The sequence below is a fragment of the Rana temporaria genome, chromosome 3 (assembly GCF_905171775.1).
Source record: "Rana temporaria chromosome 3, aRanTem1.1, whole genome shotgun sequence".
NCBI lineage: Eukaryota > Metazoa > Chordata > Amphibia > Anura > Ranidae > Rana > Rana temporaria.
This window is the reverse complement of record NC_053491.1, coordinates 89,261,629-89,322,576: the sequence shown is the minus strand read 5'-3', so window position 1 is coordinate 89,322,576 and position 60,948 is coordinate 89,261,629. Positions and strand designations below refer to the sequence as shown.

Genomic DNA, 60,948 nt, shown 5'->3' with positions numbered 1-60,948 from the left:
GGGACAGTATGTAAAAATCTGTGGTTTTTTTAGATCTGTCCCTGATATGTCCGAAAATGACATGCTTTTAATGTAAATATCCCAAGATTTTAGCTGCCCGCCTCTGCACTACCTCCTGGCGTGGTGGCCATCTGTAAGCCAGAGGGGCCCCATAATCTTCTATTGCCCGGGGGCCCCATGAGTTGTCAGTCCGCCCCTGGAGGTGAGCACTAAGCAGCCTTTGGAGGAGATGGGGGCGCTGTGTGTGTGTACAGTGCAATGCAATCTACAGTAAGAACGATCCGGTCTCATGTACTATAAAGACCAGCACTCTTCTGACAGGAGGGGAGAACAAAACCTCTTTCTGGCTGTGTTGGCATTGGCAAATGTAATGGGGATTTGGGGAGTGTGATATGTGTGAGGAGGAAGAATGGGGGGATATGTGCTGGGAGGAGAGATTGGGGGGGGCAGTGGGGTAATTTAGAGGGGGTTGTGCTAGGAGGGGGGATTTCTGTTTGGAAATTTGTACACGGGGCCCTGTCAGGTAGGTTGTACGGGGCCCCGTGATTTCTATAAGCAGCCCTGGCCACCACATTTAAGGACTGGTAAGATGCAATGTATTCTATATTAGTTTTGGGGTTTTTAAGTCGTTTTCCCACAATAAATAACAGATTGTTGATTGTTGTTACACCCTTTTGTGTGGATTTGTTATACAAATATTCTGAAGAAAAAACACACACACACACACTTGAATGTCCACAAGTCACATTGCTGGTAATGAAGAGGTCTGCTTAAAGCTGACAAATTTTTGAAGTGGGAGAGTTCTGAGGAGTAATCCAGCTGGAGAGCTGCATATCCGGGACACACTGCAAAATACAAATATGTGTTATTCCAGAAGCAAACATGTGTCATAAGCATTCAGTTGTTCTGTGTAAACCAAAAGGATCTGTTCATAAAATAAGGAGAAAAAGGTGTGCCTCAAAATTGAAGAACATTTTACTTTATACTGACCAATCAGGTTTCTTACCCCATTTTGGCAGAGAACAAAAAATGTAATTCATTGGTAAATACAAGCAAGTACTTCGGGCCAGATCCACGAAGCGCAGCGCTTCTATACGGCCAGCGTAGTGTATCTCAGATACACTACGCCGCCGTAACTTACAGCGTATTTCCCGTATTCTCAAAGAATTTGCGCCGTAAGTTACGGTGGCGTAGTGTAACTGTGTCGGCGTAAGGGCGCGCAATTCAAATGGATGAGATGGGGGCGTGTTTTATGGTAATACTTCGTGACCCGACGTAAATGACGTTTTTTCTGAACGGCGCATTCACCGTCCGTGGGGGTATCCCAGTGCGCATGCTCGAAATTAACCCGCAACAAGCCAATGCTTACGACATGAACGGCATTCTACGCAAAGCCCTATTCGGGAACGACTTACGCAAACGACGTAAAATTGTAAAAATTCGACGCGGGAACGACGTCCATACTTAACATAGGATACGCCTCATATAGCAGGGGTAACTATACGCCGAAAAAAGCCTTACGGAAACAACGTAAAAAAATGCGCCGGCCGGACGTACGTTCCTGGATCGCCGTATCTAGCTAATTTGCATACTTGACGAGGAAATCGACGGAAACGCCACCTAGCGGCCAGCGTAAATATGCACCTTAGATCCGACAGCGTACTAAGACGTACGCCAGTTGGATCTAGCCCTGCTTCAGGCGTATCTTGTTTTGTGGATACAAAACAAAGATACGCCGGAGCAACCGAGCAGTTACGCGGCGTATCAATAGATGGATCTGGCCCTTCATGTTTACAGAAATTTAGGAGACCCCAAACTGTAAAAAACGTAGAAAAGAAATTAGGACATATAAAGCAATAGTAGGTAAAGGACACCATTCTGTTTATAGTTTTGTTACTAGGTTATTCTGCAATATTAACCTCCTAACAATCACTAGCAGATCTACAATGTAATAAGCAAGGCCTTTTCCCATTAGGCTGTAGACCTACATTTGCAAATAACTATAGTCCCATGCACAGTTCCATGCATATTTATATTCAAGTAGACTGAAACTTTGCTCTGCTATTTAAATGACATATTATAACATTAGGTTTTTGACCTTGACCACTCACCTGCATTCCTTGCACAAATATCTGCGCACATCCATCTCCAGGAGTTTGGGGGTGACGACTACTGGTTGTATTTCTGAATCAGTGTTCATGGTTTTCCACTCCTTGGGCATTGATGGTGGGACTTTCCCACAGCACAAAATACCATCCTGGTAATGAAGAACAAACTTGTACTTACACACAATGACAATCAAAAAGGCAAATATTACTATTATGTACACCTCCTTAGCTACACTATGGCCCAGATTCTCATACATTTACGTTGCTCCTGGGCAGCGTAACGTATGTGATTTACGTTACACCGCCGCAGGTTTACAGGTTTACAGCCTGATTCTCAGAACACTTACCTGTAAACTTGCGGCGGTGTATCGTTAAATCGCTCGGCGCAAGCCCGCCCAATTCAAATGGAGCGGGCACCATTTAAATTAGGCGCGCTCCCGCGCCGAGCGTACTGCGCATGCTCCGTCGGGTAAATTTACCCGACGTGCATTGCGCTAAATGACGTCGCCCCGACGTCATTTGCTTAGACGTTTACGGAAATGGCGTCCAGCGCCATTCATGGACGTCTTACGCAAACAACGTAATTTTTTTTAAATTCGACACGGGAACGACGGCCATACTTAACATTGGTTGCCCCTCCCAATAGCAGGGGCAACCTTACGCGTCGCGTACGCTACGGAAACAACGTAAATTCTCAGCGTCGACCGCGCGTATGTTCGGGAATCTCGCGTAATTACCTCATTTGCATAGACGACGGGGAAAACGACGATGCGACACCTAGCGGCGGGAAAAAAATTGCTTTTAAGATCTGACAGCGTAAGAGCCTTACGCCTATCAGATCTAATGGGTATCTATGCGTAACTGATTCTAAGAATCAGTCGCATAGATACCCGGGGCCAGATGAGGAGTTACGACGGTGCAAATGGTGTTGCGCCGTCGTAACGCCTTTGAGAATCTGGGCCTATAAATGTAAATGTACATGGCATTAGCTATTATGTCATTGAACTGTTCAGATTAATATATTTTCTGCCAGCGCTGTTTATATATAGTTGTTTAATTAACTTAATGTTTATAGTATATGTTGGTTGTTGTTTAGCTATGGTAATTATATTCCTGTGTACAGTTTGTATTTTTGGAGTAATATAATCAGGAGGGGGATTGTCCTCTTTTAGGGTATAAAGTATCTGTCTGAGTTTCAATAAAAGATCTCGATCTGCTCGGAATGGTTTGGAGGACAGGAGGCACTGTGTGGCGTACAAAAGCACCTAGTCAGGGGGCCCAAGCGGTTTCCGTCATATGAGTTTATATCAGTTTCACATCAGTTTCCTTCAACGTTGACATCAGTTTCCATGTGTGTCAGTTATGTGCCCTGTTCACACCAATGTTAATGTCATGTCAGTTTTTTTCCTTTGCAGAAAACTTTATAAATGTTGCAGATTCCCGTGCAGAAAAAATCTACACGTTGTGGTGTGAGCAGGGCACATACAGAACCATGCAGAAAAACTGTAGTCTCTGCACCATGGTGTGAACAAGGCCTAAATGTCGGAACACAGAGATCACTTGGAGAAATAGTGGATGTAAGGAGCCTAAAAAGAAAATCTGGAGAGCTTCCCTTTTTAAACCCAAGAGCTGTTTGACCTCCTGTCATATGATTAGTGGGGTCCACCATTTAAGGTGGGGGCACACCTGTTGTGCACAATGGTGGTTGTGATCTGCACTTTGCACGGAACGATTATTACAAGACACTATGAAGACTGCTATTTTATAAACACAAAGGACTTCATATATTACATTGAATGGCTTAATTACGCACATTTCTAAATAATTTTTGGATACTTTATTATTTTTGATTTCAGATATTGTTGAGTGGGCAGAAACACAGTTTATGATTACGCATGTGTTTTTTACATGCTTATGGTGGTTGTGCATCTTTTTTATTTATATTTTGATTGTTGCACTATATTGTGGATAGTAACACGTTATATATTAACACATGTATTTTATATGCATTGTGGTATACGGGCACTATTTGATTTCCAATATAAAAGCTGCATTATATTGTTTGGTATTTTCTGATTTATGAGTTTTGTGATGCAATAACACATTTTAGTGATAGCAACTCATATCACCTTATCAGTTTTTGAATGGATTATTATTAAGTGCATACAGTCATCTTCTCAAAACAATCTTTATTGATTTACAGGACCTTCCTAATGCAACCTGCATCCCCTGTTTCTGGAAACAATCCACACATCCCTTGCTCACACATTGGTTTACAAGGGTAAATGATAAATCACATATGAAAGATTATATGTTGCAATACCACCATCTATTATTTAATTAAATAATTAAAAAATATAAACTTTGTTGTTGTTACCTGGTCAAGGGGTGGGAACCTACTCCTTTGAGGATGTCTATAATGTGACCGAATTTGCGAGTGACCCTTCTGCATTGATGATCTACAAATAAAAATATAAACTGTTTGATGGAACATTAACATCAAGTAATTAATTTAAAATCACAAACAGTGCAGATTCAGTAATTAAAGATGGGTCAGACTTACATTCACTTCAGTACAGGAATTCCAGAACAAAACTTTGGCGCTTTTTTTAATAACCATTGTAAAAATTATGGTTATTCTTGTATTCCTGATCTTTGATAATAATATTCATCAAACCACCTATACATTCCATGCAAGTAAGTTCACGTCTGAACATTAAAAAAAAACTCAGGGGAAAACTATAATGAAACTAATGGTTTCAACACAGAATAAAAAAAGTCCCCCTTCCCTGAATAATTCACTACTTTTTGCAAAACTCCATACCACACAGAACATTTTTAAATAATTATTTATGAACATGTTATAAATTGTTGTAATCTAATATTTCAGCATAACTTTCTTTTACCTTCCAGACCATGACAGCACAGGTTTTATTAGAAAAATTCCACTGTCCTCCTGAACTCCCTGTAATATCTGGTGGAGGGATATAGACAGATTCAGCTTCTCTTCTTGACTCTGCTCTCTCTTTTTTTTCCAGCGGAGGAAAACCTAGAACATGGATACCAAACATACTGTATGTATATCACAGATCCGCAGTGGCCACCAAACAGCAAATCACAGAATTGGAGCACAGTGGTCACCAAACAGCAAAGCACAGAATTGGAGCACAACGGTCACTCACCAAACAGCAAAGCACAGAATTGGAGCACAGTGGTCACTCACCAAACAGCAAAGCACAGAATTGAAGCACAGTGGTCACCAAACAGCAAAGCACAGAATTGGAGCACAGTGGTCACCAAACAGTATAGCACACACTGGAAGGATGAGGCCCCCCCGACCTTGAAAGAATGGATTATCAATATTGGGACAGTACTGAGAATGGAGAAACTGATATACCAGCATATGGGTAGTGCACACAAGTTCGAGAAGCTATGGGCAAGATGGTTGGATGTACCGGGACTGGCCCCGGTGGACTTGGTGGTTGATAGGTTACTGGGAATCAATGTCGGGTAAGAAATGCTATGTGTGCTCTAATAAAGGGGAGAGTATGGCCCGGATTCACAGACACTGACGCATATTTATGCCGCCGTAGCGTACCTCCTTATACAAAGCACTTCCTCCCAAATCTGCGCTGGGTTTCCAAGGCATAAGTCGGCGTAAGTGGGTGTGAGCCATGCTAATGAGGCGTGAGCCCATGCAAATGATGGGCCGAGCGCCAGACAGATACGAATCGCCAACTGCGCATGCGCCATCCCATGGGCGCATCTCAGTGCGCATGCTCACAATCACGTCGGAACAACTGCCTAAGATACGTCGGATCACTGCCTACGGCGTGGACGTAACCTACGCCTAGTCATATTCACGTCCTACTTAAAATACGTTGGCTTGTGTTCCCTGGTGCAGCCCTTTGCATGGATGCTGCTGAGTTACACCTCCTTTATGGGGCATAACTTTATGCCGGACGTATGACTTTACGCGCACTGCGTCGGACGGACGGACGTTCGTGAATCAGCGTATCTCCCTCATTTGCATATGTGAATAGAAAATCAATGGGAGCGCCAAATACGTCCAAGCGTAAATATGCGCCCACTCTACGCCGGCGTAGGCAAGTTACGTCGGTCGGATGAAGCCTATTTTCAGGCGTATCTTAGTTTCTGAGTCCGGCGCATAGATACGACGGCGCATATTTGCACTTACGCGGCGTATCTGGAGATACGTCGGCGCAAGTGCTTTGTGAATCTGGGCCAAAAAAGTCATATGGATGGACAGTCGGTTACTACTTCAGACTTGTATTGAAATGTCTGTATGCAATGCCTTTTTCCCCATATTGTATGGGGGAATATGTATGCCCTATACCTCTGCAAATTTAATCATAAACTTTGTTGGATAAAAAAAATAAAAAAAAACAGTATAGCACAGAATTGGAGCACAGTGGTCATCAAACAGCAAAGCACAGAATTGGAGCACAATGGTCACCAAACAGTATAGCACAGAATTGGAGCCCAATGGTCACCAAACAATGGAGCACAGTGATCATCAAACAGCAAAGCACAGAACTGGAGCACAGTGGCCAGCAATAGGTAAAAGCACAAAATTGGAGCAAAATGGTCAACAAACGTATAGCAGAGAATTACCACACAGATGGTCATCACCACCAAGTTCTGATTTTAGCAGGTTTTTAACATATTTCCTCAGTCCAGAAAGGGGCAGAAAATGTCAAATGTGAGCATGAGCAAAGTAAAGGTGAGCTGATCTAGGGTGATGGCTAGGCAACAATACCAGTTCTATATAATGATTGTAATCATCAAGCAATGATAAGTGCTAATCTCACAACTATGTATCAGCCTGACAGTTCTGTTTTTGAGGTTGACTAAGGTAAGGCCGCGTACACACGGTCGGACAAAACCGATGAAAATGGTCCGACGGGCCATTTCCATCGGTTCACCGCTGAAGTGGCCTGATGGTCTGATGTGTGTACACACCATCAGTTCAAAATCCGATCGGGTCAGAACGCGGTGACGTAAAACACAACGACGTGCTGGAAAAAACGAAGTTCAATGCTTCCAAGCACTTGATTCTGAGCATGCGCGGGTTTTGAACCGATGCTTTTCTGTACTAACCATCGGTTTGGACCGATCGGGCAGCGGTCCATCGGTTCGGTTTTGAAGCATGTTTTAAAATTTTGAACCCGAAGGAAAACAGACCGATGGGTTATACACACGGTCGGTTTGGACCGATGAAACTGAACGTCGGTCCATTCTCATCGGTTTTGTCCGACCGTGTGTACGCGGCCTAAAGGTTCAGGGAAGGTCACAGGCGGCTTCACATTGATCTACTGCACTTTAGCCGCAGCGCAGTATACCCATGTTCTTTTGTGTGGATTAGCCTTGCTTGCCTATTACATCCCATGGTTTTGGTGCATTTTCTGCATGCAAGGCTTTTGGTGTGCATTCAGAAAGTGCACCAGAGCCACAGGACATAAGAGAAGACAATGGAAAAGTGAAGCGAACACACACACACACATGAATCGTGGGTACGCTACATTGTGGCCAAAGTGCAGTGGATCAGTGTGAAGCTGCCCTAAGTTGGGAATAATTTTATAGTTAAGAGTTTTATGGTTAAGAGTTCATGTTCAAAGTTAGGTTAGGGGTTAGCGTGTTAACGGATATGTACTGTATATCCTAACAATACGCTTTCCTATTTGGTACCTTTTGATTTGTTAAAATACCATTGATCCCACCAGAATTTTTTTCAACTGATAATATTTATTTTCTAATGCCGGTCCTTCACTGTTGAGCCAAAGAGGAGTTGTACCGGGGCCAAAATTTAAGGAGTGGAGGAAAGGAGTTAATGGTGCATCCTTCCTATCTGGTGGAGAGGGCGATAATCTGAATGTCTTGTGAACTGCCCTGAGGCTCGGCATCTTCCCCCCACATTCAATTGTTGGCTCTTAACTTCACCCCCTCACTGTCCTACCTTACACAGACAGATCGGAGGGAGGGAGGGAGGCACAGCGTGTCTGGCTAGGTGCAGGAGAGGAGTTGCAGGGTGCAGGGAGGGAGGCGGGACAGTTCTGGATGGAGGGCCGAGGTAACAAACAGGTGATTGGCTGCTAGGATGAAGGACAGTCCTAGCAGCCAATCGCCTGTTTGATAACCTTGGGCAGCTCTGCCCTCCACCCACAATTGTTCCGCCTCCTGCTGCCGACTCTGTGAGGATTACAGAACGACGGCAGGAGGAAGAAAAGGCTGCTACATGATGGTACCGTGACGGTCTAAATGGCAGAGTGCCGCGGGCCGCATTTGTCCCACGGTCCGCCATTTATTGATGCCCGATCTATAGTGTTGAGATTCTTGGAAGGTGCTGTTGTCTATTGCTATGTGAGTGTAATATTACTTGCGTTAGATATTTTGAATCTTGTACATACTACACTATGAAGCTATTTGTTTTTTTAATGTCAGTCCGAGCTGAGGGGCATTCGAGGTAATCTGGGACTGCATTTGAAGTAAGATAGGAGAGGAGTGGGAAAAAAATGTGCAACCCTACTTATACTGGACCAATAAGCCCTGACTGATAGGGAAAGTTCTGATGTCCTGCTAAATGCATTTATTTGTGAAAAGCGTTTAATGACTCACTTAGTTATAAAGGGTCATGAGAATCCAGAGAGCCTTTCATTTATTTATACTACACAAAGCACGAAGGTGGAAATATAGTTGTGAAGTTGAACCCAGAGGGGTATATCCACATACATACACTGCGCCCGGCGCAGATGTATGATACGCTACGCCACTGTAACTTACTTGGCTTTGGTTTGAATCCTCAACGAATTTGCACCGTAAGTTACGGCGGCGTAGTGTATCTCTCGCGGCGTAAGGGCGCGTAATTCAAATTGGGCGGGTAGGGGGCGTGTTTCATTTAAATGAAGCGCGTCCCCGCGCCAAACGAACTGCGCATGCGCCATCCGAAAAAACTCCCAGGGTGCATTGCTCCAAATGACGTTGCAAGGACATCATTGTTTTCAACGTGAACGTAAATGGTGTCCAAAATTTTAAATTACGCGGCGTATCTCTTGATACGCCGCGTAATTTCTTTGAGGATCTGCCCCAGACTGTTTAAAGACTTTTAATCACTGATGATATTTCTGTGTATTGTTTTTATGGGAATTAATATTGTACTTTATACATTTTTGGCACTGTATTCACAATGTTTATACTTGAGTATATATACAGTATACAATTTTGTTGTTACTTCTATTGATGCCTCTGTCCCTGTCAGTTATATGCCACCACTTCCTGTCCTTGTGACACCTGGACAATCCGAAAGTGATAATAAATCTCCCCAATGGGAGCACAATAGCAACAGAGGCAAATTAGGTGGTCGCCTAAGGCCTCGCGCTCAAAGGGACCTCGCGGCCGCCTAATTTGCCTGGCGGAGGAAGGGGAGAACCCAGCATCGGGAAGAATGATGGGAATGCCTGCGGATGTGTGGGACCAATCTCCTCATGCAAGGACTAAAAATGTGCTAAAAATGTAATACTTTTTCCCATTATGGGCGTGAGTGGGGCCTCATGTCTAAGTTTTGTCTAAGGCCTCACAAAGCCTAGAGCCGCCTCTGAATAGCAATAAAAATATTATAGCGTTGCCAAAAAGTATAAAATAAAATAAAAAATAATTGTTAGTTGAAGTTGAACTTTAATATCTTAGAACAAGCTAAGCAATCCTACCTGGTGTTTCAGTACTTTTATCTTGGACAAGGCAGGTATGATGTGTGGTCTGGTAAGACACTGTCTTTGTAAGTGGTTCTCAGCTGTGTTCCAGGAAATATATTGCACATATCCTGAAGCTAGGGAACGCAGCCGCTCCTGGCGCAGTCTATGGTATTCTGACATTGCTCTATTGGCCTCCTGTAAAAAAGAGAGATGAGCACATTGGATTTCATACATAATGCATGCCACACCTTGACAAACTCACCTGGTATACATGAAATGGTATCTTGCCCTGGTCACTGGACCGCTGCAATATCCGTCTGTTGTGCTCTTCATCAAGATGGGTAAATATTGAAGCTTGAAGTGTACTGGCTGAGTTGCACTGGCGTTGTATTGGTGTAATTCTGCTCTATGCACAAAAATTTTAAGATTTAGTAAATTAATAAATTTGTGTAGCATCTAAAGCTACAAAATAGAGCCATGCTTCTCAAAAACAGCTTTTAGCGTTGCTATTTTATTTATCATGCTTTTTAATGTATTATAATATTCTAATGCTAAATCAAGGAACCATGGCAAATCTACTTAAACACCAAGGCCCGGATTCAGAAAGCAGTTACGACGGCGTATCTCCAGATACTCTGTCGTAACTCTGAGTGCGGGCCATCGCATCTCGGCGTCTGATTCATAGAATCAGATACGCCTCAATGTTGCCTAGATACGAGCGGCGTAAGTCTCCTACGCCGTCGTATCTTAGGGTGCAATATTTACGCTGACCGCTAGGGGCACTTCCCTAGACTTCCGCGTTGAATATGCAAATTAGGTAGATACGCCGATTCAGAAACGTACGTCCGCCCGGCGCATTTTTTTACGTCGTTTGCGTAAGGCTTTTTCCGGCGTAAAGTTACCCCTCATAAAGCAGGGGTAAGTCATGTTAGGTATGGACGTCGGAAACACACGAACAGCGTCGTATTTTACGTCGTTTACGTAAGTCGTTCGCGAATAGGGCTGTACGTAAGTTACGTTCATGTCGAAAGCATTGACAGTTTGCGGCGTAATTTGGAGCATGCGCACTTGGAAACGTTCACGGACGGCGCATGCGCCGTTCGTAAAAAAAGTCAAATACGTGGGGTCACAAGTAATTTAAATAAAACACGCCCACATCATCCACATTTGAATTAGGCGGGCTTACACCGACACATTTACACTACGCCGCCGTAACTTAGGGCGCAAGTTCTTTCTGAATACGGAACTTGCGCCCTAAGTTACGGCGGCGTAATGTATCTGAGATATGTTATGCCCGCCGATAGATACACAATTGTATCTGAATCCGGGCCCAAATTGTATTTCTAGTAGGCTTTGCGACTGGAGATCTGAGTTTCTGTCTTATGTTCTTACACATACATAATACTGTGAATTCTGAAACTCCAGTTGTTTAGTGATTAATCTAAATGTATATGGACAACACTAGCCACCACAGATATCATATCAGTTATGGTTATACACACAACATCAAACTATAGTATACAACATCATTGCCTACCAGCACCGCAAGTAGGCTTTTCAGTCATATAGGTCTAAATTTAGCACCCTGGGGTGCCTAGAGGTTTCTGCAGGGAGTGCCTTGGCAAAATGCATAAAAAATTATCAAAAATTGCATACAAGCCAGCAGGTGGTTCAAGCCTGCCTTTTAGTTACACAAAGCCACCAGTTTTCATCATGCAACATTACAATTTTCTAGACACTGGCATCCTAACAACTGATTACATTATCAGTTAATGAGGAGGATGTCTGTTGCCTCCACAGCATCTTTGTTTGTTCCATCAGTGCCCCTCCTTCAGCACTGGGGTGCCTCAACGAAAATGTACACACGAGCGGTTTCCTCCGCAAACAAATATCTCCAACCAAGTTTCTTGCTGGTTTTTGGACTTTTGTATTTAATAATTTTATTGCACTAAGACTCCGTTCACACTGAGGCGCTTTACAGGCGTTATAGCACCTGCAAAGCGCCTGTAAAGCGCCTCTCCTTTTACTCTAATGTGAAAGCCCGAGTGCTTTCACACTGGAGCGGTGCCCTGGCAGGACGCTCAAAAAAGTCCTGCAAGCAGCATCTTTGAGGCGCTGAAGGTGTGGTGCTTACACTGCTCCTAAAGCGCCCCTGCCTATTAAAGTCAATGGTCAGCGACGCCGAAGCCCTGGCAAAGCTGCAGCGGTGCTTTTCAACCCTTTTTCGCCTGTTAGCGGGGGTTAAAAGTGCTCCAGTAGCGGCGGAAATGCACTGCAAAAACTACAGTAAAGGGCCACAAAAAATAGCGGCGATTTACCGCCTATGCCCGGGTGCTGCCAGTGTGAAAGTGCCCTTACTGTTGCTGCTACACTTTATTTGCATAAATGTGACAGTTCTCAATCAAGCCATTCCTGAAATGTAATTGTTTTTTGAAACTGTTAAATCGATGGGTTTAGTTCTGCTTTAAGGTTTACTGCTGTTCAGGGGCTGTGGGCTTCAGTAAAATGGCAGCTGCCAGCAAGAAGAAACAGGAGCAATGCTGAAGGCAATTTTGGTAGCATATTTATTAATGTGGAATGTATGTTCCTTGCTAAAGAACATACGTTGCTAAGAGTAAATGTCAGCATTTATGTTTCTGTCCACAAAGAGTAAATAAATAGTTTAAACAAAAATACACTATTAATGTAAAGGTTTTCAAAATTGAACATTACACAGTATTTTACAAAATGCAAACCTGTCAGTCTGAGTTTCCATGCTTCTATGTGTTATATCATCAACTTGTGCAGGTTCATCAGCTGCCTGCTTGTGTTTATCACTTTCTGAGGCAGATTGTAGTAAACTGTGCAATACTAGGGAACAAAATGGTTCACACATCATGTATAGTGTAACACACAGTCAAATGACACTATGGGGTAGTGCAAATAGAATATGTACTTTGCTTCAAGTGCAGTTGCTCCAGAGCTTAGTAAAAAAGGTAAAGCTTCACTTTAGAAAGAATACCCAATCACAGAGAAAAATAACCAAAACTGTATTTTTGCCTACACAGTTCCCCCCTCGCTTGCTAGGCTCTGGAGCAACTGCAGTTGCTGTTAGTAAAACAACCTCTAAAGCAGTGGTTCTCAACCTGGGGGTCGGGACCCCCTCGGGGGTCAAATGATGATTTGCCAGGGGTCACCAAATCCTGGGCTGTTCCTGAAGCATGCACCTCTTTTTCAGCCACCCAGCAGGGCTGTCCCTAGAGCCCACAGCTGCGTACTCTGCCTCTTAGCAGCCACCCATTCAGTTCACAACATGGCTGGGGGGCAGAGACTTTAGGTCAGCTGACTGGTGAGGAATGTGAAGTGGGAGACATAGTGAGTAACACTGCCTGTGATTATAGTTCCCATTAAAAGTTTCCACTACAGTTATCAGATCAGCAAATGACCTTGATCAAGAGCACCTATGTTGGCTGATCAGAACTCTCCCACCAGCACTGCCACTCATCCCAACTCTCCCACCAGCACTGCCACTCATCCCAACTCTCCCACCAGCACTGCCACTCATCTTAACTCTCCCACCAGCACTGCCACTCATCCCAAATCTCCCACCAGCACTGCCACTCATCCCAACTCTCCCACCAGCACTGCCACTCATCCCAACTCTCCCACCAGCACTGCCACTCATCCCAACTCTCCCACCAGCACTGCCACTCATCCCAACTCTCCCACCTGCACTGCCACTCATCCCAACTCTCCCACCCCCAAGGAGTAAGGGAAGGAATAAATATAGAGAATACGTGGAAAGGAAAAGAGGGGGAACAACAAATAAAAAAGGAGAGAAAGATTGAGAGAGAGCAAGAAAGACTGCTAGATTAAGGGATGGGGGAAAAAAAAAGAAATTAGGATAGAGAGATAAAAGTGAAAGAAAAGAGAACAAAGAGTTGTACATACTAAAATGTACCATAAGGGGTTTTAATACTTCACAAATATAAGGGTTAGGGGGGCAAATTACTTGTTTTGCCTTAGGTGTTGGCAACCCACGCTACAAATTTTTTTACTGTTAGGGGTCCCTACAACTTGGGAAATTTTATCAAGGGGTCATGGCACTAGAGAGGTTGAGAACCACTTCTCTAAAGGGTCTGCACAACTGACTGGTCAGACGTACAATGCATGTGTAATCATAATAAATCAAATACCAGTAATTCGAGCACCAGTAATTTACCCTGAGTTTCAGCTGGCAATAAAATAAATAAATGAAATGTTCAAAGTATATCTAAAACTAAACTAAATGAAAGTCTTCAAGTACAACAGTAATGTAAAACCTGGTAACTTTCTGTACTATCGTTTCAAATAGGGACTTTTCAAAGTCCTTATTTGCATCACATAATGCCCAAGCATGCTATTAGGTTGTTCAGGCATCGGTCATTGCATTGTTGGATGGTGGTCAGGCTTGCCCCTAATCCTTGTTATAACAAAGAAATAGAGAAACTGATGGGAAACTGAGGGTCTGGGCAGGGCTGCCAATAGGGAAGTACCACCAGGCCTCCTGTAGGGGGCCAGACAACAGGATGGTCAGTGCGGCGGGATGGGAATACAGTTGCAGAACAATGTACTGTGTCTGTGTTTCTCCCTCCAGCAGCTGAAAGCCGGTTTCTCCCTCTCTTGTCGGCTTTCAGCTGCTGGAGGGAGAGACACAGGCACAGTGCATAGTTCCTGTAACTGTCTTCCCATCCTGCCACACTGATCCCTCTCCCTGGGTTACCCAAATCTGATTCCCTCTGTGTACCCCCCCCCCCCAGCGCTGCCAACTTTCCACTACAGCCGGCTGCTGTGGGTACACAGGCAGATAGAGAGTGGGGGAAGAGTCTGTGTCCTCAATTCCTTCTGTTTAGACACCTAATATTTCATCCAAGCCCCCCCCCCCCCAACAGTGTGTTTAAAAAAAAAATGTAAAAAAAAAAACGTAAAACATTATTTTTAAAATAGTAAAAAAAAAAAAAATTATTTTTGTTATTTTTGTAATTGGAGGGGGGTCTGTTAGGTAGGGTGTACATAGCCCAGTGATTTATAATGGCAGCCCTGACTCTGTGTGGTGATTAAGGCACACATTCTGAAGCTAAAGGTATGTTAGATATTTAAAGGGGTTGTAAAGGAAAAAATTTTTTTTCATAATAAGCATCCTTTACCTGCAGACATTCCTCTTTTCACTTCCTCGTTGTTCGTTTTTGCTCAGAATTTGCTCTATTTCTTCTCTGTTCTGTTCACTTCCTGCTTGTCTGATTTTACTCACCACCGTGATGGGAGGCTTTACTGCGGTGGTGAGTAACGTGTTCACCCCCTCCTGGGAACTACATCTGTGCGGCAGGACGCTCTCTACGTGTTAGAGACTTCAAGGAGGTGTTAATTACTGGGCGTGCCGCAATGCATACTGGGAAATGTAGTTCTTACATGAACGAGCGCCGCAAACCAGGAAGTGAATGAGAGAACAGAAACTAAAATGCTGGAGGTGATATAGATGAAGGAATATAATAGGTATTTACTTGTTTTTTAACAGAATCATTACACTATTCTGTCTGTCTACCTTGCAGACATTAATTTTAGGCAACATTTTTTTTTCCTTTAGTGACCCTTTAATATTCTTAATATACACATAGGCTTGCTTTATACGTGTAGTCTCCATGTAATACTTGTAGGTCAGGGAAACAAATGCATTGGTTACACTATATCACAATTGCGTAAGAAGATATTTGAATGTCTCATGTATTCACAGTCAATCACCACCATTGTACTTGATTGGCATCACATCAGATAGATGATAGATAAAAGAAACTGCATTGTCTATAGCAGGAGATGACAGAGCTTTAACACAGGGATTGCATTATGTTCTTGCTTTAAGGACTCTTTGGCAGTGTGACATCACCTCTTTAAAAATAACCCACATAATGGCTCCACAAAAGTGTCTTTAGACCAAGTCTATTTTGTTGCTTGACCACAAAACTTGTTTTTGCATGCACATGTAAAAGATTTACCTGCTGGCAAGTGTTTAAGCTGTGTAATATTACTGGATATTTCATCTCCATTACAGTCTTTTATGTCTGCAGTTAAACCATCAACTAAAGAGGAAAAGCCTATTGAAGCAAATAAAACAGAAGTGAAAACAAGTCAACTAGGGAATAAACATGAATATGATAAAGATGGTATAAAATGCATATTGCTCTAGATCTCATTTTCACAGTTTACCCACCGTTATTCATAAGCAGGTCTCTTATTTCTTGAACACATGTGTGCAATCCTTGTAAGATATCCCACATTTCCGCAGAGCTATCCTCACTTCTCAGCCTTTTCTCATTTGGTACATTTCCCTGTTCTGTATGTGGTGTCTTTGTTGCCTGCAACAGTACCAAAAGACCCCCTTAAAACATTTCCTAATATTTTAGTGTTTTATTTGTCATGTTAATGGATCAGTATCTGTAGTTTTTAAAAAACATTTTTGTCCTTGTATCTAAAGAAAATGGTACCCACATATATACAGTTATGAGTGTAGGACATTATTTATTACATCCAAATGTATGTTAATAAAATTCTGAATACAAACATAGAGACCAGAAGTATATAAAAAAACTTTAAATCCCCTTTAATTTAATTATTGGTAGTCTGATACACCCAACTCAGAAACATAAAGTAGCATAGACACAAATACCTTTTTCATTTCTATTTCCTCAATATCTCCATACAGAACGGAGGATCCAGTTGGGTCAACTACAATAAAGCACACTTAGAGAATAAATAAATCTTCATTTGCTCTTGATGTAATGTATATTATCTCTGGAGTTTTTATCATTTATGTGGCAATATTACAATGTTTGATCTGAAATCGTGCACCGAAATCATTACACTCTGATACTAGTGGTTGTAAGCCCTCTCATATACCCAGTGAAGTGAATTGTGATAAAATCCTCCAGAGAGAAGGCGGTAGAGAGCTGAGGTTACAGCTCTTATTCACTGTGTGAGAGCTGATTAGGGGAGAGGGACCCCCCCCCCCATGTGTTGGGAAAACTTCTCAGAAGTGACTCATGCTGATAACAGAGGAACGAAGCACCAGAGCAAAACAAAACTTAGGGCTTTGTGGAGAGACATCATCTGCTCCGCATGCTACGTAGACTCATCCCCTTCATCCCGAAAGAAGACACGGCAGTAGTGGTGGGAACAATAATCAACTCACGACTCGACTACGCAAACTCCCTCTACTTAGGACTACCAAAATACCAGATGACACGTCTACAAGTCGTCCAGAACACGGCAGCCAGACTGGTAACAGGTAAAAAGCCGTGGGAATCAGTCTCCCCGGTCTTGAGGTCCCTCCACTGGCTGCCCGTACAGGACCGGGTGACATTCAAGACGCTCTGCCTCACCCACAAATGTACACAGGGAAAAGCTCCTCAATACCTAAGCGAGAAAATAAAACCATACGTCACCAAGCGCATGCTCCGGTCAACCAACCAAAACCTTCTCCAAATTCCTAAATCCCGCTACAAATCGAAAGGAGAACGAAGATTCTCGGTCCAAGGACCACGGCTCTGGAATGCTCTACCCACGACCATCCGCTTGGAAGAAAACCATCGGGCATTCAGGAAAAAGCTAAAGACCCGCCTCTTCTGAAAGACCTGTACAACTCTGGATGCCAAGCGCCTTGAGGCGATTAAGTTCGCATTTGCTGCGCTATACAAGTTACTCACTCACTCACTCACTCAAACACTACAGATATATGTGCTATGTTCAAATTTCATGAGTGGGGTTTACAACCACTTTAAATATCTAGCACTTTATATTTGTTGAATATGTTATTATGCTCCTCTATCTTCAGCAGAGTGTTGTACTGTGTTAACCATCAGGAAACGTAGGATTGGGTGAAACCATTTATTGGCTAAGCTGAAAGATTGAAGTGTATGCTTCCTTGGCATACTGGCATAATCTGCCCTGAAAAAGAGCCTAGCATGCCTCGAAAGTTTGAACTAAAATCTTTTTAGTTATACAATAAGTGGTATCACCCTTAATCTAAACTTTAACTTCTATTAATATACTCTTGATATGTAATAGAACAAAACCATACCTATATCTCCCACAGGGTCATTAACTGTATAATGGATTGTCTCAGCAGGTGATTCAATATGAACTTTGTCTTCCATTTTGGTATCCACACTGTGTAAAGCTGGAGATGTTACTGGAAAAAGGCTATCAGTTTGATGAGAATGCGAGTCAGCAAGGTTACTTTGCACAGAAAAAGATGTAAGCGGTGCAGTATTGTTAGATTCTGGTACTGATGTTCTATGATGTGCCTCTTGACTGGGGGATGATATAGAAAAATTATTATTCAAATTTAAAGAAGAAGAATGTGATTCAGTGGTATTGGATGCAGAGGGTATTAATTGTACACCCTCTTCCACTTTGGTAGAGAGTTCAAAATGTGTACTTTCAGCATTTTCAGGTGATAATATTAATAAAAAGGAATCCTTGTTGGGTTTAGGAATGAAAGTTAAAAAGTCTGTATCCTCAGTGGGCATCACTGATGAACCAGGACTTGTACTTTTCTCAGTCCCCAGATGTACAGTGACCCGATTGTTGCTGCTGCCGGTTAGGGAAGGCAGTTGTCGCTCCACAATAGGACTAAAATGTTCTTCCTCGAGAGCTACTGATAACATATGATAGTTACTTTCATACGGCTCCTGACAGGGTTCATCAACATGAGATTCATTACTAGGCATGGACAATAATGGCATAACATGTGTTATCTGCTCAACTGTCTGTGATATTGTAGACTCATCCATGCTTTCTGTCACATGAGGTGCATTAAGATGATCAGAAATTTCTTCATTGGATGTCTCGTTCTCTTCAAATTTATACGATATGGAGTTTGTCTCTGTACCTGCCTGAGAGACATCACAGGGTTTCTCAGACTCTGGTACAGATATATTACTGTCCACACGGTCATTCATTGTATATATAATGTGCGGTTCTAGAGGTAACATGTTACCATCATGTATTGGTGCTGTTGTTTCACTAGGTTGGCTGATCTCAGATGAAGTATTAACATCATCATCCTCTTTTACATTAACTGACACAGTAACAGAATTGTGGTCCTTGACCACAGCTGATAATGTCATGTCCGAAGTGCTCTCATCAAATACTTGTAGACAGGAGACAGGCTTGTCATTTTCTGTGGCACTCTTGTCAGTATAGCTGACCTGGAGCTCCATTTCTGATGACCAAACGTTATTGTGTTCACTGGTCAAGTCCTTCAAAATGTAAGAAAACAGAGGTATGGGCAATGAAAGATTACTTTTTTGGGGGGAAAATAAGAGAAGAAAACACAAAGTAGCAGACCGTAGTAGTATGGGGGAGTAAAAGTTGTGCACAATGGCTTTAAATCATTGGTACACCTTTCAACAAGATCAATACTAGCATATCGCATTAAGTTATGCAAAACTTCTTTCACGTCATAATAGATGAACGTGTATATAAACTTTCCATCATGCTTCAGGTGAAAAAAAAAACATTAGACTTAACGGTAACGGTATTTCCATGAATCTTCCAGGACAGCTACTTAAGAGATGATTGGCTCTGTCCTCTACAGGAAACACAAATCAGACACAATTTAAAGGACCTCTCCTCTGACCCTCAGTTGTTTGAAGATCAAGTAAACCTCCACCAGTGGCGGTTCGTCCATAGAGGGCGCTGGAGCGCCGCCCCCTCTGGCTCTCACCGCCACTGAGTGAAATAACATAGATTCATGCATTGCACAAATCTATGTTATTTTCGCCGCTGCCGCTGTTATTCAGATGGTCGGCGCTCAATGTCCGGCCATCTGAATAACGCCAGCTGGTTGGCTGTAGGGAAATGTCTATCAAAGCCAACGGCTCTGATAGGCTTTCCCAATACAGCCCTCGGGTCCCGGAAGCTTATTCTCGGAGCGCACAGACTGTACGCCCCTTGAATAAGATGACAGGCGTCTCAGCCAATCACGTTGGCCGGTTCTGGCTACCTGTAACCTGATTGGCTGAGACGCCTGTCAGTCATCGAGGGCGGGAGAAGACATCGTGGGACGTGGATGCCTGACTCCAGTAAAGGTAAGTGCCGGGCGGGGGGGTTGAGAACGCAATTTACAGGGCACAGTGGGGACAATTGGCACAGCGGCGACCATTAAAGGGCACAGTGGCTGCGTTTAATGGCATGGCACAGTGGTGACAATGTATGGCACAGTGGCTGCGTTTAATGGCATGGCACAGTGGTGACAATGGATGGCACAGTGGTGACAATGGATGGCACAGTGGCTGCGTTTAATGGCATGGCACAGTGGTGACAATGTATGGCACAGTGGCTGCGTTTAATGGCATGGCACAGTGGTGACAATGGATGGCACAGTGGTGACAATGGATGGCACAATGACTGCGTTTAATGGCATGGCACAGTGGTGACAATGTATGGCACAGGGGCTGCGTTTAATGGCATGGCACAGTGGTGACAATGGATGGCACAGTGGTGACAATGGATGGCACAGTGGCTGCGTTTAATGGCATGGCACAGTGGTGACAATGTATGGCATAGGGGCTGCGTTTAATGGCATGGCACAGTGGTGACAATGTATGGCACAGTGGCTGCGTTTAATGGCATGGCACAGTGGTGACAATGTATGGCACAGTGGTGATAATGGATGGCACAGTGGCTGTGTTTAATGGCATGGCACAGTGGTGACAATGTATGGCACAGTGGCTGCGTTTAATGGCATGGCACAGTGACTGCGTTTAATGGCATGGCACAGTGGTGACAATGTATGGCACAGTGGTGACAATGGATGGCACAGTGGTGACAATGGATGGCACAGTGGCTGCGTTTAATGGCATGGCACAGTGGTGACAATGTATGGCACAGTGGCTGCGTTTAATGGCATGGCACAGTGACTGCGTTTAATGGCATGGCACAGTGGTGACAATGTATGGCACAGTGGTGACAATGGATGGCACAGTGGTGACAATGGATGGCACAGTGGCTGCGTTTAATGGCATGGCACAGTGGTGACAATGTATGGCACAGTGGCTGCGTTTAATGGCATGGCACAGTGGTGACAATGTATGGCACAGTGGCTGCGTTTAATGGCATGGCACAGTGGTGACAATGGATGGCACAGTGGTGACAATGGATGGCACAGTGGCTGCGTTTAATGGCATGGCACAGTGGTGACAATGTATGGCACAGTAGCTGCGTTTAATGGCATGGCACAGTGGTGACAATGGATGGCACAGTGGTGACAATGGATGGCACAATGGCTGCGTTTAATGGCATGGCACAGTGGTGACAATGTATGGCACAGGGGCTGCGTTTAATGGCATGGCACAGTGGTGACAATGGATGGCACAGTGGTGACAATGGATGGCACAGTGGCTGCGTTTAATGGCATGGCACAGTGGTGACAATGTATGGCATAGGGGCTGCGTTTAATGGCATGGCACAGTGGTGACAATGTATGGCACAGTGGCTGCGTTTAATGGCATGGCACAGTGGTGACAATGTATGGCACAGTGGTGATAATGGATGGCACAGTGGCTGTGTTTAATGGCATGGCACAGTGGTGACAATGTATGGCACAGTGGCTGCGTTTAATGGCATGGCACAGTGGTGACAATGGATGGCACAGTGACTGCGTTTAATGGCATGGCACAGTGGTGACAATGTATGGCACAGTGGTGACAATGGATGGCACAGTGGTGACAATGGATGGCACAGTGGCTGCGTTTAATGGCATGGCACAGTGGTGACAATGTATGGCACAGTGGCTGCGTTTAATGGCATGGCACAGTGGTGACAATGGATGGCACAGTGGTGACAATGGATGGCACAGTGGCTGCGTTTAATGGCATGGCACAGTGGTGACAATGTATGGCACAGTGGCTGCGTTTAATGGCATGGCACAGTGGTGACAATGTATGGCACAGTGGTGACAATGGATGGCACAGTGGCTGTGTTTAATGGCATGGCACAGTGGTGACAATGTATGGCACAGTGGCTGCGTTTAATGGCATGGCACAGTGGTGACAATGGATGGCACAGTGACTGCGTTTAATGGCATGGCACAGTGGTGACAATGTATGGCACAGTGGTGACAATGGATGGCACAGTGGCTGGGTTTAATGGCATGGCACAGTGGTGACAATGTATGGCACAGTGGCTGCGTTTAATGGCATGGCACAGTGGTGACAATGGATGGCACAGTGGTGACAATGGATGGCACAGTGGCTGCGTTTAATGGCATGGCACAGTGGTGACAATGTATGGCACAGTGGCTGCGTTTAATGGCATGGCACAGTGGTGACAATGGATGGCACAGTGGTGACAATGGATGGCACAGTGGCTGCGTTTAATGGCATGGCACAGTGGTGACAATGTATGGCACAGTGGCTGCGTTTAATGGCATGGCACAGTGGTGACAATGGATGGCACAGTGACTGTGTTTAATGGCATGGCACAGTGGTGCGAATTGATGGCACAGTGGTGCGAATTGATGGCACAGTGACTGCGTTTAATGGCATGGCACAGTGGTGCGAATTGATGGCACAGTGGCTGCATTTGATGGCACAGTGGCTGCATTTGATGGCATGTAACAGTGGCTGCGTTTGGGCACAGTGAGACTGCAATTTTTTTTTCCTTTGCGCCCCCCCAAAAATGTTGAGCACCAGCCGCCACTGACCTCCACCAAAAGTGTACCTGGCAGAGGAAGTAAAAGAATCTCACTAAACACCACCACCAGGTAAAATAAGGAGAACAGTGAAAAAAAAAATAGAGTGGGAATATAGACGTTGTCCTGAAAAATTTATAGAAATACCATTACTGGTAAGTCTAACGGTGGTTTCCACCCCTCATCCTCCAGGACAGCTTCTTGAGAGGATAAGCAATATTCTATACCTTAGGGAGGAACGACAGCCTGAAGAACTTTCCTTCCAAAGGAGAAGTTCCTGGCTGGAGAGCATCTGGGCTCTATAATCCTTGATAAATGCATGAGAGGAGGACCAGACAGCAGCTTTGGATATTTCTTCCCATTATGCTCCCACTCCTTCTGCCCATAATGCGGCCAAAGATCTAGTCGAATGAGCTCTAACTCTGGTAGGAGGGGTGTGACCTGACGCTCTGTAAGCTTAACAAATTGCTTCCCTAATCCATCTGGAAATGGAACCCTTGGATGCTTTCGCCCCCTAAACAACACTAAGAACTGGGAGGACCTTCTAAACTCACTAGACCTTTCTAGATAATGTAGAAGACATCTTATTATGTCCAAAAAAACTAAACCTTTCCTCTTCCGCATTTCTGAGGGAGAAATAAAAACTAGGAAGAACTACCTCCTGGGACCTGTGAAAGCTGGAAGAGACTTTAGGTAAGTACAAGGGATCAGGCCTAATCACTACTCTGTCCTCTAAAACCCTCAGGAAAGGGTCCTTACAGAAAAGGGACTCTAAATCAGAAATTGTTCTTCATGACGTTATGGCCAACAGAAAGGTAATCTAAAGTAATCAATTTCATAGAGGCCCTTATGTAATGGCTCAAAGGGAGCTTTGGTCAGAGCATTCAAAACTAATGAAAGATCCCAGGGAGGAATCTGTTTAAAAACCCTGGGTGTACATCTAGCTCTGGCTGAAAAAAATCTCTTGACCAAAGGGTCCTCGGCTAGTCTTCTCTCTGTAAACAGAGACAGGGCAGCCACTTGTACTCTAAAGCCCTGTACACACGATCGGATATCTGATGTAATCTAATCCAATAGATTTTTTCATCGAATATCCGATGAAACTGACTTTCATCAGTCTTGCCTACACACCATCAGTCAAAAATCCGATCGTGCAAAAAAAAATGAAGTTCAATGCTTCAGAGCATGCGTCTACTTGATTCTGAGCATGCGTGGATTTTTGTCTGATGGAGTTCCACACAGACGATCGTATTTTACTATCGGTTTTTTTATTCATAGGAAAAATTTAAAACATGTTTTATATTTTTTCACCAATGGAAAAAAAGATGGGGCCCACACATGACAGTTCATCGGTCTGTTTTCATCGGACAAACTGACTTAAGGGTGCTGACAGAAAGTCCTTTCTCCACTCCCTTCTGTAAAAAATCTAGTTCATAGGGAGTAGAAAAAGAATCAACTCCTGTTTTCTTCTGCCAGGAAACAAAAGTCTTCCAAACTTTCCCATATATCTTCCTTGTGACTAACTTATAACTGCCAAGGATAGTCTTAGTAACCTTCTCTGAACACCCCCTTAGCTGTAGGATGCACCGCTCAACCTCCAGGCCATCAAATGGAAGGTCTTAGGGATTATATGGAGTACTGGCCCTTGATGAAGAAGACCCTCTGCTCTGGCAGGGGCCAGGGGGGCTCCATTAAAAGTGCTTTCAGACAGGAGAACCAACTACTCCTGGACCGCCAAGGGGCAATCAGGATAACTTCTGGTTGATCCTGAACAATCTTCCGAACCACCAGTGGCAAGAGGAAACAGTGGGAAGGCATAGGCTAGAGTGAAGATCCACGGGAAAGAGTGTGCATCTGTCCCTAAGGTCTCCGTCTCCCTTTCCAGAGAGAAGAAAGACGGTAGTTTCTTGTTGAGCCTGGGTCCAAAAAGATCCACTCTGGAAACACCCCACCTTAACATGATCTCCTGGAACGTGTCTTGGTTCGATTCCCAATTGCTGCAACTGATGTTTACTCTGCTCAGATAGTCTGCCAGAACATTCGCCATCCCACTGAAGTGTACCGCCCTGACCGAAGAGACATTGTTCTCTGCCCAGGTCAGAAACTGCTGGCTAATTAATAGTAGAGTGTCCGAGCGAGTACCCTCCTGCTTGTTTAGGCATTGTCTGAAAAAATCAACAGGTCTTTTGAGTAGACCCTTTCCTCCAGAGCAACTGAACTACTGCTAACAGTTCTCTGAAATCTGATGACTGGCATTCCTCCTCTGGCAACCTGGCTCCCTAAGCCTGCCAGTCCCCTGAGTGAGCTCCCAAGCCACACAGACTGGCATCTGTAGTAATTTTCATTGGGGCATACTGCGTCCAGTCCTTCCATCCTTGCAGATGTTCACGTCGCTCCCACCAGGACAGATTGAGAAAATCTTCTCTTGGATTCATAGAACCTTTTCTGATGCAGAAGAAACGCCTGAAGGGGCCTGGGATGGCTGCAGTCATTAAGCCCAATAACTGCATAATCTGACGAAGGGAGGCCTGCGGGAGCAACCTGAAGTTCTGCACGGAGAGAAGAATCTTCAAAATCTTTTCCCCCCGGAAGAAAAATCTTTTGGGCAACTGTGTCTGTTGGATAACTGAAAAGGGGAATGCTCTGGGAGGGAATCAGGCAAGACTTCTGCTGACTGACCTTCCACAGTTACCAGACCTTCAAAAAATAACAAACATTATGGTGTGTGTACTCCTGGAGGGTCTGGAAACACAAAACAACTGAGGGTCAGAGGAAAAGGAGGGCCTTTTAAATTGTGTCTGATTTGTGTTTTCTGTAGAGGGTGGAGCCAATCATCACTCGAGTAGCTGTCCAGGAAGATGAGGTGGGAAATAGCCGTATTAGTGCATTTGCAACAGAAACAATTTAGTACAGTCAATGAAACTTTTTTATTTGCACCAATACCCTGAAAAATTGGACGTTTGTGCAAATAAAAAAATTATCACAGACAGTAGTCAATTGTTTTTGTATCTAAATCCAAGCTTTCCTTTTAAGTTTTTAATAGAAGAATGAGGGTTGTCATGTTTTTATTGATGCCTGCATCCATGCTGGGAAGATTCTGACACTCCATTTCTCCTGGTGACCACTGTAACTGGGACTGAAAGAATGGAAAAATCCAGAACTTGTCCCAATGTGACACAGATGGCTAAAAAGCATGATAAGGATTTTAATCATCCTCTTTTCTAATAATAATTTAGCTTTAGGCACACTTTAACATTACATTTTATTATACATGAATAATGATGGGCCATTTCTTAGATCAGTTACAATTTTAAATACATATTCATTTCAAGGGGTTACTTGAAAGAAGTAAAAACGGTGGTTGCAAATGTTACAGTGGAGATCGAAAGTTTGGGCCCCCCAGGAAAAAAATTGTATTAATGTGCATAACGAAGCCAAGGAAAGATGGAAAAATCTCCAAAAGGCATCAAATTACAGATTAGACATTCTTATAAGGTATTATACAAGATATTAACTCTGCAGGGTGCCCAAACTTTTGCAGACGTAATTTTTTTGTTTTCTGTCATTTTGAAAGTGTAAATGATGGAAATAAAATCTAACTTTTTTTGACATATTATAAGAATGTCTAATCTGTAATTTAATGCCTTTTGGAGATTTTTCCATCTTTCCTTGGCTTCGTTATGCACATTAATACAAATTTTTTACCTGGGGTGCCCAAACTTTCGATCCCCACAATATTTCCCTATTTGGGAGACATATTAACAGCAAGGTTTTGGAAAAAGACATCTTTATTTTAAAGCCATCTTTATATTAAAGCTACCTGACATATTTTATAATTTGTAGCATTTTTTTATTTGGAAATACCTTAAAATACATTTCTGTATTAGTGGAAATATTCTTTCTACCCCTGTGCTGGTGAGTAACAGCCACACTTCTCATTACAGGAGTCCTCATGCACACTTGTAGTGCAGGTGAAGAAATGGGGTGTGCCTGACCAGGTCTGTTCATTTACAGCAGTGTTTCTCAATTCCAGTCCTCAGGCCCCCCCAACAGGTCAGGTTTTCAGGATTTCCATTATTTTGCACAGGTGATTTGATCAGTTTCACTGCCTTAGTAATCACCACAGCCTTTTCATCTGAGGGAAATCCTGAAAACCTGACCTGTTGGGGGGCCTGAGGACTGGAATTGAGAAACACTGATTTACAGAATGCAGCACAGTCATACTGGTGACTATTGTACTGCACAGTTATATTTAGACACCCTCACACTTGTTAAACCAGGAGAATACAAAAATGAGTATTAAAATTGAGGTTGTTAGTATTATGGCAATCTGACTGAATATCCATTTCTGTGACTTCAACTGGGCTTTAATTTCTCAGACTCAGGCCTCGTACACACGACCGAGTTTCTCGGCAAAAAGCAGCAAGAAACTTGCTGGGAGATATTGTTTTGCAGAGGAAACCGGTCGTGTGTACATTTTCGTTGAGGAAACTGTCGAGAAACTTGACGAGCCAAAAAGAGAGCAAGTTCTCTATTTCCTCAACGGGAATGGAGAAACTTGCCTTGTCGAATTCCTCGACAGCCTGACAAGGAACTCGACGAGGAAAACGATGTGTTTCGCCCGTCGAGTTCCTCGGTCGTGTGTACGAGGCTTCATAGCTTTTACCTGCCATATGCTTCCATGCCTTTATTTTACTTAGGACTTAAGGACTTAGGAGTTTTTGTATTCTAACACCATAAAGTACTCCATACATTTGTTGATTTATTAAAACTGGAGAGTGCAAATCTGGTGCAGCTGTTCATCGTAGCCAATCAGCTTCTAAATTCAGCTTGTTCAATTAAGCTTTGACACAAAACAAAAAAAAACTGAAAGCTGATTGGTTTCTATGCAGAGCTGTACCAGATTTTTCACTCTCCACTTTTAGTAAATCAACCCCATTCCCACTGAAATGAGAAAATGATATGTATCAATGTGTTCTTACTTAGAACTGGACTTAATTCCACACAGACGCCAGTCAGACAGATACCTTTAGGACAGGATTTAAACTGATTGGTAGCTAAGGGGAAACAGGTCAAACTCTTAAAATATCAGACCTTTATTATTTATTTATTACAGATACTTATATGGCGCTAACAATTTACGCAGCGCTTTACATATATATTGTACATTCAGATTAGTCCCTGCCCTCAAAGCTTACAATCTAAGGTCCCTAATTCACATTCATACATACATATATTATGGCCAATTAAGACCAGAGCCACTGACTAGTTTTACTTACTGTAAGTACAGTTTGCGTAGCTTTATCCATAAAGTCCTTTATGTTCTCCTCCTCTTCTGTGATTGCTGGGACAATTTCATCTTCACTAACGGAATTTAAGGTTTCCCACTTAATGAAAATAGTTCACATATCAATGTAAGAAATACATGTTGTACCTAAGGAATTACTGAAACATTTGATGAGAAGTGATATAAAAAACAGTAAAGGCTATGATTAGGTAGAGAAAGAAAAGTACTATTATTAGAATCCCTGTCAGGTTTATTTGCTGACTTTGGCTCCATTAGGGAGGATTTCCCACAATTCCTATGATGGTGACCGTGTTAACAGTGTAAATAGGTCAACTGAGCAACTGGCCATAAGTCTGCTGAGCACTACCTTGTCTCGTACCTGGGGATACCCTAATCGTTAATCATGTTAGACTACTCCAAAGGAGTCAAGAGAGGCAAAACAAAACTGTGGAGTTATATGATTTTAATAAATCATTTATCATTAGTATTAGAAACCTGAGTACTGGCATCGGTCAGCTGTTCATGTTTTGCAGTTTTTTGATCTTCAAGATTCTTTAATTGTCCTTCTCGTCTCCTTAGCTCAGCCTCGAGAAGGCTTCGCTGCATTACTGTTTCATCCTGCAGGATTTGCAGGCTTTTCTAGTAAGAATAAATCAAAGCCTGAGATTAATAGTATATGCATGAGTTTAATCTAGCAGCTTTTATAAGACAGAAATACAGATGTACATTTCAGCTTTACTTAAAGTAGAACTTTATGAAAGTGCTGGTGACCCTCTGACATGCCACATTTGGCATGTCATTTTTTTTGGGGGGGGGGGGGGGGAGGGAGCGGGTACCCAGTTTTTACATGCACCCAGCTGCCACTTCCTCCCCTGGCGCCATGGCGTCAGAAGGAGGATCACCTCTCCCACCTCCGTGCAATCTTCTGGGACATGTCACAGGTCTTAGAATATTGCCCGGGCATTAGAGCTGCACGATTAATCGTGGAGAGAATCGCGATCTCGATTCTCCCCGCCTACGATCTATCCGCGGGATGACCCGCGATTCTTATATGTCACCGCCATTCCACGTAATCAACGTGGAACGCAAATGCCGTCGACATCGGGACAGACGTGAGCAGCCTGGACTTCTCTCACAGTTCAATACAACTCTAGTGTGTATCCATGCGCCACCCAGTGGTTCCCGGCGGTACTGCTTTTGATGTATTTATCTTTCTCACAGTTCTGTACAACTGTGTGTATCCATGCGCCACCCAGTGGTTGCCGGCGGTACTGCTTCTGATCTATAAAAAACAGACCAGTGATATGTCTATATTGTTAAAGACCATATAACACCTATGAAAAAAGCAACATCAAAGTTTGATTCTGATTTTTTCAAAGGAGTTATATGGTCTTTAACATTATAGACATATCACTGGTCTGTTTTTTATATATTCGTATTTTCAAATAAATCACAGGTTTATTTATTTGGGGGGGGGGGGGTTTCTGGCAATCAATTTTTGAGAATCGTGATCTTTAGTCTAAGCAAAAGAATCGTGATTCTCATTTTGACCAGAATCGTGCAGCCCTACCGGGCATTCACACCATGCAGTGCGTGCCCAGCTGTGAAGCCTTAGCCGGGCACCCACAGTTGAAATGCTGGCACCATGGAGCGCCCGCATCGCTGGACTGTGGAACGGGTGAGTGTCTGATTATTTAAAGTCAGCAGCTACATTTTTTTTCAGCTGCTGACTTTTAAATGGGTGGAACTCCGCTTTAGGCACCTTAAAGGGGTTGTAAAGGTTTGTTTTTTATTTTTTAAATAGGTTCCTTTTAGCTAGTGCATTGTTGGTTCACTTACCTTTTCCTTCAATTTCCCTTTTAAATGTTTTTTTTCTTTGTTTTCTTTGTCTGAATTTCTCACTTTCTGTTCCTCCTCAGTAAGCTGTTCTGGCTGACTAACCACCGCTCAGATGATGGTGGCAAATTTACTGAGGAGAAACGGAAAGTGAGTTATTTAGACAAAGAAAAAAAAAATTAGAAGGGAAATCGAAGAAAAATGTAAGTGAACCACCAATACACTAGCTTAAAGGAACCTATTTAGAAAATAAAAAACAAACCTTTACAACCCCTTTAAGACAGACAGTTAAACTTATGGGCTTTGTTGTATTATACCATGTGTGGCACAATTCCACCAGAGTATTTATTTTTCTGTAAACTTTTGCTTTTCTTAAAATAAGTTTCTAAATCTGTATAAAATGGTTTATGTTATATACTGCTATTCAGCTCTATGTCCTTTCTGAGACAAGGGGTTTTAGAATGCCGATGAATAACCTTATTGTGTTCTTTGTTACCTACCTTTGTGACTTCCAACTGACTTTTGACATGTTCGATCTCAAGAAATCGTCTTTCATTCTGTGTCATCAATTCTTTAAACTGTTGGTCCTTTAAGGTTAGATCTGTGATTAGGGAAAATTATGAAATAAATCTTAAGTCAAGTAGATTTCTCCACATTTTCTGCCAGGAAAGCAGACCAGTCATTACAATAAAAAAATGCATAGCTATGATAAAGACCATGGGCCATATTCTCATAGAAGTTACGATGGAGTATCTCAGGATACTCCATCGTATCTCCCTTTTTTGGCCCGTGTATCTATGCGACTGATTCTTAGAATCATTTTCGCATAGATACACTTAAGATCCGCCATCTGTAAGTCACTTACACTGGCGGATCTTAAATGTAATGACGCCGGCCGCCGCTAGATGGCATTTACGTGAAGGACTCATTTGCGTATGCAAATGATCCTTCTACGTCGATTCCCGAACGAGTTCGCGTTGCGTAACCGTCGCTAACGTTGTTTGCGTAAGCGGAAACTTACTCCTGCTATATGAGGAGTAAATTTCCGCAAGTCCCACGTAGGCCAGGTTACGGATGGCGTCAGGTCTGCGTCGTGTTTTTTCGTCGGGTACGTCGTTTCCGTAAGTCGTTCTTGAATACGACTTCACGTCAATGACGCACACGTCGGCGTCATTGACGTTTTCCGCCGAGAACTGGAGCATGCGCACTGGGCTTTTTGAAGCCCGGCGCATGCGCAGTTCATTAGAATCGGGGGCGCGCTTAATTTGAATACAAGCCGCCCCCTTGGAGATCCGCCAGGCTACGCCGGGGCATTTACACTCCGCCATCCCAACTTACGGAGCAAGTGTTTGGGGAATACAACACTTGCTCCTGTAAGTTGGGACAGCGGAGTGTAAGTGCCTTAAGCGCAGCCCGCGGATTTTTAGAGAGAATATGGGCCTTTATGGCTACAGAAGTAATCCTCAGGTAAGACTGAGTCACTTGCCAGTGTGTGTTATTTAGAGAAGTGACATACAGTTGTGCTCATAAGTTTACATACCCTGGCAGAATTTATGATTTCTTGGCCATTTTTCAGAGAATATGAATAACACAAAAACTTTTCTTTCACTCATGGTAAGTGTTTAGCTGAAGCCATTTATTATCAATCAACTGTGTTTACTCTTTTTAAATCACAACAGAAACTACCCAAATTACCCTGATCAAAAGTTTACATACCCCATACCTTAATACTGTGTATTGCCACCTTTAACATCAATGACAGCTTGAAGTCTTTTGTGGTATTTGTGGATGAGGCCCTTTATCTTCTAAGATGGTAAAGCTGCCCATTCCTGTTGGCAAAAAGCTTCCAGTTCCTGTAAATTCTTGGGCTGTCTTGCATTAACTGCACGTTTGAGATCTCCTCAGAGTGGCTCAGTGATATTGAGGTCACCTTCACTTTATTCTGTAGCCAATGACTGGTCAACTTGGCCTTGGGTTTTGGATCATTGTCATGTTGGAATGTTCAAGTATGTCCCATTCGCAGCTTCCTGGCTGATGTATGCAAATGTTCCTCTAGTATTTTTTGATAACATACGGCATTCATCTTGCCATCAATTTTGACCACATTTTCTGTGCCTTTGTAGCTCACACATACCCAAAACATCAGTGATACACCTCCGTGTTTCACAGTAGGAATGGTTTACCTTTCATCATAGGTCTTGTTGACTCCTCTCCAAATATAGGGCCAGATCCACAGAAGAATTACGCCGGCGTATCTATTGATACACCGCGTAATTTCAAAGTTCCCGCGTCGTATCTTTGTTTTGTATCTACGTATGTCTTAGTACGCCGTCGGATCTTAGGTGCATTTTTCCGCTGGCCGCTAGGTGGCGTTTCCATCGAATTCCACGTCGAGTATGCAAATTAGCTAGATACGGCGATTCACGAACGTACGTCCGGCCGGCGCATTTTTTTACGTCGTTTGCGTTCGGCTTTTTCCGGCGTATAGTTACCACTGCTATATGAGGCGTATCCTATGTTAAGTATGGCCGTCGTTCCCGCGTCTAATTTTGAATTTTTTACGTCGTTTGCGTAGGTCGTTCGCGAATAGGGATTTGCGTAGAATGACGTCACCGTCGTAAGCATTGGCTTGTTACGGTTTAATTTCGAGCATGCGCACTGGGATACCCTTACGGACGGCGCATGCGCCGTTCAAAAAAAACGTAATTTATGTCGGGCCACGACATATTTACATAAAACACGCCCCCATCACATCGATTTGAATTGCGCGCCCTTAGGCCGCCAAAATTACACTATGCCGCCGTAACTTACAGCGCAACTTCTTTGAGGATAAGGAAAATACGCTGTAAGTTACGGCGAAGTAGTGTATGCGCCGCGCTACGAGGATCTGGCCCATAGTGTTTATGGTGCTGGCCAAAAAGCTAAATTTTGGTCTCATCACTGCAAATGACTTTGTGCCAGAAGGTTTGAGGCTTGTCTCTGTGCTGTTTGGCGTATTGTAAGTAGGATACTTTGTGGTATTTGCATAGTAATGGCTTTCTTCTGGCCACTCGACCATGCAGCCCATCTTTCCTCAAGTGCCTCCTTATTGTGCATCTTGAAACAGCCACACTACATGTTTTGTTTTCAGAAAGTCCTGTATTTCACCTGAAGTTATTTGTGGGGTTTTCTTTGCATCCCGAACAATATTCCTGGCAGTTATGGCTAAAATTTTAGTTGGTCTACCTGACTGTGGTTTGGTTTCAACAGAACCCCTCATTTTACACTTCTTGATTAGAGTTTGAACACTTCTGATTGGCATTCTCAATTCCTTGGATATCTTTTATATCCCTTTCCTGTTTTATACAGTCCAACTACCTTTTCCCGCAGGTCCTTTAACAATTATTTTGCTTTCCCCATGACTCAGAATCCAGAAACGTCAGTGCAGCACTGGATGAAAGATGCAAGGGTCTGTCAGGAGTCCAGGAACTCATTGACCTTTTATACACACTACAAGCAAACAGATCACAGGTGAGGATGGTTACCTTTAATAGCCATTCAAACTCCTTTGTGTCAACTTACGTGCATGTTATCAGGCCAAAATCACCAGGGTATGTAAACTTTTGATTCAGATTAATTTTGGTAGTTTCTGTTGCGATTATGATTTAAAAAAAATAAACACAGTTGATTGATAATAAATGGCTTTAGCCAAACACCACCCAGTGAAAGAAATGTTTTTGTGTTATCATTCATATTCTCAAAAATAAAATGGGCAAAAATCATAAATTCTGCCAGGGTATGTAAACTTATGAGCACAACTGTATGTGCAGGGGAGTAATGCCAGTGTAGATCAGAAATAAAAAGTGTGCTGCTGCAGGGTTTCTTTTAGGACACAAATACTAACATATGTCCATCAAACTATTTTGTAACATCCAGTGCCAAAGTATAGGTTGGCTTTAAAGCTGAAGTGTAGCTAAAAAATATTTTTCCTCCACAGCTTTAGTTACACTACTTACCTGCAATGAAGGATGTCCCATGATGTGCAGGCTGTTGGATTATGTAGAATTCTTCACTGCAGGGCTGCCCTGTCCCCTTCCTGTTGTTGAAATTCTGAAGCTGTGGGGGTAACCGCCTTCAGGTCTCTGGTCTCAGCTGCACTAAAGATAATCGAATGGGGGCATGCCCCTTCCCGCCCTCTCCTCCATTGAGAAACGTTATTTTACTTATTGCACTGTATGTAACACAGGTGAATGGGGGAAGAGTCTGTTCAGACACAGGTTTCTCTTCTCCATTCACAGATTGTGTTACAGGCAGCAGGGGCGGACTGACAACTCATGGGGCCCCCCGGGCAATAGAAGATTATGGGGCCCCTGGCCTTACAGATGGCCACCACCAGGAGGCAGTGCAGAGGCGGGGCAGCTAAAATCGCAGGATTTTCACATCAAAAGCATGTCGGTTTCGGACATATCAGGGACAGATGTAAAAAAAAAAAAAGGTTTTTACATACTGTCCCTGGTTTTACTGAGCCTGGCAACCCTGATGGGGCCCCCTAGTGGCATAGGGCCCTCGGGCAGTGCCCGAGTGACTCAATGGTCAGTCCGCCCCTGACAGGCAGTGTAATCAGAGAAATCATTTTTCTCAATGGAGGAGAGGGCAGGAGTGGGTGTGTCTCTGTTAGATCATCCTAATGCAGCTAAGTCCAGAGAATCAAAGCTGTTAACCCCCACAGCTCTGGACTTTTAGCAGGAAGAAGAGGACATTGCAGCGCTGCAGTGAAGATTTCTACAGAACTTTACAGCCTGCACATCATGAGGCGTACTTCAAAGGTAATGTAGCTAAAGCTGTAAAGAGTGGCATGAGTTAGCCCTCACTGCATATAAATCCTATTTAATGCTTCTATTATTGAAGCCAACTATAAAATACTCCTAAGATGGTACATAGCCATGACTAAAATAGCTTCTTATGTCAGAGGGTGCCTCCCTTAACGGTTTTAGAGGTTGTGGACAGGAGTAAAAAGAATATCACATTTGATGGACATGCCCAAAGTTAAGAGGTTTTGGATCTGTATGTGTAATTTTATTTATTCCTTAACCCAGACAAACCTCAAAAAATCTCCATGACAAGCCCTACTAGGTCATCCATAGGAAGAGGTACTGAGACAAGAAAGTTGATATACCGTAGTTTGTATTCCTGGCAGCTAAAACAGTAAGGCCCCGTACACACAACCGAGGAACTCGACGTGCCAAACACATCGAGTTCCTCGGCGAGTTCAGTGTGGAAGCCGCCGAGGAGCTCGGCGGGCCGACTTTCCTCATTGAACAACGAGGAAATAGAGAACATGTTCTCTTTTCGGCCCGACGAGTTCCTCGACGGGTTCCTCGCTGAAAAGTGTACACACGACCGAGTTTCTCGGCAGAATCCAGCTCCGACCGAGTTTCTGGCTGAATTCTGCCGAGAAACTCGGTCGTGTGTACGGGGCCTAATTGTCAGATCTTGGAGGTCTTTATGGTACACACAAAATTATCGTGGATAATAGTAAATGAAAAATGATCAGCTATTATGATTGACAAACTGCATTTATCTGAAAAATGATGGGACCAATGAGTACGCTACATATCAGGAGAACATTAACTGGCGTTGATAGCAGGGCACGTTAGATGGCTAGAGGGATGATATTTACCTCTTCCCATTTCTCTTTCTACTTCTCATTCTTTTCCTCCCTTTCTCTCCCATTGTATTCAACTATCTATACATTCAGTCTCTCATTTAGGTTGCACAAAATGTAGGTTTCATCATTGTTGAGGAAATATTGTTCTATAAAACAGTTGATTGATCAGAGAACACAGTTGTTACCCTAGAAGGGGACATATGATGTTGTTTGGCAAATCACAGTAAACCATATGTGTTTGATAAGATTATTATAACTACAGGTACTTACAGTGGGGATCGAAAGTTTGGGCACCCCAGGTAAAAATGTGTATTAATGTGCATAACGAAGCCAAGGAAAGATGGAAAAATCTCCAAAAGGCATCAAATTACAGATTAGACATTCTTGTATGTCAAAAAAAGTTCGATTTTATTTCCATCATTTACACTTTCAAAATGACAGAAAATAAAACAATGGCGTCTGCAAAAGTTTGGGCACCCTGCAGAGTTAATATCTTGTACTGCCCCCTTTGGCAAGTATCACAGCTTGTAAACGCTTTTTGTAGCCAGCCAAGAGTCTTTCAATTCTTGTTTGAGGTATCTTTGCCCATTCTTCCTTACAAAAGTCTTCCAGTTCTTTGAGATTTCTGGGCTGTCTGTCACGCACTGCTCTTTTAAGGTCTATCCATAGATTTTCAATTATGTTGAGGTCAGGAGATTGTGAAGGCCATGGCAAAACCTTCAGTTTACGCCTTTTGATGTAATCCCCCGTGGATTTTGAGGTGTGTTTAGGATCATTATCCATTTGTAGAAGCCATCCTCTCTTTAACTTCAGCTTTTTCACAGATGGCATCAAGTTACCATCCAAAATTTGCTGAAATTGTATTGAATCCATTTTTCCTTCTACTCGTGAAATGTTCCCTGTGCCACTGGCTGCAATACAACCCCAAAGCATGATTGATCCACCCCCATGCTTAACAGTTGGACAGAGGTTCTTTTCATTAAATTCTGTGCCCTTTCTTCTCCAAATGTACCTTTGCTCATTCCGGCCAAAAAGTTCTATTTTAACCTCATCGGTCCATAGAACTTGTTTCCAAAATGCATCAGGCTTGTCTATATGTTCATTTGCAAAGATCAAATGCAGATTTTTGTGATGAGGACGTACAAGAGGTTTTCTTCTGATGACTCTTCCATGAAGACCATATTTGTACAAGTATCTCTTTATAGTGGAATAGTGTACCACAACTCCAGTGTCTGTCAGATCTTTCTGGAGGGATCGTGCAGTCAAACGTGGGTTTTAAATTGCTTTTCTCACAATCCTGCGAGCTGTTCTGTCTGATATTTTTCTTGGTCTTCCAGATCTTGCTTTTACTTAACACTGTTCCTGATGACTGTCATTTCTTAATTACATTCCAAATAGAGGATATTTACATCTGAAAACGCTTTGCTATCTTCTTATAGCCTTCTCCAGCTTTGTGAGCGTCAACTATTTTCAGTTTCAGTTTTCTAGACAACTGCTTAGAAGAACCCATGGTGCTGATTGTTGGGGCAAGGTCAGATGAGTCTGGGCATTTAAAACCTTTGAGATTGACATCACCTGGTCTTCCCAGACGATGATTGAGAACAATCCATGACACTGGCAGGTCTCAGCTTTGCAAAGGGGGCAGTGCATGCTATAAATTCTGCAGGGTGCCCAAACTTTTGCAGACGCCATTTTTTTGTTTTCTGTAATTTTGAAAGTGTAAATGATGGAAATAAAATCTAACTTTTTTTGACATAAGAATGTCTAATCTGTAATTTGATGCCTTTTGGAGATTTTTCCATCTTTCCTTGGCTTCGTTATGCACATTAATACAATTTTTGGGGTGCCCAAACTTTCGATCCCCACTGTATATTGCGCCATCAATTTACTCAGCACTTTAAATTTAGTGCATCCACATCAGCCCTTGCTCTTACAATCTAAGGCCCTAACTCAAACTCATACATACACATACTAGGGCCAATTTAGATAGGAGACAATAACCTTGGCACTGAACGTGCATAATGAAAAGGGACAAATACATACAGCTTTTTTTTTTTTTTTTAAAGGTCTTTATTCTTAGGTGCAGAACTAATTAGAATTCACTTTTCTGATGTGAGTGAGAAACGTATATAGCGCAGCACATGCGAACTGAATCGCCTCTGGGCGCTTAGTATCATTCTCTGAATAATCAATCCAGGAAAAAAAAAAAGCATTCTGATTAGTTGATATGGGTTAATAAGAATTATTTATTGAATAGGGTTATGTAACTAGAATAAAGGTAAAACCAAAGAGGAGCACCTCACCTTTTTCGGCCTGCAGTAGTTGATCAGTTAGCTGTCCAATGTCTTGCCTTGCTTGGTCCAGCACCTTCTCTAGCTTTTTCCTTCCCCTACAATATCATTATTTTTAATTTACATCACAACATTTTTTTTCCAATATTCTATTGTATTACTGTATCTGGAATGCCAAACCCTGGCTGATAGATATATTTTAGGTGTGATCATTTAGAGACAGTTAGGACACTGTTGCCTTATGAGTTTATGTGAAATATTCATTAATAGTTGTGAAATATTGTAATTATGAATACATTTCATTTAGCTTTGTATCAATGTGGGTGTGTTAGATAGCGTCACAGAAGTCTCTGTTATACAGACGAGTCTGTTCCTAAGCTTGTGTATCAAAACCATTACATAGAGCATGCAAGCATGACATGTTTGTTATTTTTTAACGCATTTAGAATTACTTTAAAACAGCAGGAAGGAGGGGGTGAGGGGTATGTGTTACTGCTCTAACTATATATATATATATATATATATATATATATATATATTATATACTACTCAATATGTAGCGGAACAAAAACATATTAGCTTTAAAATAGTAACTATAGAGTAACTATAGAGTAAATCATAAATCCCATTTAAATTAGGCGCGCTCCCGCGCCGGACGTACTGCGCATGCTCCGTCGGGTAAATTACCCGACGTGCATTGCGCTAACTGACGTCGCTCCGACGTCATTTGCTTAGACGTTAATGTAAATGGCGTCCAGCGCCATTCACGGACGTCTTACGCAAACGACGTGGAGTTTTAAATTTCGACGCAGGAACGACGGCCATACTTACCGGGGATCGCCGTAAGTCTTCATTTGCATATTGTACTTGGCCGCAATGGCCTCACCACCTAGCGGCCGGCCTAGAATTGCATCCTTAAGATCCGACAGTGTAATTCAATTACACCTGTCGGATCTTCTGCCTATCTATGCGAAACTGATTCTGTGGATCAGTCGCATAGATAGAAACAGAGATACGACGGCGTATCAGTAGATATGCCGTCGTATCTCGTTTGAGGATCTGGCCCATACATAGTACACAGAATGCGTGGCCAAATGTCACAGGGACTACCACCAAAGCAAAGCAACTTCGGCCGTCTTTTCTTGACTTTACCTGACTGGCAAAAAGAGCATTATGTTGAGTTCAAGTTGGTAATTTTATTTTTTGAGACCTTTTCTTGAAAGGCAGGAGAAAGAAACATTCATATTTTAATCAAGTCTTTCATTAGGAGCATTATGACGATGATAACATAATTTAGGAAATTATGCAGGGGGGTCATCTTTCATTTCAGAGGTGTACATCCACTTTAAGTCCATATGCAACATTCACATTTTCCCGATTTAAACATTTATTTATAGATTTCCCATTTTCTTACCTGTATCCTTCCTCCCTCCCTCCTTTAACCATTTAACATACCTGTCATCTGAAGGCTTCCTGTGAAAGATTATGACATAACAGTTATAGGGTAGTTGAAGGAAAAATATTCTCAAATATAAACATTTTCCACAGCAGTAATGTAAACTCTACACAGTTAATACAAAAAAATTCACACAATAATCACTTCTATAATACCATGTACAATAACCATAAATGTACCTTTTAATATGTATTTTAGACATATATTGTTGAAAACAAGTATTCACAAATGCTTAACATGCAGTAAACTAGCTTCAAAATAAGATGACCTTTGTAACTGCAGGGACTGTGGAATAATTCATCCTCAAAGTTCCCAGAAGAAGCACTGAAGTCTTTTAAAGTGATTGTAAAGGGTACATTTTTTTTAGAAACAATAAACATGTTGTACGTACTTGTTTTGTGCAATGGTTTTGCATAGAGAAACCCTGTTCCTCCTTTTCTAGGGCCCCCCACCAGCACTCCTGGCTCATCCTCTTCTAGGTGGGCCACCATAGAAAGCCACTTCCTATAGTGGCACACCTGCTGTCTTGATCCTGAGCCACCTGGCCTGTGTCCATAGACACAGACAGTGTGGCTTGGCCCAGCCCCCCACTCCCGTGTCACAGTATTTGATTGCCAACAGCAGGAGCCAACGGCTCGGGTAAGTATAAGGGGGGCTGGCAGAGGGAGCTGCACACAGATAGCCAGATTCACGTAGATGTGCCTAACGTTAGGCAGGCATAGCGTATCTCATATACGCTACGCCACCGTAAGTTAGAGAGGCAAGTGCTGTGTTCACAAAGCACTTGCGTCCTAAGTTACGTTGGCGTAGTGTAAATGTGCCGGCGTAAGCGCGCCTAATTAAAATTGGGAACAGGTGGGCGTGTTTTATGCTAATAAGGCATGACCCCACGTAATTGACGTTTTGAACGTACGGCGCATGCGCCGTCCGTGGACATAACCCAGTGCGCATGCTCCAAATTACGCCGCAAAGACTCATTGGTTTCGAACGTGAACGTAAATTACGGCCAGCCCCATTCGCGGACGACTTACGCAAACGACATAAATTTTTTTTTTTAAATTCAACGCGGTTCCGACGTCCATTCTTAACATTGGCTGCGCCATCTTTTTGGTGGATTATCTTTACGCCTAAAAAAACGCCTTACGTAAATGGAGTATCTTTACTGCGACGGGCAAGCGTACGTTCGTGAATAGGCGTATCTCGCTGATTTACGCATTCTATGCGTAAATCAGCGTACAAGTCCCTAGCGGCCAGCGTAAATAGTCAGCTAAGATACGACGGCGCAGGCGGATGTATATTAGCAACGTTTAAGCATATCTCAATTTGAGAATACGCTTAAATATACGACGGCGCAGATTCGGAGTTACGACGGCGTATCTACTGATACGCCGGCTTAACTCTACCTGAATCTGGCTAAGAATGTTTTTTATCTTAATGCAGAAAATGCATTAAGGTAAAAAACCTTCCGCCTTTAGAACCAATTTATAGTAGTAATAAACACTATTAATAGTAAACTATTTGTTAAAAATCATTCCCCAGCACTTCCATTGCTGCTGGCAGTGGCGGCCTGTGCATTGTTGGTGCCACCCCCTGTCAATGCGCTCACAATGCCCCTTTCAAGACACCGGACCCATGGACTACTATGGCGGGGGTGGGAGTTTCTTTTTTTTAAGTACCTGATTAAAGCCAGAGGCTTTAATAGGCCTCAAAATAGGGTGGGTTTGGGACACAGAGAATGCACCCCAATCCCACCCAATTGTGTGACGTTAGCAAATTAATTTTCACTATTTTTACACTAACATTCCTCCCGGCCAATCAGGAGGCAGGGCGTTATACCTGTCTTCTGATTGGCCAAAGCGTCAGGTGTTCAGATTGGATGCCTGGCCCTTAGGAAGAGGAGCAGAGGAGACACACGCTGGACTGGAGGAAGGATACCTCAGCCGCCGTTGCTGCTCTGGTGGAGACAAAGGAGCACTTTGAGAGGATACCCACAGCCTGACGGTAAGTGCCTGACCACTGGTGGGGGGGTGGGGGTTGCGGCAGCAGTGCTGTCACCAGAGGCACGAGCAGGGGGGAGTGCTGTCATCAGACCTGTGAGTCTCGCGAGTGGGCGGGGGGGGTCGGGGTGCTGTCTGAGCTGTATATCCTGATTTGTATACCCTGAGGCTGAGCTGTATACCCTAATCTGTATACCTGATCTGTGAGGCTTATCTGTATACCTGATCTGTAAGGCTAAGCTGTATACCCTGATCTGTATACCCCAAGGCTGAGCTGTATACCCTGATCTGGTTGCGGTTGTCATCAACACATGGAGACTCAGATCCGTATCATGTGATCGATCCGTGGGTCATAAATGTAATTGAAAGAAACCGGACCATATCGCAATAACGTTTAAAAAGCGTGCAGTGACGTCACCGCGTTCAACGCAAGGAGGAAGGGCTCCTATCGTGCCGGCCGGCATTTGTTTGTATACATGCTTGTAATTCACGGATGTCTGTGAGTAGGATTTTATACTTATTAAACCTGCTTTTTAAACGTTATTACGCTATGGTCCGGTTTCTTTCAATTACATTTATGACCCACGGATCGATCGCATGAAACGGATCTGAGTCTCCATGTGTTGATGACAACCGCACTGTGGCTTTGAGATACCCTGGGTTCATTTGCTGTTGGATTATCATACATTGCTGTTTTTTATCTGCAATCTGGTAAGCTGCTCTCCATGTGGTGGTGGTTTCCACGGATGTCAAGTGCACCTGGGTGTTGTTCGGCCTGATTCTCACTATCTATCACTACTCAACACTTATTTGGACTTTACTGTCATATTTATACCAGCCTTGCTTGCTGAGTATATGTATTAGTTGGCACAGTTTTTCTTTTTTCCATTTGTATTTGTGTTTGTACCACATTATTGCAGCCTTCTGGTTTTTATACCTGTTGATATATTTTTTTGGTTAGCACAGTTTTTTCTTGTATTAGTATTGTAAAGTCATTGCTTGGAGGGGATCAGGGTGAACTGAATTGCTAAATGAATGACTTTATTGTTTATGCTGTGAACTTTGAGAATTAATTGCTTCACAGTACCTGAGGCTACAGGGATCAGTTAGATCATGTTGTAAACATTATTTGCTACTTGTAAGTAATATGCAAAATAATTATTGTGTCTAGCTTTGTTCACTTTAAAGGAGAATCTCCTAAAAACACATTTAAATGCATTTTTACATAATCTATCTTGATATCAGCCTCCTGTAATTTACTACATAAACTTCCACTACTACATTTACTTCCACTCACTGGTGGAAAGGAGCATCACTCCAAAACAATCTCTGCTTTTGAGAGTGCTGTCAATCTCCCTTATTGAAAATGTTTACAAGTAGAAAGAGGACAGGGCTGACTTTACTGTTTTTTTTTTTTGCTGCAGTAGGCTGGGGAACCATGCAGTGTTGCTTAAAGCAACACTGTCACATTATCTATGTAGTGACCTCCATATAGTAACCCTACCTACAATCCTTCACAACTCCTTGCTGATGTGCACCCGAAACTTAGATTGGCTGTGCAGTAGACATGGGGGAGTGAAAACATCATTCTTTGGTCATGTGACAGTTTCAGGGCCTAGTGATGGTCTGGTATGCCCAGGCATCATCACAGGATAGAAGGCCATGTTCTCCCCCATACAGTCTGCAAGGGAGCAAGAAGCCGCGATAGAGAGTAGATAAGCTATATGCGGTAGGGTGGATGCCCTTTCCAGAGACACTGTGGTTTGATTTACTAAAACTAGAGAGTGCAAAATCTGGTGCAGCTCTTCATTAAAAAAAAAAACAGCATCCAGGTTTTATTGTCAACGCTTAGCCCATGTTCACATTGGGCCGATTTGACATGCCAAATCGCATGCCAAATCAGGGCCTATTGCCTTCAAATCGTGCGAGTACAGCTGAACTTGCACAATTTCAAACCCGCCCACATGTGAGCATGGGCTTAATTGAACAAGCTGAAATTAGAAGCTCATTGGTTACCATGCACAATTGCACCAGATTTTGCACTTTTCAGTTTTAGTAAATCAACCCCTGTTACTTGGCCCTGCATGTACTGAGGTCACCTGTCTAGCTATACTGCCTGGCAACTAGGGTTGCCACCTCATCCCTTTAAAACCGAACACATATTAATTACACAGGTTCTCTGGCTGATTAAGGTGCTAATTAAACTCACTTGGTGCCTTATCGACATTAAATTAGCCCCAGAACCTGTGTAATTACTATGTGTTCGGGTTTAAAGGGATGAGGTGGCAACCCTACGTGGCAACCAACATTTTGGAAAGAAAATACATATAAAAAATACATATAAATATATAAGTTTCAACAGAGTATTTAGGTCTTTGTACTTCTGTAGTACATACAACATTATCTTCTTTCTTTGCATTGTTTCTTTTACTGGTGTTTCCATAGTTTTTACTACTATTCTATAGCAAAGCATTGTTCACTAAACCCAAGAATCCCATGATCTTACCGTTTATCCTGGGCCCTTGCAGACATTGTTTGGTTCACACAGCTCATGATCCCTGCATGAATGTCTGCAAGGCGAGACATGGCAGCTTCTGATGACCTCACTGCTTGTGTCACCTGTAAAAATCAAACAAGCAAAAATATTTTCAAAATAAATTATATGTACATGCAGAAAAACCTTGAATCCACAGAGAGGTGAGGAACAATGCTAAGGTATGCCGTTGCATTATAATGATGCTCATTTGGTATAAAGGGTGTAGTAAGAACAGCATTACCTCACCCTCATGATCACCACCCTAAACTACTAACAAAAGATAGGATATATACTGTACATTGTAATATAAGTGTCATCGATGCAACCAATAAACAGTGATAAGTGTATAAATCAGCTGCAGCTACAAGTGAAAGTAAATAAAGCTGATAGTGGATTGCTCCGCTCAGTACATGTATAAACAACAATATAAATACAACAATATATATATGCAAAATAAATATTGTATATTAAATGCAGTCTCCAAGTGCAATGTCATTGATATGTAATTAAGTCTGGCAGCTTACCTGATCTCCATGTGTTCATTAGAGGCCTGACCCTCCTTCTGACTGTCTTTTATCACCTTCCTCCCTGTATTGCTCCACCCTAGGCCATCCCAGGAAGCCTATATTAACCACTGCACTGCTAGTCTGCTTTGCTTTTCAACCGTGTTGTTAGCTTTAGTTCCTGTCTGCAGTGTGCTACGATTATCTTCCTGTGTACCGTTTTTGGCTCGTCCATGACTTCTCCTGTTTGCCTGTGATCCTGACCTTTTGCCTGTCCCTCGGTTACCCTTATCTGCCTGTTGCCCTGACCTCGAATTACCCATCACTACCGCTTGTCCTGCTTGCTGCTTCCCTTCTCTCCCTGCGGAGCGTGACCTAGGGGATCCCAGGGGTCACGACCTGGATCCAGCTGCGGCGAAGGCCATTCTCACCACTAGAGGCTCTGTTGAACACAAAGCTTAGTCTTAGACTCCGCGCCCTGGGTGATCTTGGGTTTACGCTTCCTCTCTAATCGCAGCAGTCGGCCATAGGGTTTACTACCCTGTGGTGCATCCCTGACCCCAACGGGGTGTACTTGTCACCTGGCCACAGGTGACCTGACAGTTTGAACAGCCATGAATCCTGCAGACAGTTTGAACAGCCATGAATCCTGCAGACGATTCATTACAGGGCATTGTTCGTAGACTCAAAACGCATGAAGCTAATCAGGCTCAGGTGATGCGTGTCCTTCAGGATCTGGCTTCCCACTTTGATCAGCTTCAGACCTCGTTGGGAACCCCGAATCCGCAACCCCAAGTACAACCAGCGGCTGCGCCTGTCGCACCAGTCGCAGAGTCGCAGTCACTGAAACTACCACCTCCAATCCGTTTTTCTGGAGACTCTAAGTCCTGCTGGGGTTTCCTTAGCCAATGCACTATTCATTTTGAGCTCCTGCCCCAACACTTTCTGTCTGATCGGGCTAAGATAGCCTATATCATTTCCCTATCGTTTTGGGTCTTCCTTGGTTAAGGCTCCATTCTCCACACATTGACTGGACTGCCGGACAGATCCTGGCTTGGGGTCCCTCCTGTTCCATGTCCTGCCTACCCAAGGTTGCCCCAAAAGAGAAACTTCCTGTTGCCACCATTCCAGTATCTTTTGCTCTTCCTACCGCATGTAGTGGTGTCCGGGATGTGTCCTACAATAGTCAGGCTGATGCAAAGAAATGTCTTTTAGGGTTCATTCACACTAGTTTCAGCTGCAGTGAGCCACAGCATATCTGCATTTTATTGCAGCTTACTGCACTGCGGTGCAAGCGGAGCACATGGAAAACAATTGTGTCTCTGTTCCAACTAGGGGTTTCTTCCTAATGATTTAAGCAGTTGCATATTGCTATTGTGTGTAAATTAAAGCGGAACTAAACTCTCTTAATCAACATTAACTATTTTTAACCCTAATGCTGCTAGTCTTTGTAAATACAGGAAGGTATATTATATTCACGTGTTTTAAATGTTTTTTTTTTTTCTTTTACAGCTCTTGATTTGCTTCCTGGTTGTCGGCCCAGGCCAAAACCATGTCATACATCCCAGACGTCTTCATGGGCATTTTGTTTTCTTTCATCTGGAGGAGAGGAGAAGAGGCTTTCTCAGCTAAGCACACCCTTCTGCCTACATGCTTGGGCTAAGGGAAGATGGATTCCAAGAAGTAAATGCTACATGAATCATCTGCCCTTACTCAAGATGGCCATGGCTAGAAGTACTAAGGGGGTGTTTTTCAAAGTGATTTCTCAACAAAATAAAGCTTGAAGGCATGGATGAATGGATGAGTTTGCTTTAAATATAAAAATTAATTAAATAGCGTTTTCAGTTTGTGCTAGTCTCATATAGTTAAATTAAATTTTAATGCTAATATAGTTTTACAATTTACTATTGTTTCTTACTCATTTAAAATATTATGCTTAATTTTAGTCATAAAGCCCTGCTTAGTTGGAAGCCTAGTGATTCATAAGTTCTGATGTCCCAACCCAACTTTGAATCACCAAAGGCCAAGACTGGAGTAATCTCAGAGCCTCTGATACAGGAAAGTGTAGCAATCCATGGGCTTTCCCACTGATATATAGAGGTTATATATAGAGGTTGATTTACTAAAGGCAAATAGGCCATTCATCTTGCAAGGGAATTTGCCCCAGAGCTTGGTGAATGAAGTGAAGATCTGCCAACTGCCATGATCCAATCATGCGTAAGCAAAAATGCTGTTTTTATAATATTCCTTGCACATGATTGGGTATTCTTTGAAAAGTGAAACTTTACCACATTCACTAAGCTTTGGGTCAAATTTCCTTTGCAATGTGAACATTGCAAGTCTATTTGCTTTTAGTATATTAACCGCTTCCCGACCGCCGCATGTACATATACGTCGGCAGAATGGCACGTACAGGCACATTGGCGTACCTGTACGTCCCTGCCTTTCCGCGGGTCGGGGGTCCGATCGGGACCCCCCCCCCCGCTACATGCGGCGGTCGGATTCCCTCGGGGAGCGATCGGGGACGACGGCGCGGCTATTCGTTTATAGCCGCTCCCCGGAGCTGAAGAACGGGGAGAGCCGTATGTAAACACGGCTTCCCCGTGCTTCACTGTGGCGGCTGCATCGATCGAGTCATCGAGTCATCGATCGATGATGTCAGTCCTACAGCCACACCCCCCTACAGTTGTAAACACACACTAGGTGAACATTAAATCCTACAGCGCCCCCTGTGGTTAACTCCCAAACTGCAACTGTCATTTTCACAATAAACAATGCAATTTAAATGCATTTTTTGCTGTGAAAATGACAATGGTCCCAAAAATGTGTCAAAATTGTCCGAAGTGTCCGCCATAATGTCGCAGTCACGAAAAAAAATCGCTGATCGCCGCCATTAGTAGTAAAAAAAAAAAAAAAAAATGCAATAAAACTATCCCCTATTTTGTAAACGCTATAAATTTTGCGCAAACCAACCGATAAACGATTATTGCAATTTTTTTTACCAAAAATAGGTAGAAGAATATGTATCGGCCTAAACTGAGGAAAAAAAACATTTTATATATGTTTTTGGGGGATATTTATTATAGCAAAAAGTAAAAAATATTGCATTTTTTTCAAAATTGTCGCTCTATTTTTGTTTATAGCTCAAAAAATAAAAACCGCAGAGGTGATCAAATACCACCAAAAGAAAGCTCTATTTGTGGGGAAAAAAGGACGCCAATTTTGTTTGGGAGCCACGTCGCACGACCACGTAATTGTCTGTTAAAGCGACGCAGTGCCGAATTGTAAAAACCCCTTGGGTCATTTAGCAGCATATTGGTCCGGTCCTTAAGTGGTTAACCACATAGTCAATAATGTATGATACCATACTTGTCCTCAGTACTCAGTATGTCTGTGTCAAAATGAACCTAGTAAGGAATTTGACTTATTGTGGCTGAGAATAAAAAAAAAAATGATTTTGTTGGCAGGGGAATTATCTTAAGGCTGGGTTCACACTTATCCTGAATGGGGCTCGCAGCAGAGGTCCGGTGCGTCCCTGTTCTCCATTTCAGGGATGATTTTTTTTCGGAATTTGGCCCTGAAACTGAGCCAAAGACGCACAGGACTCCTGCGCAAGCCGCTCCGCAGCCGCAACGGAGATGTGTGAACCGGCTCCATAAAGAGCCAGTTACAATCTCCTGTCATGCGAATTGGATGTGGAGAAACTGGCACCCACATCCAATTCACAGCATCAAGTAGAGGATAAAGAGTTTTTTTGTGGAATCTTGGTGAGGACAGATGGGATAGCTGGATGCAGCATTACTGATATTTTCAAGCGGAACTCCCAAGAATCAGGAGTTGTTAGAATATTGACTCTCCATATTTATAAGCTTTTAAAACATTATTCCTATAACTGTTACTAATAAGGATTCTCAAAATAATCACACGCTTACCCGTTCAGCTATTCCATCCAAATCTATGGTAGACGGGACTAGTTTCTGGTCTCCTTCTTCATTCAGGTTGGAGTATATACTAAAAAACTTGAAGAATACATTTTATAAAGTACAGTTCTATGAATTGTATAATGATGGTCTTGTGTATCAAAACATGAAATGATTACTTGTGGCAGAACTCTTCCTTTGCAATTGCTTTATGATTATTAGAACCACAAATAATAATTTCCTTTATGCTATCTGTTTGCATTGACTGCTATAACTAGCTACAGATACTACAAGTAGACTTTCTCATTAAATTTACCAGCTACTATATAGCTGCACTGCCAGGGCCTGCCTAAATACTTGTAGGTATATTCAGGTACGGCCGTGCAATGTTAAGACGGCGTAGCCTAGCGTGTTTACACTACGCCGCCTTAAGTAAGAGAGGCAAGTACATGATTCTAAAAGCACTTACCTCCTTACTTAGGGCGGCGTAGTGTAATCGCGGCGGGCGTAAGGGCGCCTAATTCAAATTGGTTGGAGGGGGGCGTGTTGTATGGTAATGAGGCTTGACCTCACGTTTTTTGACGTTTTATGCTACTGCGCATGCGCCGGGCGCTTACATTTCCCAGTGCGCATTGCGGCTAAGTACGCCGTATGGGCCTATTGATTTTGACGTGGACATAAACGGCGTAACTCCCGATTCGCGGACGACTTACGCAAACGACGTAAAAAATTCGAACCTCGTGGCGGGAACGGCGGCCATACTTTAACATTGTTATTCCACCTCATAGGTGGAATAACTTTAGGCCGCCTAAGGCCTTACGGAAATTACGTAATTCGACTGCGGCGGCCGGGCGTACGTTCGTGAATCGGCGTACAAGCTCATTTGCATAATCTACGCCGGGCGCAATGGAAGCGCCACCTAGCGGCCATCCGAAAAATTGCAATCTAAGATAGGACGGCGCAACCGGCCTATCTTAGATATGTTTAAGCTTATCTCTGTTTGAGCATACGCTTAAACATACGGCGGCGTAGATTCTGAGTTAGGTCGGCTTATCTACTTATAAGCCGGCCTAACTCTTTCTGAATCTACCTATTGGTTTTTATTAAAGCAGGTATGTCCTCACGCTAGTTTTTGGTAAATTTAAAGGAGAATGTTGAACCAGATTGTATGGCCACCTTAGGACAAACCTCTTGTAACTGTGTTAGAAGATGTCTCCTCTGTCCACAGGTCTCCTCATATCCCACAATAAAGACGGTGAGCTTCTGCTGGTATCTCTTCCTTTGAGCAAGGTCATGTAGGACATTTTCCAGATCCTCCTGTATTAAGATGAATAATGACCTTCTAAGTATTATGGGTTCCAGTAATGTCTGGCTTCATAATAATTAATTCATTCAGTAATAGGCACATACCAAATAATATGGAACACAAATGAATGTATATGCAGTTCAGGCATCTCTAATAATTATCTACAACAGCCAAATCCTCAGTTCATTCATACTGCTCACCACATCTTCCACAATTTCCATATCAGGGCTTTGTCCATGGCTTAGACCTCCCTGTGTTCGTTCAAAAGTCTGGATCATCTGAAAGAAAAAAACATATATTTAGGCCTCATGCACACTAGAAAGCTAAAAACTGCTGTAAAAACGCCAGACAAATGTTTTAGCGTTTAGCAGTGTTAGCCTAGTGTGTAAGCTAAGTTTAGTAGCTGCAGCATTAAGGAGCTCCTTAAAGTGATTGTAAAAGTTTTTTTCTTGTTTAAAAAAACAAAAAAACATGTCATACTTACCTGCTCTGTGCAAGGGCTTTGCACAGAGCGGCCCCGATCCTCCTTTCCTGTGGTCCCCCGACGGTTCTCCTGGCTCCTCCTCTACGGCAAGTGTCCCCACGAAGAGCCGATTTTCATTGGGGCCCCCAATGCGGGTGTGCTCCTGAGTCCTGGACTAGGCCCTGCCCCTGGCTTCCATGTCACTGGATTTGATTGACGGCAGCGGGAGCCAATGGCTCCTGCTGTTATCAATCTATCTAATGAGGACTCGAGACAGCAGCTGGAGATGCTGGGTTCGTGCTCATCGCTGAAACGATCGGGTTCAGGTAAGAAAAAGGGGGGCTCTGGGGGGCAGCTGCAACACAGAAGGTGAAAAACCCTGAAACTTTACAACTCCTTTAACAACCAGTAAATACCTGGTTGTTAAGGAGCGGGCCGGGAAGCCAGTTTCCCTTAACAACAGATGAGTCATCAGCTGTCAGCGAGGTTGAGGGCATTTGGCTTGGTATGGTTAGGGGGACAGTTGCTTGTCCCCCCCTTTCCTGCATGCTTGGATAAGGCTCTGCTATGTTTTTTTGGGGGGCCCCACGCCATATTTTTATTTTATTTTGATGTGAGGTTCCCCTTAAAATCCATGCCAAATGCAAAGGGCCTGTTATGGTTAAGGGGGGGGGGGGTCCTACACAGTTTTGTTCCCCATTTTAGTATTGCTGGCAATGTTTTTTTTTACATTCAGATTCCCCGCTGACAGCTGATGACTCATCTGTCGTTAAGGATGTGGGGGCCAGCTTCCCAGCCCACTTCTTACCAACCAGCAATTTTCTGGTTGTTAAGGACACCAGCGCCCTCTGCTTAAAAAAAATGAAAAAAACTCTGCTAAACCCTGGCGTTTAGCAGAGCTTGGGAGTGTTTAGGAGCTGTCAGCGTTTTGTCTGCCAAAATGCTGCTGCTCCAGAACTCGCTGGCCTTGCTTCTTTTTTTTTTTTTTTTTACAGCTTCTAAACACCTATGTCTGCATGGACACATAGAAGAACATGGAGAGGCGTTATGAAGTTTTAAAAAAAAGCCAGATGCTGCTAAAAGCTCAGGTGCATCCATGAACGGTAAGACCCCTTTCACACGGGGCGGATCAGTAATGATCCGCCCCGTGAACCTCCGCTTGCTCAGCGGGGATCACTCCGTATATCCCCGATGAGCCGGCGGATGACAGGGCGGTCCCCGCACATTGTGCAGGGACCGCCCTGTCTTTTCTCCGTTCTCCCCTATGGGGGGATCGGATTAACACGGACCGTCTGTCCGTGTTCACCCGATCCGATCCGCCAGACGGAAGGAAAAGTAGGTTTTTCCTCCGTCACACTTTGGCGGATCGGAGCGGGTCGGATGTCAGCGGGCATGTCACTGCTGACATCCGCGGCTCCATAGAGGAGCACGGAGCGCCCGTACAGGTCCGTCTAAAAAACTGGCAGGCGGACCTGAACGGGTCGCCCATGTGAAAGAGCCCTTAAGCTTTCTACATTTATGTAGATATTTATGCCAAAACACACAAATTAACTTTTAACACTAAATAACTAATGAAAAATAGGCAATTCATCAAAGAGAACTGAGCGTGACTAGAGGTTGCCAGGTACCAAGCTACCAATTGTTCTACAGCAGAAGGAAAACTAGAACTACTTGGCAACTGGAGCCAAACTAATTAACAGGAAATGCAGTTACCAGCCAGGAGCTTGGCCAGACACCACAAATCTCTTCATCAAAGCAGCTGTGCACGATTAAAGTAGACCTGTCACAAATCAGGGCACTTTAGAATGAGCATATGTTAAAAAGATCATAAGCAAAAGCACTTGATGAATTGATTCATAGACATAGGCAGGTAAAGTTATATGCACATATTAACTTTTTCTGTAAAAAAAAATCAGTGCTTGCCCTGTCCCATTCAGCTTCATAAACATCCTAACTGGTCAGTGAAGACATTCAACTCATAAAAGGTGCAATAGAGAAGGAAAGGGGCAAAGTCAAGATCACTTTTCACAGGGAAAAAAAATTGCATATACTGTAAATTGAACTTTCTATAACCCTAGATCTAATGATTGCTTTGGAACATGTTTGTTACATGCTACTTTGTAATCACTCAAATTTGTGGCATTACAGTGGTTGTAAAATCTTACATATACTAACTGAAGTGACTAGTCTCAGGTGATACACAGAGATGAAAGAAATCCTACATACTGTCCCAAGGACCCAACTCACCGCCGTCCCATAACAGGCCTAAATGTTCTCTCCAAGATAATGGAGAAAGTAGTGGTACAACAGCTGCAACAGCATCTAGATACCCACAATCTACTGGATCCATTACAATCAGGCTTCCGTCTCGGACACGGGACAGAAACGGCCTTGCTCAAAATATGGGACGATGCCCTCGAGGCCGCAGACGAAGGAGAATCTTGTCTCCTGGTTCTGCTGGACCTAAGCGCAGCCTTTGACACGGTAGACCACAAACTGTTACTGATGCGACTAGCCAAGGTAGCAGAAGTCGCAGAAGGTGATTTACCATGGTTTTCTTCCTTTCTTGAAAACCGATCACAAACAGTTAAATTGGGTTGTTTCACGTCGGAAAAGCGCACAGTGTCATGTGGAGTCCCCCAAGGATCCCCCCTGTCACCGGTGCTTTTCAACATCTATCTTCGCCCTCTCTTTGATATTATCAGTAGCCAAGAACTACTCTATCACTCTTATGCAGAAGATACGCAACTGTATTTTCGCATCTGCAACAAAAAGGATCATCATCTCAGTTTAGAGAAATGTCTCTCTTTGATAGAAAACTGGATGACTAAGAGTTATCTTAAACTCAACAGTGCAAAAACAGAACTCCTTATGTTTCACGCCAGCCGAAAGAGTCAACTGGCAACAACCTGGACACCCCCGCCCATTCTGGGCCAAATCATCACCCCTAGCTCCAAAGTCAAAAGTCTCGGGGTCATCTTCGACACCTTCATGACAATGGACGCACAAATAGGGTCAGTAGTCAGCGGAGCGCACCATCTGTTGCGCCTACTACGCAGACTTATTCCATTTATCCCCAAAGAAGACGTAGCAGTCGTGGTGGGAACAATCGTGAATTCCAGACTGGACTATGCTAACGCCCTGTACCTCGGACTCCCAAAGTACCAAATCTCCCGTCTGCAAGTCGTTCAGAATACGGCCGCCAGACTGGTGACTGGGAAAAAAAAATGGGAATCAATCTCACCTTCGTTGAGAACCCTTCACTGGCTGCCAGTAAAAGACAGAATTGCATTTAAAGCACTCTGCCTGACACATAAGTGCATCCATGGGAAGGCTCCGCAATATCTTTGCGACAAGATAGAACCTCACAATTCGAATCGCGTTCTGCGATCCACCGACCAAAATCTGGTCAGGGTACCAAAAACCAAATACAAGTCCAAAGGAGAAAGAAGGTTTGCTTTTCAGGGTCCTAGACTATGGAACGCTTTACCAACCAGCATTCGGTTGGAGGAAAACCACCTGACTTTCAGAAGACGGATCAAAACTCTGCTCTTTTGATGTCATGAGACACGAACAACTAGCGCCCAGAAGCGATTCAGTTCGCATGCGCCGCGCTTTATAAGTTTTTCATTCATTCATTCATTCATTCACTGTAGGTTGTAACTGTTTGGAACCTCTACAGCCATTCAAAGTCCAGAATTTACACAGCATTTCTCAGCCCCAGGAGGCGGGGGTCCGGGATCTGTTGTGGCACACTCTATGGTATAGAGCAGGGAGCTGAGTGTAATCTGGGACCTGAAAAGAGGGAATGGACACCCACCATCTGCACAGCCTCATAGGAAACAATGCACAGGTTAGGCTGTTAATCACCTGCTGTTCTGGGGATGTGGGGCAGCATCTTCTAGGATTGTCTGGTGTCAGCGTAGACTGTCAGAAGTGACTCATGCAGATAGCAGAGCAATGAGAGAACAGACAGAAATCACGCTAAGTGCTTTGGATCAAAGCAAATACACACTGTAGAAGGAAATGCTTTGTTTAATTTTTAATTTTAGAGGTTTACAACCACTTTAAGCAGCTCTCAGAAAATATTTTAATCAAATTATCAGCGCTAACACGAAGCAAGGAATTCAATAAACATTTGTAAGCATCTTGTTATGTCACAATTCAGTAAATACCCATAAAATCATAGTGGATTTGGAAACGCTCACTATGGCACTAAATTATAGGCTAGATACAGGCTGGCATATTTAATGAATGCAAACTATTAATCCAGTAAAAACAATGTAAATGTCAGTACTGTGGAACAAAACTTGCTAAATGACAGAAAAGTCTGTAAAAAATCTGTGCGACAGTTAGATATTGGCTTTCTCAAGGTATTAGAACCAAAGCTCTTGGGGGAACACTGGACATCAAAGAACACCTGTCATAACTGCTATTGTTCTGCCAACAGATAACAAGCTTGAAGGTGTGTACCAATGCCCCTTCCCTTCTGCATTGGCATACACCTGCTACATTACCTAGACTGACCTTGCTAATGTTTGGAGAAATCTGCTATGTTTAGAAGATCTGCTGTCATGAGGGTGGTTGGTTCATGCCTGCATGTTCAACCTCCCTCTGTCATTGGGCACCCCTACATATCAGATCAGTTTGGGATTTTTTGGGTGATTTTGAATTGATCAATGACAATAAAACCCTTAGGCCCAGATTCTCAAAGACTTACGACGGCGTATCTCCAGATACGCCGTCGTAAGTCCGAATGGCCGCCGTCGGATCTTTGCGCCCGATTCATAGAATCAGTTACGCATAGATTTGGCCAAGATACGAGCGGCGTAAGTCTCCTACGCCGTCGTATCTTGGGGTGCATATTTACGCTGGCCGCTAGGTGGCACTTCCGTTCATTTCCGCTTCGAATATGTAAATGAGCAAGATACGCCGATTCACAAACGTACGTACACCCGTCACAATTAGTTACGCCGTTTACGTAAGACATACGCCGGCGTAAAGATAAAGCAGGTCTCTAGGTGGCGCAGCCCATGCAAGGTATGGACGTCGGAACAAGCGTATCTTTTTACGTCGTTTACGTAAGTCGTACGTGAATGGGGCTGTGCGTAGGTTACGTTCACGTCACAGGCATTGAGCCGGCGTATCTTTGGGCGTAAATACGACGTGATACTGAGCATGCACCGTTCGGCCATGCATCTACATGAGGTCACGCTTAATTTAAATACAACACGCCCACGACCTGCCCACTTTGAATTACGCACGCTTACGCCGGGCCGATTTACGATACGCCGCCGTAACTTAGGACGCATGTGCTTTGTGAATACAGCACTTGCCTCTCTAAGTAGCGGCGGCGTAGCGTAAATAAGATACGCTACGCCCGCCCTACGTGAATCTAGGCCTTATGTGAGATTACCCTAACTCCACCTTCAGACATCAAAAGGTGCCTGACTATAATGTCCAAATTGCCCACCAACTTTCTTCTACTGGCACCAACATTGTGCATTAGGGGAGCTTGAATATGTTACCTATGGAAGAGGGAGGAGAAAGCACATGAACATTGGCTTACCAAAATAGGAAAAAAATTAGTCAGGTAAAATTCAACACAATGCTAATTGCTTCCTTCCAACGAGAAGGATGTTGGGTTTAGGAATGGCATACACACATAAGATATATATAATATTGTCTTTTTCATCAATGTACCTTGCTACTTGTTTAGTTCTGTATAACTGATATATATCTATTCTCCTTTCATTGCGTTTCCCTTGTTTTCTTTTTTGTATTGATGGTCTGTTACTATGTATCTTATGAGCTTTTGTCTATTGAGTATTTATTTTGAGTAAACAGTTCAAAAGGGTAGTTTGTATTGGTTGGTGCATTTGTAGTGTTTGCACTGCTGTCATCATCTGTAAGACGATTTAATACCGAGTCAATATTGGCAATATAATATTTTACATGGCAGCCAGTACGGTCAGCCTGTTTACAAAAAAAGCTACAAAACGGCTACATAGTATAAAAAGGAAGCGTCTTAAAGCAAGATCATCCACTAGAAAAAAAAATATGCCTCAATAACTTTCATGGAAATTTGACCCTAACTGGAAATACACTTAAAGTGGTTGTAAACCCATTACAACCACTTTAACCTACAGGTGAGCCTAGATTAAGGCTCACTTGTAGGTGTAACAAATATCTCCCAAACCTAAAAGGTTTAGGAGATATTTGCAGAAAATACAGGCACCGATGTCAATGGCGCATGCCAATCATGCCGTCATCGCTGCTCCGTCCAGTCACAGCGCAGGTTTTTTTTTTTAGAGGGTTTACTTCCTCTTTAACCACTTCCCCACCGTGCCATAGACAAAAGACGTCTACAGCGCAGTGGAGTTATTCTGGGAGGACGTCCCTGGGACGTCCTCCCAGAATCCTTCACTCGCGCGCCCCCTGGGGCGCGCTCCCGGAATCATCTGTGAGCGCCGGGTCTAGAAGACCTGGCGCATCACAGATCGCGGTAAATTGCCGCTGTTAGCGGCCGTTTACCACGTGATCGCTCCGTCAAATGACGGAGCGATCACTTGTAAACAAACCGGCGTCATGTCATGACGCCGGTTCCCCCCTCTCCTCTCTCTACCGATCGGTACAGTGTGAGAGGAGAGGGGGGAGAGCGGAAGCAGCAGCAGCTGCTGTGGGCTGGATCTGTGACAAATGCAGTCACAGATCCAGCCATCCCTCCCTGCGCAATACTCTGCAATACCCCCAATACTCTGCAATAACACCAATACTCTGCAATAACACCAATACTCTGCAATAACACCAATACTCTGCAATACCCCCCATACTCTGCAATACCCCCCATACTCTGCAATACCCCCCATACTCTGCATAACCCCCAATACTCTGCATAACCCCCAATACTCTGCAATACCACCCATACTCTGTAATACCACCCATACTCTGCAATACCACCCAATACTCTGCAATACCCCCAATACTCTGCAATACCCCCAATACTCTGCAATACCCCCAATACTCTGCAATACCCCCAATACCTGCTAATATGACAAACAAGAATTTTTTTATTTTTTTTTACAGAATTTTCAGTGTTTTTTCTTTTATAGTGCAAAAAAATAAAAAACCCAGAGGTGATCAAATACCACCAAAAGAAAGCTCTATTTGTGGGAAAGAAAGGACAAAAATTTCAGATGGGTACAATGTTGTATGACTAAGTTATTGTCATTCAAATTGTGAGAGCACCGAAAGCTGAAAATTGGTCTGGTTAGGAAGGGGGTTTAAGTGCCCAGTGGTCAAGAGGTTAAAGTGATTGTAAATCCTTACTTATACCAATTGAAGTGACAAGCCTCAGATATAAAACAAATCCTCCTACGTAAGTTGTACCTGCTTATCTGCAGCCTAGTAAAGCACACATTTTATACAGCGTTTCAGAGCTTCAGAAGGCAGAGGGTGGTGTAAGAAGGCAATCTCATCACACACCGCACAGCCTAGAGCAGGGAACTGAGTGTAATCTGAGGGTAGGGAAAATACATACTCCTCTTTAGGCTGGGTTCACACTGCAGAAACACAGGGGCTCACAGCAGGAGTCCGGTGCGTCTGCATTCACCGTTTCAGGTTCAATTTCAGCCCAAATTTTTGGCTGACCAAAAGACGCACAGGACTCCGGTGTAATTCGTACTGGATCCGATGCGGAGATGTGTGAACCAGTTCCATAGTTCCATAGAGAGCCAGTCACAATCTTCTGCTATGCAATAGTGTGAACCCAGCCTTACACAGTCTCATAGGGAAACATGCACAGCTGCGGTTGTCAATCAATGACCTTCTATGTGATGGGGGGGGGGGTGTTGAGGAACTGTTCCCCCGGGATTCTGTAGTGTTGGCATAAGTTGTCAGAAATTACTCAAATACTAAGTATGCAAATACCAGAGGGAAGAGAGAGCAGATAGGAACAACACTAGGTGCTTTGGACTGAGGTTAGTACATACTCTAGAGCAGTGATTCTCAACCTTTCTAGTGCCGTGGCCCCTTGATAAAATTCTAGTGCCGTGACCCCCAACAATAAAATTATTTTCGAAGTGTGGGCTGTCAGCACCCAAGGCAAGACAAGTAATTTGTGCCCCCAACCCATGGACATTTAGCACTCCCTGAGTCCCTTCCACTTTGAACAGTATTAAAACCTCATATGGTGCATTTTAAGACGTACCACTTTCTTTCTTCTCCTTTCTTTCCCTTTTATCTCTCTCTATCCCAATTTATTTTTTTCCCCCCCATCCCTCTCTCTAGCCATCTTTCTTGTTCTTTCTCTCATTCTTTCCCTTTTTCATTCTTCCGCCCCCTCTTTTCCTCTCACTTCCATGTATTCTCTATTTTTATTCCTTCTCTTACTCCTTGGAGGGGGGGTTGAGATGAGTGGCAGTAGTGGGGGAGGTCTGATCAGCCAACTTAGGTGCTCTTGATCAAGGTCATCTGCTGATCTGAGAACTGTAGTGGGGACTTTTAATGGCAACTATAAATCACAGGTAGTGTTACTCACTGTGTCTCCGACTTTGTAGTGTCTCGTAGCAGTGACACCTATGCTGAAGTCAGGAGACAGGGTCTCCTCCAGCCCCTCCCATCTCACAATCCTCACCAGTCAGCGGACATCTAGTCTCTGCCCCCCAGCCATGCCGTGAACTGAATGGGCGGCTGCGAAGAGGCTGAGTGGGTGGCCTTGGGCTCGAGGAACAGCCCAAATATGTGGCCACAGGCTTCAGGGACAGCAATGCTGGGCAGCCGCAAAAAGGCTGGGAGAGTGGTGCGGGCTTCAGGAACAGCCCAGGATTTGGTGACCCCTGGCAAATCATCATTTGACCCCCGAGGGGGTCCCGGCCCATAGGTTGAGAACCACTGCTCTAGAGGGATATGTTTGTTAATTTTTCACTTCAGAGGTTTATAACCAATTTAAAGAGAGAATATAATTGTTAAAAGCTCACCTTGTCAACCCTCTGTCTTATCTTAGTCACCTCCTCTGTGATATGATTGGCTCTTCTTGCCATCTTGGATAAGTGATTAGATGCTAGAACCACCATTGCAGGCTGGTCAATGTCCTCAACCCAGTCAGGTCTGGAATCCATTCCAACGTGACCTGTAATAAAAAAAATAGCCATATGCTTTGTGACAGTGACTTGTATTTTTTTTTACACTCAGCATAACCCCCATGTATTACACAATACACCATTTTATAGTTAAGTGTCAACTTTTGTGGATTTAATAAAAAAAAAAAATATATATATATATATATATATATATATATATATATATATATATATATATAAGGGACTGTTTAAAGGAAACCTGCAGAGAGAAAAATTCAAATGGTGCCATTTATTTCCTTCTTCTGAAAAATCTGTCTGTCCTACTGTCTTTGCAATACTCTCTGAGTTACTGACCTAGAAAAAGTATGCAGCAAGTGAAGTCTGAAATCCTGTTCAGCACATCTGTACCAGATCAGGCAGACAACTAACATTTTGAGAGGGAGATTTGCAACGATAGCTTACATATTGCAGTACAGGTTCTCTTTAAGTAGGTTGCTCTAGGGGACTAGGAAATTGCATTGGAGAAAGGATTTTTACTGACACCTCCCTGAGTGCACAGCACACCTGACTATCCTCTTCTGCTGGAGCTGAAAAGCACTCAAAGATCATCCCCATCACTTACCTGAGGATGTAGAAGTGTGAAGAGTGTGGTGCTGCTCCCTGCTTGTTACTATAAACAGGTCTGACTCAACCGTCTGCTTTATATACTACATCCAACACACACCCTGCTATCCATGACTGAAAACAACAAACACCAGTGCCGGCACTTCTCTCCCAAAACAATGATAGGATAGAATGTACAAGAAAACATTTGAAAGAAGATCTATCATTTTAATTTGTGTTACAGTTCTGTCTCGTCTGGGACAAGTACAGTACATGTAATAATTTGTCCCATGTTGCTAAGTGAATTTATAACAATAGTTAGGTGAGGTCCAACCTGCTTCGGTCCCCTCCTGCCGTCAGCGCCAGATTAAGAACATCATGGGTCTGGTGCTGAGGATTTTGGTGGGCCTTTTATAAATAATAAATAAGTAAATATACAAACAATTTTTTGTTATAACAAATTAAATTAAAGAGAGAGAGGGAGGATAAGAAAGAGAGAGAGGATGAGAGAGGGGTGAGGGGTAAGGGAGGGAGGATGAGAGAAAAAGGGGGGATGAGAGAGAGAGGATGCACATGAGCATGCATGGGAATGACATCAACGCAGCCCAGCCAAGGCAAGTCACCGAAGGCACAGAGCCCAGAAGGAAGACCAGGTGAAGATGGAAGCGCCCGGGACCCGCCGGACTGATCACAGATCGCAGCACTGGGTGGCTCAGTCTGACAATTTAAGTGTACTCTAATATGCTCTGCATACTTGTACACTATGGCATAACCTACCTCTAAAAAGTAGTAATGTTAGAAAAGTTTACTATCGCTTTATTATCACAGGATCCCAGGAGCCTCTCATGGGGCCCCCTACTGACCCGGTGGCCCTTGGGCAGTGCCTAAGTGCATAGTTGCCAACATTTCAAAAATATTTTTAAGGGACATGTTTTTTACAAGTGCTATATTTAGAGTAGCTGAGATCCCCTATGTTCCTCTATACATCACAGTAGTAATCACAAAATTAAATAAGTACTAATAATGGGCAGAACAAATATGAGGACTGAGAAGATTTCCTTTAGTTGAACTAACAAAAGTGTGCCCATTCTAGAGCTGGTAATATTAAGGATATTTAATATAATTTTAAAGAACTGTTTTTGTGGGTAAGAGGCGTAGGAGAGGAGTATGGATGGTATAAAAGTGGAAAGTATGTGCATGTGATGGAGAGGAATGTGGAGGGTATAACAGTGGGCACTATGTACAGGAGAGGAGTGTGGAGGGTATGACAGTGGGCAGTATGCACAGCAGACGAGTGTGGAAGGTATGATGAGGGGGGGGGGGGGACGGTATGTACAGGAGAGGAATGTGGAGAGAAAGATAGTTGGCAGTATGTAGAGTGTGAAGGGTGAGGTTGGGTTACAGTATGTACAGGAGAGGAGTGTGAAGGGTATGACAGTGAGCAGTATGTACAGGAGAGGAGTGTGGAGGGTATGATGGGGGCAGTATGCACAGCAGACG

The 60,948-nt window shown here is 43.4% G+C and overlaps 2 protein-coding genes across 2 annotated transcripts; both read right to left on the bottom strand.

Annotated features, from left to right (window-relative positions):
* Nucleotides 1–469: 469 nt before the first annotated feature.
* Nucleotides 470–27,884, bottom strand: LOC120931453. The gene is made up of 12 exons (XM_040342919.1): nt 27,803–27,884; nt 17,907–19,089; nt 16,497–16,555; nt 16,041–16,185; nt 15,826–15,924; nt 12,553–12,667; nt 10,080–10,218; nt 9,833–10,012; nt 5,015–5,157; nt 4,486–4,567; nt 2,112–2,257; nt 470–845 (listed from the first exon to the last, which is right to left on the bottom strand). The coding sequence occupies exons 1-12, from the start codon at nt 27,830–27,832 to the stop codon at nt 743–745; spliced, it is 2,424 nt and encodes an 807-aa protein (XP_040198853.1). The 5' UTR covers nt 27,833–27,884; the 3' UTR covers nt 470–742.
* Nucleotides 27,885–28,276: 392 nt separating this feature from the next.
* On the bottom strand, nt 28,277–59,632 carry LOC120931454 (probable DNA double-strand break repair Rad50 ATPase). The gene is made up of 10 exons (XM_040342920.1): nt 59,468–59,632; nt 58,744–58,895; nt 49,503–49,580; nt 49,185–49,313; nt 48,009–48,095; nt 43,544–43,656; nt 39,040–39,057; nt 37,597–37,682; nt 30,147–30,247; nt 28,277–28,449 (listed from the first exon to the last, which is right to left on the bottom strand). Exons 2-10 carry the CDS (start codon nt 58,882–58,884, stop codon nt 28,282–28,284), a joined length of 921 nt encoding a protein of 306 aa, XP_040198854.1. The 5' UTR covers nt 58,885–58,895; nt 59,468–59,632; the 3' UTR covers nt 28,277–28,281.
* Nucleotides 59,633–60,948: the final 1,316 nt, after the last annotated feature.

Bases quoted from the DNA above. Each gene is read 5' to 3' on its own strand.
- LOC120931453 (XM_040342919.1), bottom strand. From the start codon at position 27,832: ATGGATAAAGCTACGCAAACTGTACTTACA. The intron at 5,158-9,832 runs GTAGGATTGCTT...TCCATGTTCTAG, and splicing joins TAAAAGTACTGAAACACCAG to GTTTTCCTCCGCTGGAAAAA. The intron at 4,568-5,014 runs GTAAAAGAAAGT...TTTTATTTGTAG, and splicing joins GTGCTGTCATGGTCTGGAAG to ATCATCAATGCAGAAGGGTC.
- LOC120931454 (XM_040342920.1), bottom strand. From the start codon at position 58,884: ATGGATTCCAGACCTGACTGGGTTGAGGACATTGACCAGCCTGCAATG. The intron at 49,314-49,502 runs GTGAGCAGTATG...ATCTTAATACAG, and splicing joins TGGAAATTGTGGAAGATGTG to GAGGATCTGGAAAATGTCCT. The intron at 43,657-48,008 runs GTAAGCGTGTGA...TGATTTTTACAG, and splicing joins TGGATGGAATAGCTGAACGG to GTGACACAAGCAGTGAGGTC.